This window comes from Amblyomma maculatum, chromosome 5 (assembly GCF_055883805.1).
Source record: "Amblyomma maculatum isolate TAMU_Amacu chromosome 5, ASM5588380v1, whole genome shotgun sequence".
NCBI lineage: Eukaryota > Metazoa > Arthropoda > Arachnida > Ixodida > Ixodidae > Amblyomma > Amblyomma maculatum.
This window is the reverse complement of record NC_139348.1, coordinates 28,645,009-28,717,097: the sequence shown is the minus strand read 5'-3', so window position 1 is coordinate 28,717,097 and position 72,089 is coordinate 28,645,009. Positions and strand designations below refer to the sequence as shown.

At 46.3% G+C, this 72,089-nt stretch overlaps 2 long non-coding RNA genes across 3 annotated transcripts; both read right to left on the bottom strand.

Moving 5' to 3' along the window:
• Positions 1-55,256: 55,256 nt before the first annotated feature.
• On the bottom strand, positions 55,257-60,776 carry LOC146187915 (uncharacterized). The gene is made up of 4 exons (XR_014707164.1): positions 60,329-60,776; positions 58,368-58,539; positions 57,813-57,893; positions 55,257-55,902 (listed from the first exon to the last, which is right to left on the bottom strand). It is a non-coding gene; the product is annotated as an uncharacterized LOC146187915 (long non-coding RNA).
• A 5,715-nt stretch (positions 60,777-66,491) lies between these two features.
• On the bottom strand, positions 66,492-71,831 carry LOC146187914 (uncharacterized). Of its 2 annotated transcripts, XR_014707163.1 has the most exons (4): positions 71,377-71,831; positions 69,401-69,482; positions 68,861-68,941; positions 66,492-66,942 (listed from the first exon to the last, which is right to left on the bottom strand). It is a non-coding gene; the product is annotated as an uncharacterized LOC146187914 (long non-coding RNA). The 2 variants fall into 2 exon arrangements; XR_014707162.1 differs by lacking the exon at positions 71,377-71,831 and having other exon boundaries at positions 69,401-69,553.
• Between the last annotated feature and the right edge of the window lie 258 nt (positions 71,832-72,089).

Sequence of the window (72,089 nt, the reverse complement as noted above, 5' to 3'; positions counted from 1 at the left end):
ATTAAACTGTTTTTGTCGCATTTTGGAGGCTGTACCATTTAGGCTTTGCAGTGGCGTCGTTAAAGACGCCACTGCAAAACGGTACATTGTGATAACAAGTGGGCGAGTGTATCTACAACTCTGATAACATAACATTTTCTTCGACGTTTGAAGCCATCTGCAACGAAGTTGTGCATTTCTCACCATCTTCCAGAGCACGGTAGTTAAGGTGGACTCCGAGATATGAGCCTCGTCCACCGCACATTCAACGCCCCCTGTCCCATGAATAATTCCACTGTAGCCTGGCTCTACGTGAATTAGATCATGGGTGTCTAATCAATATATCTCGGCATTCTTGAGTGGCGTGAGCAGCTTTCAATCTCTGTTTATACTTTCGTTACTACAGATAAAACATTGCACATACCGCTTGTCAAGTATTTCACGCAGGTTTTCCTTTTCCTTTGGACTGTGTAGCTAAGCCACAGTCTTCTGAACATTGATCTGCGTCACCATCATTGCACTTGTCTAGTTTCCGTCATTCAGCAACCAAAAAATTTGAACAAATTTATGCGGCGTTAGAATTTGCACCCATCTTACACGGCGTCAAGCGGGTAGCACTTGCGTGATTCCTGTCACTCCCTGTACTCTTTGGCCTCCGAGTGCAACAATTCAGTTATGAATCAGGAGTGCCTAGCTGTATTTTCGGAAACTGCTAAATTTCGCCACAGCCAAATTGCCTAATCCTTCTCCCTTATCACGGACTGCCATACCTTGCCGTGATTTTCTTAGTTCAAGTACCCGGCTAGACGGCAAGGGCTTTATGCTTCAATGATATACATTTTCGATCGGGTACCAGTCTAGCCAGTTGTACCAAAAGGCAGGATGTTATGCCAGATTACATCGATTTGAATTCTTTATGAAATTTTTACACGGGCGCTCACGTATATCCCCCCCCCCCCCCCCCATTTGAGAATTCTTATATATTACCACCCAACTGCACTTAAAACCCTCGCTGGGCTCGTATCGGCTGCCTCACTGTCAAGCGCCTCTCGTCGTTGCGATCGTGCTTCAGGAAAATAATTGACACCGGTGAAATACTGTGAACGTTGGTTGCCATCCCTAAGCAGCTAAAACCTTGGTTCCTCGAACAGCTTCCCACTACTGGAACTTCAGGCTACCTGTGTGTACCAGTACGTATGGCAGCGTACGCCGCAGTAGGTTTTGAACTTCTCTTCATTGCTCCTTCCAGTGCTATTTCAGTTCTAGCGACACCTTTCAACGCTGCCTGACGCCGTGAGACCTAACACATAGAAAACTTTATTTGTTTGTTATCCCGAATAATCCACGTGGTGACGTCGACCTGCGCGGTCTTTCCATGTATGCGATAGAAATTGGGTGTCCAGCACAAGTCGCCATATTCTATGAAACGAAAATGCCCGGCTAGCTGCGAGCATGAGGTTGCTAACTTTCTTCTTCTCGGCCTTATATTTCGCCATTGAGCTCACAGTCAACGTTTCACAGATTGAAGCCGCTGCTTTCCATTTCAAGTCATTTACAAAATTCTCAACTCCAGCTCTGAATTGCATTAATTCGCTCATGACTACAAGCCGCAGATGAACGGTCTCAGAGAACGTCGGAACTGAGCGCTTACCAACGTGCGATCAATGTATGACTCCTGCAGTCGATTTGACTGCGATACTAGGCTTCCATCTTTGCGATTTTTCACCATCCCACTAGTCATTGCGCCATTCAGTATTTTCCCCTTTTTTGCACCCTGTTCAATGACGTCGAGTGTTTTCTTCCTATATAGCGCCCTGTCGTGGTGGCGCATTGGTTAGCGCGCTCGACTGCCGCGGCCAAGGATGCGGGACCGAATCCCGGCCACGGCTGATGGAGGAAGGCAAAGAATTCGTGTGCTTTGCGCTTTCAGTGTAAGTTAAGTCAGACCAGGCAGTCGAAAGTTCCTGAGTTCACCACTACGTGTCTTTCATAGCCTAAGTGTTTTGGGACGGTGAACTCCAAAGAAACACCTTCCGATAGTTCACTACCTGCTCTCGGCTTCATAAGCACTTATGGTCGTGAAGCAGTTCACACACTGACAAACCTCGGCTTGTAGAACATTATCGCTATCTGCTTCACAAGCTAGTTTCGCATCTGAACTTTCGGATATACGATCCACTGCCGGTTGCGTTGCTGTGAGTCCCTTGCCGCGTGTGTGCCTCTTTTAAATCATTCATATCTTGGTATCAAGGCTCCCATTATTTGCCCGCCCCCTACAGCCTTGACGCAAATAACTGAAAGTTTAAGGAATACTGCCAATGCTCTCTAATTGCTCTTAATTGGGAGTTGGGACTACCGCCTGCACCACGGCGCGATAGCCATTGGCTGCGAGATAATTCTCCCGGCACCTCTATAGCGGCCAACGATAGCTTGTTCAAGGTTTCCTTCTGCCATCACTTGTGTGCAGATTACTTTGACTGCTTTCTCGACTGTGCCCGATCAGCACGTAGACAGCGCGGTTTTTATGTGGAAACATCTACGCGTTCTGTTCGAAGGCTTTATACCATACTTCCGGGCCACGTGATACAGTTTTGTACCGCTTAAGCCTGAAATTGGCAGCTTACCAACTGCACCTCACGCGTCTCGCGAGTTCCGTGCGAATGCTCTGAATCTAGCGAAGAAAATTTTCTGTACAGGGTCGTGTTCTTTTACCGGAAAGAACGCCACACAAAAGATGTATTAATATTACGACACAATTTGTGTGACGTAATATTACGGATGGAAACAGCAATGAGAAAACGAGCCAGAGCAGCGGGTATGTTTTAACAAGATATAAAACCTTTGTATGATATTATTTCCCGTATACTTCCCATGATTCGCGCGAAATGTGGAAGCTTGGCGAGCCATTTCGGGTTCCCAGGTTAAGAAAACTGCTACGCGTTACTCTTGCGCGCCAGGCAGCATAGACGAGCAAAGCGGGCAGAAACGCTTATGTAACGAACGCGCTTTACCAGTGGCGGACGGATGCAGTCGAGAAAGCAGTCCAATCGAGCTGCATACCTGCTATCGGCGGCAGCCGAAACGTACCAAGGGGAACAGAACACTATAGCTTAGCGGCGCTGATGGCTGTCCAAGCCGAGCTTCCAGTCATTCCTGCCAACTCCGGGGCGTCTGTACGTCTTTTTAGTAGGGTAATATAGTGCGGATGACCGTATAATTCAGACTAAATATGCAATGCGAACCACCTGGGTCTGTTTTGTGCAACACAGTATGGATGGTATTGCTACAGTTTATTTGTGGTGTCACTACTCGGCTCTGGGGGCGCTTTACTGTAATTTGATGCAAAGGGGCATTTAAGGACTGTTTCCAACCTAATTTATACTATTGAAGTTGCATAAAAGCCTACATGCATGACGCCGTTGTGTTTTTAATCAATATAAGATAATTAAAATTCACGCGTACCCGCAATTTCTTTTGCTGTATGCAAAATAATTTCGATAGGAAAGAAAAATTACGCAGGCGCTGGATACCACTGGGGAAGCAAACGAAGGTAAATTTTTGAAGCTACCGTAATTATTCTGATGGGCGGAACAATAAGTAGCGAGTTGAAACTTCCACCTATCTAAGATAAAGCAGACGTCACTTTAATAACGCATTCTGGGTGCGAATCGAAAGAGGATAAGAAAACGCTCTTATGATGTCCGTGCGGTTACTACTTGTGGATCGCTGCACCACCCGAATTCTGCGTTATTGACGAGAAATGAACAGTGCGACAAGCTCAAAACAATGCACCTAGCGGCTGCGATAACAAGTGCAACCTAATAAACCCAAGACTGAGCTGACAATTCAAAATCGCTAAGCATGTTTGCTCGCACACTGCCAGATCTAATGCAATGTGGTTCTTGCCTGCCAAACTCCTGAATTAATTGGTGTAAAATCTGACGGTCAGTCGTGCCGACTGCCACGTATTGTCGAAAGTTTTGGACATAAGCACTACGTCTGTGGAGATCTGCGTCTTGCCTCTTAGACCTTGTCTCAGTAGTATAGCTTTTCTCTTTTCTTACTATTGATTATTTGTACCGATGCACAAGCATGCATGTTCATTTTACACATAGGGAACTTTGAAAAAATCTAGTTGAAGAGACGGAGCTTAGTGCAGTTTCTTGTTTACGATAGAAGGATTTGCGACATGATAATTGTGCGAAACAATACACACACTAAACCGGGTACGGGACGAGCGCGAACTGAGAACTACTTTTATTGCACAAACGCTGCACAAATTTGATCAAAAAACACACTTGGAGCGTGCACAGTCGAAGGACACGTAAGTGACAATCAGTTGAAACAGAGCCTCGAAACCTACACCATTTTGTGGAGATAGTCTACCTCTCTGTTGTACAGTAGAACAGAACAGTGGCTGATACAGCCATTCCCTTTTTCTTTATAAGTCACGCGTTTATTAATTCACGTGCGAGGGAATTGCGTCTCTCGCCCGAAATGCTAATCTCATTCAGCCGGGGCTGATAGCCACAGCCGGTCACGCAATGCCTTGCCAAATTAGAACCTGCTCCCGTTGTAAAGATAGTTATCGTCCCGTGATTGATCCTTCACGCAGCGTCCAGTCTGGTCTACATACATTTTCCCACAAACAATACAGTGGTACTTTATAGAGAACTCTAACGGCGCATTCCGCAAAGGACCTAGCATGTTTCTCGCCAAAACAACTCTTCTTGCTCCTTGTTTGGTGATACGGGAGCATAGATTTGCCAGTTTGAATGGTACTGTAAGCACCATCGGTACTTGCCCACCATTTTCCTCAGGTTGTGCGACACTTTGTGCACGTAGAGCATAGCAAACCGCATTTCCTTTGTTTTCAGCCATTTGTCGTACCTGTTCCATTCATATTTTGCAGCAGCCTCTCAGCCAAGCCGCCACGAACGCAGAAGAGAAACCGGCCGAGGGAAGGCTGCCCACTTGATCATTAAAACTTTCCTGCATTCTGTCTGGACGCGACTTAAGGAGTGAATTCTAGGCACAGAACTGGAATCCATTTCTTTATTATTTCTGAGTGTTCCGAACTATAGGGTGACATACCTTTCTGGGCTCTGGGGCGATACATGCAGCAATATACTTTTTTCGAAAAGATCATATGAATGTCTATAAGCAGGACCTTTGGCTGCACATGCTCAAAGTTAGTCTCTTTTTCGTTCAAATATGTGCAGCAATTGTAAAATAAAATCAATTGTCAGTTGGCACTCGTCCCGTAGCCTGTCTTGTGTGCGGTCGTTTTCGCGCAACTACTATGTCTGAAATATTGACTAACTAGCCCGACAACACATCCTACTGACACAAAGATTATCTCGAAAGAAATAAATGCTCAAAATCAAAAAGGCTCTAGCCGTTTTAGCGCTAAAGATCTGCTGGCCAACCAAAGCAGTAAAATCGGATGGGTGGGAAGCCTGGTCTTGTGTAGGAGAGAATAAGCGTGTCTTACAAATAAACGAAACTGCTGCGTGCTATATAATATCCACCGAAGACATTACATCGATACCATAGGCCAGTGCAGTTTACATGAACCTTGATCAATAAATTTTGGCCTGGATACCCCAAATATTTAGCCCAGGTCAAGAAAAAATTGATCTCTGCCAAATTGGACAAAAATTGCTAAAGTGCAATGGACTACGCTTAGTTCAATAGTTAAAACCATCTTTGGCCAGGGCTGCCACCAAATTTTGACTTCTGTCATACCAAGCCTGGCCTCGACCGATTGAAACGTCAGCCGAAATTAAATGGCATGAATCCTGCCCAGGTGGATGGTTGCCGCGAAATTTCATCCAGGTCATTCAGAAATTGAACAGGACGAATACATCGAGTGGACCTTTCTTTCGCTCAAGATCTCGGAGTAACAACATTGAGCTGCTGCGATTTTTTAGATGAGCTACGCACTTTAATTACCGCTTAGCTTATAAGCCAGTACATGAATAAATATAGAAAATTTGAAAAAAAAACAATAAAGAATAGTCCACGCGTCTCTAAAAATATCTAAATTCCCTTCAGCATAAAGCTTTTTTTAATTGTTCGTTAAATACAGTTTGGGCACGCGGTGCATATAGGCGGTGACGTTTCAATTTTATCTTTCAATATGTTGATCAGTAAATAGGAGATAAAAATTAATATTCATAGTGTTAGTGAATTAGGGAAAAATATGTCCATCTAGTAAAACTACGATCCCCACAAGGCAGCTGAAAACATGAGCCATAACGCTGTAACGCTTTATGCTTAAATGCGTATTTTAGGTGTTTGCATTTCTAAATACTTGAATATTTGATTTCTACGAAGTGATGAGATTATAAGGCGAAAGCCTTGCTGTTCTCACGTGCTACGGTAGTGTTCGCGCAAAATGACAATAAATAAAAAGTCTCTCAATTGGGAATCGAACCACTACTTTTCCGATTCCTACCGGTGGCGCAAATCTCTTGGCCACACCGGGATGAGAAACCGATCGTAATTCTCCTTGTCTGGAATGAGAATAATAGTGCTTATGACAATTACTATGCATTCATTGGTGATGGTAACAGTTATAGAGGCAATGATAAGGTGTGCATTGAATTGATATTAATGATAGTAGTTATACTGATGATGATAGTGTGGATGACAATGATGCAGTAGGTGAAAGCACGTCCTTCCGCTATTATCCTTCTTAAGCAGATTTAGGAGCATTCCAGCAATGTTTGTACTCTGTGAATGGGCACACGCCTGACGCCGTTTTTTTTTAGGCGTGGACCCTATCCGGCCTCTATTCATCCTTGGTCTATTTTTAGAAGTAGTGCCTACTGTGGCAACCCGACACATAATGCCATTGTCAAGCATGTTACATCCTCATTCTGTACTTCGCGCATAAAAGGACAAGCGCAAAAAAGGGGAACAAAGGAGCTCGAGATGACAGGACGACCACTTTTGTGTTCCTTTGTCCCCGTTTTTTTGCGTTGGTTTTTTAATGTGCTAAGTAAGAAGAAACTGGCAAAAAACGCTCTCTTGATCAATCTATTTTGCGCATTCTGTAGTTAGAGCCTGTACGAAGTAAGGTCAACCACTTGGAAAGGAAATATCAAGCACCGTGTTTATATTTGCCTATTATAGATAGTCCAAGAGCAGCAGGTTTGTCTAAGTGAGCGCTAATGCAACATTAAACAGCCTTAACCATCAGGCATATATGCGTTGAAAAATAGTCAACTCTTAATATTAGAGATTTCTGCACATGCCAATCCTATTAAGCCTTGCCTTGAATTACTTACACTTTGATATCGCGGAAAAATAAGGACTATCGCAGTTATATAAAGGAGAAATTACGTCGATTTTCTTTCCATTAGAAGCCGTAATGCTAATAATGTGTTTCTCTTCGACGGCCTTTTAAAACATGGCCTAAGAATAGAGTTTGAATATTTCACTACTCTCCTTCATCGACCGTATTAACGGTGACAACTCTCATCCCTATCTCGCGTTGTTTGTGATCCGCAGGAACGTGGAACGTAGAACACCGTCGCAATAGTTAAACTTCACAAAGAGTCCCAAAATAGCGCGCTTCATTATTTCCAAAATGATGCTCAAGAACCTCTCGTACACACCATTTTATGTTTGTACTTTGTTTTACGCTATTCGCGAGGGCAAATGGAGGCGTTTGTGTATCAAACGCCTCAGCCCTCGTTTTAAAACGCTTCCTTCCCTCATTCCTGCCGTCGTCATCTGTTTTAGATTAATTTCATAATCTTTGCTGAAATCATACAGTTGCACCTTTTTCGACGCAATTCGACAGAGTAAGGAGAAGCACTTGTGAATTAAAGCCCCAGCCCTTGTTTTAGAGAACTTTTCCTTCCTTCCTTCCTTCCTTCCTTCCTTCCTTCCTTCCTTCCTTCCTTCCTTCCTTCCTTCCTTCCTTCCTTCCTTCCTTCCTTCCTTCCTTCCTTCCTTCCTTCCTTCCTTCCTTCCTTCCTTCCTTCCTCCCTCCCTCCCTTCCTTCCTTCCTTCCTTCCTTCCTTCCTTCCTTCCTTCCTTCCTTCCTTCCTTCCTTCCTTCCTTCCTTCCTTCCTTCCTTCCTTCCTTCCTTCCTTCCTTCCTTCCTTCCTTCCTTCCTTCCTTCCTTCCTTCCTTCCTTCCTTCCTTCCTTCCTTCCTTCCTTCCTTCCTTCCTTCCTTCCTTCCTTCCTTCCTTCCTTCCTTCCTTCCTTCCTTCCTTCCTTCCTTCCTTCCTTCCTTCCTTCCTTCCTTCCTTCCTTCCTTCCTTCCTTCCTTCCTTCCTTCCTTCCTTCCTTCCTTCCTTCCTTCCTTCCTTCCTTCCTTCCTTCCTTCCTTCCTTCCTTCCTTCCTTCCTTCCTTCCTTCCGCATCTGTTTTGGATTATTATCATGATTTCTGCTGAAATCAGTCGATTGCTCATACACAGACACGCGCCTGTGAGGCATGTTCCAGTCCATTGCGTGCACCGAGATCGCTATCAGTTCCGACCATTATGTTTAAAGCACCACATCACCTGAAACCAAGATAAAATGAAAGTGTATTTGCAGAAGCAGATGGTCGACTCCGGGCGCGGTACAGTATACTCCAGCGCCCGTCCGTCAAGGGTATAGCGTGGAGGTGTACCTGAGCGCCTTCTTGAAGCCTATAGTGGCGGATGTTGAGCAGGGTCTGCAGAATAATGTGGCTTCCTGGTAAACTCAAGATTAATCCCAAGCGGAGCTCAGGGCCCAGTTTAGACTATATACTCAGAAGGCAGTGCAAAAGTGAATTATTACCGAACAGTTCTTTGCATAAAGACGCACTTATAGATCCCCAAAAGCTAGGATAATTCTTCGTCATCCCTGGCAGTGCTGCACTGAAGCGTCAAGACGATACAAATAAGGATGCAGCTTTCCACTCTCCGAACTAAACGACAAAACTTGATGCATCCGGGCACATTGCATTGCAACCAGACATATTCATTCTTCATAAAATGAAGTGAAGTGGACTACTCTCCAGTGTAGATAACAAGGCTTTTTCTTATGTACCCTGTGGGAAAGGAGAATGTTATAAGTACAAGTTCCCACTCTTCACCACTTTCTACGTGATTTAAACTTGACTGTTCACTACTGTCATGTATTTAATCATAGGCATCATAGGGGAACACTGCTATTTACGCTCCACTTTCTGTACAGTACCATCTCTTTTCACAGTTTCCCAAATCCTGGGATGCAAAATGTGTCGCTTTCGCCATAGTAGCTGCAAATAAAATATATGAATAGCGGGTACATCGAATCCTTGTGGTTTTACGCGTAGCTTAAGGAAGTTACCAGTTTCATTTTTGATACACTATTTTGAACTGTCGCCCTTCAAACACGCCTTGTATGATATGTTCCGAAAAGACGGGGATGTTCAGCTTCGCCTCACAGATGCAGAACTGTTTTTGTTTAAAACTAGCAATGTATCCCACTTGGTTTGCATGTCAACTTTGTGCGAACTTCCAGCGCACAATGTCGGAAAGCCGAAAGCAACGTGAAAATAGAAGTGAATTTGCGCTGTATTTACCATTAGACTGAGTATCTCGCTATGAAAACGTCGCCCTGCCAGACGATGAAGCGCATTTTCACAAGGTTCTGCCCAATGGCGAAGCATAAGAAATAGTCTCGTTCTGTCTTCTACTCTCCGCAAATGCGAATTACAAGGAAGTGAATATCATCTTTAATCTTGCAGGACAGATGCAAGAGAAACGAAACAAAGATTTAGCCAAAACACGGTTATATAAAAGGACGTTGATATAACGAAGCTCTTTCATGAGCTCCTCATTTCTTCTTGACTCGATTAGTAAAGGAGCATGCTTTCATATTTCGTAAATATAGCCAAGACTGCAAGGTAACGCTGATGAAGCACGATGCACAAAATAATGAAGCAAAGCGATTACGTTGGAGCATCTACTACTGCACTTGGTTAAAGAACAAAATTGGGGGTCAGTTCTATTTCCTTTCCATTGCTTTACTAGGGTACAGAATAATTGTCTTAAGAGGGGTCAGAATTTCATAAAACGGATAGTAAAATATATTGACCCGTGCCACTTTATTCTCGCAGTGTTCCCGTGAACAAGAACGCAGACCAAATATCCTGACTATATAGAACCAATCAAATATTAGACTATTAAAACAAGCTGTAGACTTTCCATCTGCTTTCCGGAGTTTCTAAAGGAGAGTAAAAGTTGACAATTTCTAAGAAACTTCGTCTAGCATATGCTTCGACATTGAGAAGTTCGGCCTTTCGAAAGTAGGTTTTTGCTCCATCGAAGCGGTATGGATGCGTGGTACCTCGACGCCATCAGTTTTGGACACAAGCCACGGCCAGTTCATCAAACCCCGCTAATTTTCCATCCATCGGACGCAGCAAGTTGCCCGGCACACAGGGATACCACTTCAATCCCAGTTGACCTCATCATCATCATCAGCCTGACTATACGCACTGCAAGGCGAAGGACTCTCCCATGTTTCTCCGATTAACCCGTGTCACAGAATAGGCGGCATCCAATAATTTGCCCATGTTGCATTTGTACACACGCGGAAGTGTTGTTCTATCAATCCCATATGTTCACGGAACCTGTATATGTGACCATAGGTCGAGCGCAAGAACGCTTACGTGCACGTTGCCTCGGAACAGTGTAGCTTTGGTTAGCTACAACTCTCGCCATGCCAGAGCAGAAGAGTACGTGCTGGCTGTGTCGTACGTTTCCCACTCAAAGTCGCCCCTACTACGTCCAAAGTAAGCTTCCTTTGTATATCCGTATATTCTTTTTTTTGCCTGGCAATGTGACCCCCAGAAGAACCGAAGTTAGGGGCGTACGTGACTGTTGTTTTTGTTGTGCGTTATGTTTTTCAAAACTAAGATGGCGGCCATGCAGTGCTAAAGTTTGGTGCGTCTACGTGCGCCTTCCTCTGTGAGTGAACTACTTTGTGCTCTCTAAGTGCGTGTTTTCTTTAAACACCGACCCCGCGCACAAGGCATTTTCGACAAGGGTTTAAAAAGGAGCCACCGAGGCCCCAACGTCAGTCCGCCCAGTTTGCTCCCGAAGAAGAAAACCCGAGCTGCCGCGTACTCCCGGGGGGTACCCGAGAGCCGCCGCCGGCACCGCATCCTCAGACCGCAAGCTGCACCGGAAGGACCGCCGCCTTCGAGTGCCTCCCGTCTGCGTAGTCCCAGTGATGGACTGCCGCCGCGCTCCCCGGTCAATTGTATGTTCGAAACTGATCTGAACTTTCTTTCCCTTACTGTTGCTTGAATTGTTACTTCCATCCCGGAAAAGCATGGCTCTATATACGTAATTCGAAGTATTGAATTAGATTGTTTCTTCACTCATGTCGTCGCCTTTTAGAATGTTATTTGCTGTCCTCTAAATGTTTTGTGTATTCCTCGTTCTGAGCGTATAAGCGTCTTCTTATCGTTGTTTCAAGTCAACGCGTCTTCGTCTCATTCTCCACGTTTGCTTACCGGCTACGCCGGGTATCGAACGACGACCCCCCCCCCCCCCGCCCCCCCTTTTGTCATGTCTCGGTAATGACCTCTGATGATTACCGAGCGCGTGACAATTAAACTGGCGTCCGCGAACAGGACGTTCGATGCAAAGGGAACGTGGCAAACGGAGAGTGAGACGTTGTGATTCTTGAGGTGTGGCTCCGTAGAGTGGAGGAGTGTTGTGCGTGAACAGGATTTTTTGTGCAAAGCTTCTTTTTGAATTGTTGAAATTGTTTCCGTAGATAGAAGCATGTATTTTGAAAAGTTGATCACGATGGGTAGCCAGCTTGGCTTGAGGGGCACTGAGCTTAGCAAATGGGTAGAGGATAAGCAGCGTGAGGAGCGAGCGTTTGCTAGACAGACAGCAGAGGAAGAGCGTTCGGCCGCAAAGGAAGCTGACGAACGTCAGATTGAGATGATGCGCTTGAGAATACAGTGCCAGCAACTGGAGAAGGAGACCAGAGAAAAGGAAGGAAGCCGAGAAATGGTTGACCTAAAGCTAAACGCAAGTAAACTCCTTATCCCATTTGATGAGAAAAAGGATGATTTAGACGCATACATAAGACGTTTTCAAAGCCTTGCGAAAAGCCAGAAGTGGCCAGAGAGCCAGTGGTCGATGGTTCTGGCTAATTGTTTGAGTAGGGAAGCACTCAGCGTTTACGGGCGTTTGCCACCGAGGGATGCAGCCGACTACACCACAGTTAAAACGGCCCTTTTGAAGAGATTTCGTTTCTCGGCAGAGGTTTGGTTTGGTTTGTTGGGTTTAACGTCCCAAAGCAACTCAGGCTATGAGAGACGCCGTAGTGGAGAACTCGGCAGAGACTTCAGAGATAAATTCAATTCCGGAAAAACGGCCGATGGAGAAACCGCAGCTCAGTTATCAGCGCGTCTCAGCCACTATTTTGAGCGCTGGATGGAGCTGTCAGGTACGAAAACGGAGTTCAAAGACCTGCGAGAGCTCCTGATTAGGGAAACGTTTATGCATGGATGTCATTCCCACATGGCGCTGTACCTGACCTGGAGGAAAGAAAGGCGAATACGCTGGAAGAGATGCTGGATTTAGCTGACCAGTTTTTAGAGGCTCAAGGGAGTCTAAATCTCGCTAAATCAATGAAAGACAGCCGAGATGATACCGGGAGGCCAGAGGCAGACGATAAAGAGGAAGTCAAAGGACAGCTTCCCGATGTTATCTTTGAAACCGCACTGGGCATTAGGCTTCACAATGCCGGACTGACGCGACTAACTACAGCCCCACCTGCTTCAAGTGCTGGCGAAAGGGTCACAAGGCGGACGCGTGCCGTGCAGGGCCAAACGATAGGACACATGCGTCATGTGTTACTCGCCCACCCAGGAAGTAAATCGGGAAAGCATTCGCGATGGCTATGTGGAGCTCAAAAACGGGGAGAGAATCCCTGTCGTGAATGCAGTTATGATGACGCGACCAAAGGTTCTGGTCGAAGGACTGTCGGTGGTAGCGGGCACGTATGAAGGTAAAGAAAGTTCCGTATTAAGCGATACCAGATGCAATACAGCAATCATGAGAAAAGAGCTCGTCCACGATGATCAGCTGACTGGAAAGAGCAGGCCTGTTTACTTAGTCGACGGAACAGCGAAAGTGCTGCCCAAGGCCCGGGTTGAGGTTGAAACCCCGTATTTTTCGGCCGGGGATTATCACCGCTGTCTGCATGGAGGAACCTCTTTACGACTTAATTTTGGGAAATATAGAAGGAGCAAGGGCACCTGATGACTCGAAGGAGGTGGTTGAAGAACAAGTTTGTAGCGAGCCCGTCGACGAGGAAGCTGTAGCAGCAGTTGTAACTCCCGCACAAACCAGGAAGCAACCAAGAGAGTTCCAAGCGCTCAAAACGCCCGATGTCGCGGAGGAGCCGAAAGGAAATAGTTACGCGGATCAACAGGCAGATGACAAGTCGCTCGAGCCTTTTTTTTCACAAATTGGCAAGAAGCTCACGTGCCGGGACGCCGAGCGCAAGGTATAATTCAGGCGGGAAGATCGGCTATTATACAGAAGCTACACAGAGAAAACTGGGCAGGTGCTGCGTCAGCTGGTTGTCCCAAATTGCCACCGCGAGGCGGTATTGAAAACCGTACATGACGGAATAATGGCCGGGTATTTGGGCGTGCAAAAGAGCAAGGACTGGATATTGGAAGAATTTTTGTGGTCGGGCATCGCCACCGACGTGAAAAGATTTGTTGCTTCATGTGACATCTGCCAGCGAACAATCCCGAAGGGCAGGTACCCCGTGTGCCGCTAGGAAAGACGCCACTAATTGAAACCCCCTTCAAAAGAGTGGCCATATACATCGTGGGTCCAATTCAGCCCCCATCCAAGCTCGGCAATCGGTATATCCGGACCCTAATAGATTATGCAACCCCATACACAGATGCCGTAGCGCTGCCGAGCGTGGAAGCTGAGAGAGTCGCTGAGGCGCTGGTAGAGATGTTCTCATGATTTGGAGTCGCTAACGAGGTATTAAGCAGCCGGGGCACCAATTTCACTTCCGACTTGATGAAGGAGGTGGCCAGGCTTCTCTCCATGCGCCAGCTCCACACGACGCCGTACCACCCGATGGCGAACAGGATGGTCGAGAAATATAACGGGACCCTGAAATTAATGTTGAAGAGAATGTGCGCCGAAAAGCCTAGAGATTTGGACCGCTACCTAGCGCCGTTGCTCTTCGCATACAGGGAAGTGCCGTAAGCAATTCTAGGTTTTTCACCCTTTCATTTGCTGTATGGACGACAAGTGAGAGGGCCTCTGGCGATTTTGAAGGAGTTGTGGACTAACCGCCAGCTCTACGAGGAGGCGAAGACAACGTATCAACATGTTTTCGACCTCCGGAATCGTCTAGAAGAAACTTGTAAGCTAGCACACGAGGAGCTCGCAAAAGCCGGAGCACGCTACGCGAAAATGTACAACCAAAAAACCAAAGAAAGGATGTTTGATCCTGGAGACAAGATCCTGATTTTGCTGCCTACCGACAACAAGCTACTACTTCAGTGGAAGGGGCCCTTCGAGATCAAGGAAAAGAAAGGTGAAGTAGACTATGTAATCGAGACAATAGGAGGGAGAAAGATTTTACACGCCAACCTGCTTAAAAGATACGAGGAGCGAGAAAGCCAGCCAAGAGAAAGGGTATGCCATGCGGTCTGCGGCATCACTGAATCGGACATCGATGGGGCTATTCCTATTCCGGCTTATCAGAAGATAGAGGACGAACAGGACGGGAAGCTTTCTGATAACTTGATGGTGGATGAACAACAGCAGCTTCGAAGTGTAATTTCGGAACACGCTCGTATGTTCTCCGACGTTCCGAGAAAAACGGACTGGGCTGAATGTCGGTTAGAGCTCACCACCAGCACTCCGGTGTACGTAAGGCACTATACCCTTCCATTCGCGACGATACAAGGTGTCGAAAGAGAGGTGCAGCAGATGGAGAAACTCGGTATAATCGAGAAATTGCAGTCCCCTTAAAATTCTCCAGTCATTTTGGTGAAGAAACCGGACGGCACCAACTTTGCATTGATTTCCGGCGCCTGAACGACGTCTTCGTTGCCGATTCGAAACCCATGCCCAGAGCTGACGCGGTCTTCGCTGCAGCCGGAGAGAAGAAACACTTCTCCAAGGGGGACTTCGTCAAAGGATATTGGAAAATTCCGTTGACCGAAGAGTCCAAGCCTAAGACTGCGTTTTCAACAACTGTGGGACTCTTCCAATTTTGTGCCGTTTGGCATAAAGACAGTCCCCGCAGTATTTTCCAAGCTGATGCAGAGAGTTGTGGAAGGAATTCTGGGAGTGCAACAATATTATGACCATGTCCTGGTTGCCAGTACTACGTGAGAAGAGCATCTCTCTTCGCTACGACAGCTGCTTGCAAGGATCCAAGCAGCCGGTATGACAGTGCGACCCAGCATTTGCGAGTTCGGGATAGAGAACATCGATTTCCTCGGACATCGCATCGGTAGTGGTGAACTCGCGCCACTTGGCAAAACGCTGGAGAAGATTCAGGCGGCACCAACCCCTTGAACAAAGCGTCAGGTACGAGCATTTCTCGGTTTGAGTGGATATTACCGCGACTTCATTCCAGACTATACTCGAATAAGCGAACCCCTCACCCAGCTCACGAGGAAGGGTGAGAGCAACGTCGTAAAGTGGACCCCGGTCCACCAGGAAGCCTTTGAAGAACTCAAGCGGCGAGTTTCGACCCCTCTCATACTACGACTCCCAAACTTTTCTAAACAGTTCGTGTTGTGCACGGACGCCTCTGACCCCAGCCTCGGGAGGGTGCTAATGCAGGAGCATGGCGGGACGCTTCACCCAGTGAGTTACTCTAGTAGAAAGTTGCTCCCCAGGAAAGCTGCATACAGCACAATCGAGAGAGAGTGGTTGGCATTGGTTTGGGGGATTCAGAAGTTTTCCGCCTACCTGTACGGGGTGCCCTTCCTTGTTCAAATGGACCACCAACCGCTGAGCTACATGCAACGGGCCAAGCAACTAAACAGCAGGGTCCTGCGCTGGAGCTTGCTGCTCCAAAAGTATCAGTTCAGAATCGAGCAAATAAATGGCAAGGAAAACGTGCGAGCCGATTATTTTAGCAGGTTATAGATTCTTACGCATGATATTCACTGTATGGAAATTGAAATGCTGTATCCTACGTGTAGGTTGACTTATGTGCAAGCTTTATATAACGGTTATGTTTGTCCCGCAAGCTTACTTGTGTATAGTATAGGCCCATGTGCCACCTTCTGTGTGTCGAGAATATTATGCGATAATTATCCGAAAGTGGGGGGCCGTGTCACAGAATAGGCGGCATCCATTAATTTGCCCATGTTGTATTTATACACACGCGGAATTGTTGTTCTGTAAACTCCATTTGTTACGGGACCTGTACATGTGACCATCGGTCGGGCGCGCAAGAACGCGTACGTGCACGTTGCCACGGAACAGTGTAGCTTTCCCTGTGTTAGCTACAACTCTCTCCCTGCTCGAGGAATAGGTTACGTGCTGCCTGTGTCGTACGTTCCCCACTCAAAGCCAAGCCTACTACGTCCAAAGTATAGAGCTTCCTTTGTATATCCGTATATTCTTTTTTCCCTGGCAATGTGACCCCCAGAAGAACCGAAGTTAGGAGCGTACGTGACTGTTGTTTTTGTTGTGCGTTATGTTTTTCAAAACTAAGATGGCGGCCAAGCAGTGCTAAAGTTTGGTGCGTCTACGTGCGCCTTCCTCTGTGAGTGAACTACTTTGTGCGCTCTAAGTGCGTGTTTTGTTTCGGACCCCGACCCTGCGCACAAGGCATCGTCGACAAGGGCTTAAAAAGGAGCTGCCGAGGCCCCAGCGTCAGTCCGCCCAGTTCGCTCCCGAAGAAGGAAACCCGAGCTGCCGCGTACTCCCGGGGGGTCCCCGAGAGCCGCCTCCGGCACCGCATCCTCAGACCGCAAGCTGCACCGGAAGGACCGCCGCCTTCGAGTGCCTCCCGGTCTGCGTCGTCGCAGTGATGGACCGCCGCCGCGTTCCCCTGTCATTTGTATGTTCGAAACTGATCTGAACTTTCTTTCCCTTACTGTTACTTGAATTGTTACTTCCATCCCGGAAAAGCATGACCCTATATACGTAATTCGAAGCATTTAATTAGATTGTTTCTTCACTCATGTCGTTGCCTTTTAAAATGTTAATTGCTGCCCTCTAAATGTTTTGTGTATTCTTCGTTCTGAGCGTATAAACGTCTTCTTATCGTTGTTTCAAGTCAACGCGTCTTCGTCTGATTCTCCACGTTTACTTAACGGCTATGCCGGGCATCGAACGACGACCCCCCCTTTTGTCATGTCTCGGCAATGACCTCTGATGATTACCGAGCGCGTGACAATCCGGTTCTGTGCTGGATGCATCCACTTGACCCTTGCGAACTTCTTAACCTCATCCGCTAACCTAGCGTTCTGCCGCCTCCTGCTACGCTTTCTTTCCCTTGGAATCCAGTTTGTTACCCTAAGCGACCATCCGTTATTCTCTCTTCGCCCTACATGTCTTGCCCATGCCCATTTCATCTTCTTGATGTCCACTAGAATATCAGTAACTTGAGTTATTTCTCTGACCCACTGCGCGCTTCCTATCTCTTATTGTTACCAATACCACTTTTCGTTACATAGCCCTCTGCGTTATCCTCAACTTAGGTAGAACCCTCTTGGTTAGCCTCCACGTTTCAGCCCCATAGGTGAGTGCAGGTAAGATACAACTGTTTTATACCTTACTATTGAGCGATACCGGTAAGCTGCTAGTCAAAACCTGCGAGAGCTTGCCAAATGCGCCCCATCCTAATCTTATTCTTCTGGTTATTTTCTTTTCATGATCCGGATCTGCGGTTACTACCTGTTCTATGTAGACATATTGGCCCACTACTTACAGAGCTTCGCTACCTAACGTAAACTGCTGTTCCTTCCCGAGGCTGTTGAACATTACCTTAGTCTTCTGCATTTTTATTTTAAAGCCTACCTTTCTTCTTTTCCTGTCTAGGTTACCAATCATTCTTTGCAGTTCATTTCCTGAGTTACTTAGCAAGGCAATGTCATAAGCAAATCGCAGATTACTGAGGTATTCTCCATCTACCCTTATCCCTAACTGCTCTAATTCGAACACAGCTTTCAGGGCAACACACCTCAGCTAGCGCACAAGGTGCGGGATCAATATTTTTTGCACTATTGCAGTATCCAGGACATCCGTGGACCGGCGCACTGTTATGCAGGTTCGGAAAACGCTGAGCTGGATCGGCCGTTCTAGCTCCACAATTTGCGTTGTGGCCCTGGCGAAAATAAAACAGGGCACAGCCCCAGGTCGGGACAAAAAACTAGCTAACTTACCCGAGCCGGCATACCAGTCCTTATTGGCTTACATAAGTTCAATTTTGCTCGGGGACTTGCCACTCCCCATCGAATGGAAGACTGTCCTGGTCACTTTCATTCCAAAAGCTGACAAGGCGATCAACACGCAAAACCATCGCCCCATCTCTCTAACCTGGTGTGCGAACAAACTAATGGAAACGATGGTGCGTGACAAGTTGTCCGATGTCATGAAAAATCACATCTTCGCAGACTCCATGTTCGGATTTTGCCCGCAGAAGTCCGCACAAGTTGTTCTGCTACAACTTAATCGGGACCTTGCTGACCGGGTCGATTGCCCCCACAACGACAGGGTCGTACTCGCCTTATAGGCTTGAAGGAAGCATTCGACAACGTTACTCATGAGGAAATACTCACTCATCTTTCGCAAAGCGGCTGCGGACGCAACGTGTTCAGATACATTCGACAATTTTTGATAGATCGCAAATCCTACATAACAATCTAGGACACCGAATATGGCCCGTTCCAATATGGAACCAGAGGAACACCACAGGGTGCAGTGGTGTCTCCTCTTTTATTCAATCTGGCTATTATGTACCTGCCGGTCCAGTGGGGTGCTGTCGCTGGCGTGCAGCATGCGCTGTATGCTGATGACTTCACCCTGTGGGCCACGCAAGGTTTCCTCGGAAATATTGAGGCGAACCTGCTGCAAGCGGCAATTATAGTGGACCGTTATGCTCGCCCTTGCGGCCTTCAATGCTCCCCTCAAAAATCTGAATTTTTACACATAAGGCCCTCACCAAAGTGTACGGCCAAAATTGAGCTACTTTGGAGACAGGACTAACATCCTAATGCAGAGATGTCCGGGTTCTGGGGCTTTTCTTTCAGTAAAACAAGCTTTTGGGCGAGTTGGTAGCTTACATTCGACATAGCCGCAGCGAAAAAACACAATCACAGAAGGAAGACACGTACACAAGGAGCAACGCTGCTAAGGACCAACGCTGCTTTCATTAGCATAGATGGTCGGACACTACCTTGGCGAAACTTCGTAAGGTGGAAGGCCAGGTGGGCCGCATGGTCTGCCAGGTTCCTAACAAACGGGGGGGGGGGGGAGGTTCTGTGCAAAGACGCAATGCGGCTGGCGTATGCATTCGTGATAAGTCAAATCCTGTATTCGAATACTTACCTCCACCTTCGGACACAAGACGAGAATTCACTCGAACTAATCTTACGCAAAATGTTTAAGAGATCCCTTGAAATACCCATGAACACCTCCAACCAGCGTCTCCTGGGCCTGGAAACGGTGAATACGTTCCGGGAGATCTGGGAGGCTCACATGACCAACCAATACACACGCCTTTCTAAGACACTGTCGGGTCGACACTTCCTTGCCCGGCTACACATCCAACATACGAACCACATGGAAGAGGGTGTGCGTCTCCCTTTCGATTAGAGATGCACCCTCCACGTATGCCCTCTTACTAACAACATGACACGAGAAGACCACAATGACCGGCGCCTCGCGAGGGCGGAAGCCCTGGGCCGTCATTATGGGTCGAAACCCGGCATTTATTTCGTGGACACCTCCCCCCCCCCCCCCCCCGCTATATGGGGAATGGTACACGACAGCAGTAGTCCACCAGTCGAAACCTGCTAACGGGCTTACATTTCGCACCCACGACATACCTCATGCGGAGATGGTCGCCAGTGCGCTAGCAGCTACCCACACTTATTCCAAAATAATTATATCTGACTTCCGAGTGGCCTGTCGGAACTTCCAGCAAGGCTGGGCTCCATACCTCAAAGACACACAGACCGACTATCGATCACATGCACGACCATGTCACCGGCGAACTACCACCTGCCAGAGCCACGCCTGTGATTTTTAACTACCACTTCCGATACCAGATTTTCTGGATAACAGTGCCTTTGATGATATTCCGTTAAAACGTGTTATTTACTGCAGTTCGGCTTGCTACCCTTACCGATGGAAATGCACTCCCCAGTCATCGAACCCAACTGGCACTCTCGAATAGGCGCGGCAAACCAAGATTCTGCGAGAAGCTAGCGTCACATAAGTAGGAAACCGAAAACGACGAAGACAAGAAAGTATCAAAAGCTTAGCGCATTGAGAAAGTGCCACTTGAAAACAAAGCAAAGAACGCATAGCGCATTCAGAAAGTTCCACGTGGAGCAAGGAGCAGATTACGACGAGAGCGCAGCCAGAGTAGGGAGTCGGGACGAGGACACAGAAGAGAAGAATCAGGGAAAAACGTCTATCGGCTGCATGTGTCTGCTCGCGACCCGATTTACCAGGCTTGGCATTCTGCCACAGACCTCCGATGTTCCAGAAACGGATTGACCTGATCCTGACTCCAGACGCATCTGTCTGAGCTATAGGACTCCGGCGCAGCTGGACTTGTACCTTCCAGCAGCTGTGATGACGTGGCCATCAGCCGAGTGGCCGAACCCATGTTGCCCGCGCATCCACCAGACGCTGCTCCGGCCCTCTGAAGTATTCGCATGAGACGCCTAGCTGTTGGATCAAGGCTGCAGCTTAGAGGCCTGCTGTAGAGCGGTCGTTGACCCGAATCGTTGGTTAGGAACGCACCCAGAAACGCCCACTCCACCGACGCCCAGACAGACCGCTCCGCCGGACGCACCATCAGTTCGGACACGATCACACGAGTCACATTTCCTTTTCGTTTGTATATTATTTTCTTGTTCGTTGCGCGTGTTTCTTTTCCTTTTCTTGATTGTACGTGTGGTTTTTCCTTCAGTGTTAAATAGTTCTTTTAGGTGCCACCACCTCGTGTGTTTATTCTTTATCTCTATTCCGAGAACCTCTTCAAAGATGGCTATCTGCTGACACATATGTCTGAGAGAATGACCTGCAGGAAGATAGAAAACAAAAGAAACCAGCATGAAGCCACACAATCCAAAGAACAAATTAATACTGGAACAGTGTAAATGCTGAGTGCTCCTTTTTGTCATTTCACATGACATTCAATTAAAAAAAATAGAGGATGCAGTTCATAACACCAAAAAAAATTACATGTCATATCCTGCTGTGCGAAAGCTGAATGCAGCAATGTAGAATCAATTTCATGTAATGTACTGGGCTACGATCACAAAATATCAAGGATGCTGCATTTTTATTCCTGTAATTACTTACCACAAACGTCCTCTTATTTCCCTCGGAAAATAAATGACCACGGTATTTGCACCGCGTTTTAGAGCATTGTCCTTCCAGGCATTTCCAGTTTTAATAGTTTGTCATGGATAGTTGTTTTTATGGCTAGGATATCTGCAGGTGCATGCAATAACTTGACCGACGAACAGTATTTGCAAAAAAGTAGCCTTTTCTTAAATGTAATTTTTGCACATTCAGTACTTGTCCTCACAGCACATCCAGTAAAATGGTTATCCTCTAGTGAAGAATATGTTTCGGCAATGTAATACAGGCACACTGCGACTGCGCCTCAGAAAACAGCATTCAGCCTGGCCTTCACGTGCAGAAGCAGTAAATATTTTAGGTGATATGGCCGCTTTGTAGTGATGCACTTTAGTATTGAAGCAACATGGCCTTCACAAAAGAAAGACTACATGCCACCCATAGGACCAATCAACACTTTTAACCACTGGCACTGACTTTGCAGGATTTAATCTCTAGCTGACATTCATCATACAGCTCTATGACATGTCAGCATCTCATGTAGCTATTAGCGCTAGAAAAGACTAAGTAGGAATTAGCATTTCAAATTATTCTGCTCAGGTAGCATTCGATTTATTCATTTAAGGCAGTTGGGCCTGTCATGAAAGCAGGGCAATACTGAGCGTTAACGAGCACCACACATCTTAGAGATGAAATACAGAACTTTAAGTGCTCAATTTTTAGAAAAATGAAAAGCTTGCTTTTTAAAGTGTTCGATTGATTGTTTGTAAAGGTTCAATAAGGTGTTCTGCAAATTTTCGCAGATTATATTTCGTTTTGTGCATCAGCCCTTTTTACGTATCCTGATGCTGGAAACCACGATCAGCGTGTAATGGCGATTCCAAGTTTTCTTAGCCCTCTGCGTGAGACGGTCTCATCATACAGCCAGTTTTAAGAGAGATTGTAGCACTGCTGCTAACACACACATTCATGCTGTACAGCTCTCTTGGATTATATTTGCGAGCCTTTGGTAGTTTCAGCAGCATTTACATTCCGCCTTCGGAGTCGGGCTCGAATAATTAGTGAAAATCATTGTCTCTATTCACATGAGGTTTTGTGTTTGAATTTGTTAATGTTGATGTACTGAACATGCGTCTAGCTTTTGTGTTCTTCCAGAGCATCATTAGCACGGAGAAAGCAAATGATGCCTGCTCGAAGAAATTTTCGTCGGAAGCAACCCTGGCTTTATCTAAAAAAAAAGTTCATCTTCCACGGCTGTTTCAGCGGACGAGAGTTTCTATTGCAGTTAGACAGGCAGCGATTTTTTGACGTGGACCTATTTCGATGGCGGGCACTGATGAATCTCTAACTACACAAATAATGGTCATTTGAAACTTCCGGTACTTAGTATTGTTAGTCCTGCATTCTTTTCCCATTCTTTCCTAGGAGCCATTCTTTTCTAGGAGGAGGAAGGTGAGGAGTAAAGGCAGGGTGGTTAACCAGTAAAAGCAACCGGTTTGCTACCCTACACTGGGGGAAGGGGAAGAGTGGATATAAAAGTTGTGAGAGAGGGATAGTTGAAGTTAATACAGTCACATAACAGACACGCCACATCACATCACGTTACAGTCATGTCATAGCAAACTCATAGTCTTTCGACTAAGCCTGTGCTTCTCATAAAGCGAGCAGTGCCTGGGAGGTCTTCACCGCAGGCGATCGCCGTAGGCAGGGACCTAAAACCTTAGTTTCACTCAATGGGCGTCCATCTCGATGCTCCAGCGAACGGCACATACACTGCCTTTCCTCATTGTATATCGGGCACTCAAAAAGAATGTGGCCTATAGACTCGTCGCATCCACAGTTTGTACACGTAGGGCTGTTTGCATGCCTATCATAAAAGAATACGCGTTTGTGAATTCTACACCAACGCACAGGTGGCACAGCAAAGTTTCTTCGCGTCGGGGTAGGCCAGGTGGAAGGCGTAGCATCAGGTCAGGGTCCAGGGATTTTAAGCGGCAGTTCGCAAACTGGCCAGAATTCCACCAGAAGAGTGTGTGTTCCCGCGCGCCCGCTGCGTCTGCCCTGGAAAAGGGAATCAACAGACAATCGCCGTCTTGGTGGGCGGTTCATGCGACTTCGTGCACTCGAAGATTGCCCGCTATGTCGCTGTGTCCTGGAAGCCACTGGAAGATGATGTCATGTCCTCCATTAATTGCACAGTGATGAATTTGTCGTATTTCCGCCACGAGTTGTTCATGAGCTCCACGGCGAAGAGCCGCTTTTAGTGCTTGCAGGGCTGCTTTTGAATCTGTGAAAATGAACCACCGCTGGGGGCTCTGCTGACTGATATGCCTTATTGCGATACGAAGAGCGGTTAGCTCTGCAGCTGTTGAAGAAGTCTAGTGAATTGGCCTAACTTTTATATCTGTATTAATTGAAGGTATGACCATGGTGTCTGAAGAACGCAACGGCATTCACTGAACCATCGGTGTAGACGTGCAAACGATTTGCATGGTACTCATGGAAGTATTCAAGAGCGATTTGTTTCAGGTCTCTCGTCGATAGCTCAACCTTCTTCCTGATGCCGGGTATTGAAAGAAGCACGCGTGGTTTATTTAGGCTCCATAGTGGAGAGGACGGTCTAGATGCGGGTGTAAATTGGGACGGCAAAATTGCGCGATGCGCATCAACGGTCTTTGTAAACGATGTACGCAGCCTGGTAATGGCAAGACTGGCCAAATGATGACAGGGAACCCGAGAGATGTGTCGGAAATGTGCCCTCAGGGAGTCAACTGTTAGGTAGGTAGATATGGGATGCTCCTGTGCAAATATAATGGTAGCAGCCGTAGGTACACATTTCCGCAATCCCAGGTAGGTTCGCAGAGCTTGAGCTTGAACGCTCTGTGGAATTCTTAAGTTAGTTTTTTTTTATATTTCCAAGTGCAGGTAAGCTGTACCGAAGAAATCCCATAAATAATGCACGGTATAGTTAGAGCATTGACCGCACGGACGCTCTCCATTACTTTCCCCCAGTATAGGCAAGTACGTGAGTAATTGCTGTCAGCCTCTTTTTCATGAATGAAATATGTTGAGTCCACGAAAGCTTTTGGTCGATGATAACTCCCAGAAAGTTATGGCTGCTTTCGTAGGGTATTGTTTTTCCATCAATGCGTACGGTGTAAGGTGACATGTTCTTGCGTGTAAATGCAACTAGCGAACACTTTTCAGTTGATATTTGTAGACCACGCAAGTGGAGGTAGATCGCAACTATACTTGCTGCCTTTTGAAGCCTCGCTCTAAGCCTGTGGGCGCCTAACTCTTGATGCCCAGATGCAGATGTCGTCTGCATTCATTGAAAGTTACGCCTATTGTGGTATTAAGTCGACAAGCCCGACAAGAGTAAGATTGAAAAGCGTTGGGCTTAGTACTCCGCCCTGTGGGACTCCATGGGAAGTGAAATGAGAAGATGTTGGGCCATCCTCAGTCTGCATAAAGTGAGATCTGTTGGATAAATAACTGCGTATCCAGCAAAAAACACGACCGCCAAGTTCGGCAGCTTCCAGAGCGTCTGAAACGGCCTGGTGAGTGACGTTGTCATATGCGCTCTTTATCTCCAGGAACAACGTCGCGGGTAAGAGCTTCAAAATTTGTTGGTATTATACGGAGGATACCAGGTCCACCACGTTGTGAATCGAAGAGCGTCCACGTCGAAACCCTGTCATAATATCCGGATATATGCGGTAGCGCTCCAGGTACCATTCAATACGTGTAAGCAGCATTCTTTCAAGTACTTTACCAACGTAAGTAGCCAGTGCAATTGGACGGTATGATGTCAGGTCCAGAGGCGATTTGCCAGGTTTCAGGGGCGGAACTAAACGACTGCACTTCCACTCGTCTGCAACTGTACCCTCACTCCATGATTTGTTGTAATATTCCAAAAGAGCGTGCCTAGCTTCTTGTCCAAGATTTCCAAGCGCAGTGTATGTTACACCATCGGCACCCGGCGATGATGACCGTCTACAAGAAGCCAGCGCAGCGTCAAGTTCTTCCACAGAAAAGGGAAGGTCCATTCGTGAATCCCGTGAAGCTGGAACATCGTTGAAATGTAGCGTTGCTGTAGGAGTCGATTGACCTGTTACCCTAGCGCAGAAATGTTCCGCTACCTCGACCTCACTAAGTCTTTGATAGAGTGCGAGAGATTTGAATGGGTAGAGCTGTTTAGGGGATCATGTTCGGAGACCAGGAACGACATTCCAGATGCGTGATAAAGGCTTGCGGGGATCAAGCGTTTCACAGAATGACCGCCAGCGTTTTGCCTGGAGGGCTTGAATTCGGGGCTGAAATTCTGCACAAATATTATCGGTTCCACTACGTTGGACCGAAAGCTCGGCAACAGCAGACTTACTATTGCATTAAAAATGCCGCAAAAACCAATTCAATGTGTATTTGGCAAGCAATATTAGCCACATTGAGACCGAAATGACGACAAACTCGCAGCGAAGTTTTTTCTGCATAAATGATTATCATTTCGAAGAACAGCGATCATTTTACACAAACATTGTATGACCACTGTGTACACGTTGTGCACCGCCTCCTAGCGGACGGACGCACGGCCGCTCCAGTTGCAATGCCGAGCCGTACGTTCCTCGGAACTGGACCGTCATCGGACCATGCGCGTGACCAGGGCACGAGGAGCAACGCCTTTTTACAAGCGCTCGCGCTTCTCTGTTTCCTTCCTTTTCTCCTCTCTCCGAAAGGCGCCATAAAGCAGTCTTTTGCGCTTCCATGCCCCGCCGGGGTGGTGCAGTGGTAAGACGCCCGACTACTGTGCCGGAGTACCCGGGTTCGAACCCGACCTCGGCGGCTGCGTTTCGGTGGAGGCGAAACGAAGAGGCGTCCGTGTACTGTGCGATGTCAGCGCACGTTAAAGATCCCCAGGTGGTCGAAATTACTCCGTAGTCCTCCACTACGGCTCCTCTTTCTCTCTTTCCACTTTCACTCCCACCTTCCTCCCTTCCCTTGCGGCGCGGTTGCGGTGTCCACAGCAAACAAGTGAAACAGTTACCGCGCCTTTCCCTTCCTATAAAGAAATCAGTTTTTTTTTTGCGCTTCCATCGAGCGGCCGTCTCTATCCAGCAACCAAATCCAGAGTTTCCTCGCTCAGTGAGCTTCCGACGCCCCAAAAATAACACTGGTGACGAGAAGTTCGATTTAGAACAGACGTAGTTGAAAGTCGGGCCATGGCTACTGGAGCAATGCACGGCGCCATCAAGCTGTTTAACGGCAAAAATTGGTCTTCGTGGATGGAGCGTCTCACTTTCTACTTCGTTGCAAACGACGTCACTGACGATGTGAAGAAGCGCGCGCTCGAGCTCCGTCGAACGCAGCCGTTCAAGTCCAAGTTTCGACCTACGGCGTGCATTATACCGCTGGATTCGACTACACACGTGAAGTGGAGTCCCAGGAGACCGAAAGTTCGGAAGTAGGCACTCTAATATGCCTATTTTTCGGCGGCCGACGCGAGACCGCTAGGCCTATTTGTAGGCCTAGCAGAAGAAAGACGCTCTCGGCGGCGGAAGCCACAGAAGAGCATGAGCAACACAATGGAGCTGGTAGAGGGAGAGACTATAGACCCCGCGGAGCTGGCTAAAGGTACGTGGTTTATTACCAAAAGGAAAGGCCGCGTAGTGCCCATCGAAGAGGAAACGCGAACCACGACCAAAGATGAAGTGCAGCGGACTACAGGCCACAAGGCCGCCATCGGAAGAAAGCTAGCCGCAAAATAGGTAAAGAAGCAGTCCGCGCAGATACCGAAGGACGTATAAAAAATAATACGACCCCGGGGCGGAGTCAGCCGCCTAATAGAAGGTGGAATGATTGAACTGGCTGAATCGATCGCCCGCGCCGCCGGATCGAGCTCAAGGACGCCGAGAACGACATCTCGGCAAATATAAAGCAACAGTCCATACTAATCGCCACTACTGGCGAAGAGCGTGGACGAAGGTACGTGGCTTTGCGCGCAGTTCTTTGCGGCAGCGAAAATATCGAAGTAAAGGCCTATCCCGCTATGCCTGAAGATTGCGGCAAGGGAGTCGTGCACGACGTTTCCCTGCGCCATTCCAACGGAGAGCTATTGGAGCGAATACACAGGCGAAAGGAGAACCCTTCAGTGCTCGGTGTTCGCAGACTGGGAGCAACCTCCAAGACGATACTAATCCTCTTCGAAGATCAGAAGGTACCGCGCTGGGTGTACTTATCTCCTTTCGCAAAAGATGCGTCTTATACAAGAGGAAGTATGAAGTTTGCCACGCGTGCGGCCGCATGGGACACTGAGACCACGTCTGTCCGGATCCGACGAATAAAAAGTGCCGCGGATGCGGCATGGAAAACCCGAAAGAAGGTCATCTGTGCGAACCGAGGTGCCAGCTATGCGGAAAGAATCACCTCCTCGGCGACAAGCGATGTCGGGAGATATATAGAACCCCTTACATCACCAAGTAAAGACGATGGGAGAAAAAACTGGGTCAGCAGGAACAACTGAAAATGGCTGATGCAACGCAAAACTGCAGCGCGAGGGACGATCAAGAACGAGAAATGGTGAAGAGGACCCCCGGCTACCAAAGGAGGATATCGAGATCAAAAAGCAAGGACTGCCACCACTTCACAGCCAAAGAGGGAGACTTGCCAAGGCTGGAGGAAGGAGCCACCGCCAACTCTAGGCGACGCCGCTCGAGCTCCGGTACCAGGGACCGATTCAGCTCTGGACGAAGGCGCTCCAGTTCGAGGACCTTGGCTGACTCCTCCACGGCCAGCAGCTCCGGGTGCTTTACACGGGACCCCAAGACGTCGTGGGGACAACCTGCACGCAGACGCAGTCCTAGCGGAGATTGAAAAACGGTAAGCTTCACGGTTAGCAGTTCCCAGATAAATAGGGAGGCAGACGAGAGAACTAAAAAACTAGAAAAAGAGAATCGAGAGCTCAAGAGCATGCTCATCAGGCTCACTACAGAGATTCAAAGTTTAAGAATGGAAGAGTACCCCACCTCCTCCACAGAGGAACCAATTGGTACCCCAAAAACAGGTACAGAAACAGATGCCCTCTCCCCCGCCTACAAAGGTCGTAGTCGCGCGCCCTGAGCCGAGGGATAATGAAGAGGAGAAAATGATTACTGAAACAATCAGGCCACCCCCGCAAAAACGTAAAGGGGACGAGACGGATCCGCTGGTGGCATTAGAAAGGAGACTGGACGCTAAATACGAAGCAAGATTTGAAAGAATCGAGACCCTCCTCACCCAATTAATGGGTGCGGTAAATCAAATGCAGACGCAATTCACCGCGATGCAGAATGCCTTCACCGAGAGGCTAACTACATTAGAAAAGGCGGTGACCCAAATGCAACAAAATGAACAGGCGCAGTAAAAATGAAGACTCTCTGGTGTGGCAGTGGAACTGCCGCAGCTTCCAACGAAAGCGAATGCTCTTGCAAAAGCACTTAGAGCAGAGCGAAGAAAAACCTTTAGCTATAGCCCTTCAGGAAACAGGAAAAGGTCTACCAAAATTATCGGGATATTAGGCGTTCCACGGTAACCGGGGATAAAAATCCCGCGTCTCCACGCTATTTAAGACACATAGTGGTAGTCGAGCATGAGGTGAACTCGCGAGACATCGAAGCTGTATTAATAGAAATTATCACATGGTCGCAAGGAAGAGGCTAGTCTCTTCATCTTAAACGTGTACAGCACTCCCCAGCAGAGAAAGGTACGTTTCCGCGCCCTCTTCCGCAAAGCGATCAAAACAGCAGGAAACAATACTCTACTCTTATAATTTTAGGAGGCTTCAATGCCGCCCACCAAGAATGGGGCTGCAATAGACGCGACCCTAAGGGTAGGCAACTGTGGGAGGACATACTTGAGCTCGGTGTCACCCTCCTGACGGACCCTAGCTGTCCGTCCAGGATGGGAAACAGCGTCTGTGCAGACACCACCCCGAACCTTACCCTAGGAAAAAACACGGGAGACGCAGTCTGGAAAAACACAGCTGAAAATTTAGGCAGCGACCACTTTGTTCTGGCTCTCACCCTCAGCAAGGGCGTCAAAACGCGTCGCCTCAAAAAACCCAGAATCACCGATTGGGACAGGTTTACAGGTTTAGGCAAATCAGAGAAAACTGCAAATCGGGAGATGAAATCCAAAACATAGAGCAATGAGCAGAGACGCTTAAGAAACAAGTAGAGAAAGCAACCACGACCCTACGGGAGGACGATGCGCCGGTGACGGTTGACAGCAAACTCCTTCATATGTGGGAGCAAAATGTGGCATGGAGAGGCGTCTCCGGTCACAGGCGTTCGAGGGCACGGACGGGGAACTCATGGCGAAACTAATTAACATGTACGTAGGCGACACACAAACCTTACCCCTGCCAGATTACGAAGGACCCTTAAACGAGGCCCTAGACGCGCCGATCACGGAGGCGGAGGTTCGCGCCGAAATATTAGGCCTAAAAACAAAATCGGCTCCCGGCCCAGATGGAATCACAAACAAGGTTCTATGAAATTTGGACGATAATTCCATCCGCACGCTCACCAAATACATGAGAATCGTATGGGACAGAAGCCGCCTCCCACAACAGTGGAAGACGGCAAACGTACCTTTGATACCGAAGCCAGGCAGACCCCCTAAACTAGAGAACTTACGTTCCGCCGGTGTGGTGCAGTGGTAAGACGCCCGACTACACTGCCGGAGTTCCCGGGTTCGAACCCGACCGCGGCGGCTGCGTTTCGATAGAGGGGAAACGAAGTGGCGTCCGTGTGCTGTGCGATGTCAACGCACGTTAAAGATCCCCAGGTGGTCGAAGTTACTGCGTAGCCCTCCACTACGGCTCCTCTTTCTCTCTTTCCACTTTCATTCCCATCCTCCTTCGTTGGTTGGTTGTTAAAGATCCCCAGGTGGTCAAAATTACTCAGTAGCCCTCCACTACGGCTCCTCTTTCTCTCTTTCCACTTTAACTCCCACTTTCCTCCCTTCCCTCACGGCGCGGTTCAGGCGTCCACAGAAAACGAGTGAGACAGCGACTTCCCCTTCCAGTGAACCAACTAATTACCAATTACAGGAAGAAAAAGGCGCGGTATCTGTCACACTTGCTCTGTGGACACCTGAACCGCGCCGTAAGGGAAGGGAGGAAGATGGGAGTGAAAGTGGAAAGAGAGAAAGGGGAGCCGTAGTGAAGGGCTACGGAGTAATTTCGACCACCTGGGCATCTTTAACGTGCGCTGACATGGCACAGCACATGGACGCCACTTCGTTTCGCCTCCATCGAAACGCAGCCGCCGAGGTCGGGTTCGAACCCGGGAACTCCGGCACAGTAGTCGGGCGTTTTACCACTGCGCCACCCCGGCGGTGCATTCCCACCCTCCTTCCTTCCCTTACGGCGCGGTTTGGGTGTCCACAGACACAAGTGTGACAGTTACTGCGCCTTTCCCTTCCTGTGAACCGATTATTATTCTTAGCCCTCCTCCCTTCCCTTATGGCGCGGGTCGGGTGTCCACAGACATAGGTGTGCCAGTTACTGCGCCTTTCCCTTCCTGTGAACCAATTATTATTATTAGAGAACTTACGACCAATCTAGCATCCTGTACACTGGCTCTGCCCTGATGGGGCTGGTGCAGGTGGGTCACTGCTGCTTGCGGCAGGGGCTGGCCTGGAACCGAATTTTTATCTGTTGTAGGCCGTCATTGGCCACGCCACCGCTGGTGGTGGACGACGACTGTTGTTGCGGCGCGCGTCTTTCTTTCCCTCTTGCTTTTTGTTCTTCTCTATATTCTCCTCTATCTGTACGAGGCAGCGGAGGTGGTTCAGCTACAGAGCCAGTAGCAGGCCTGTGCATTTTAACGCGGTAGCGTTAAGGAGCTCGTGTAGCAGAAAAGCCGGTGTCGTCGGCGTCGTTGGCCGTGAGCGATACATCCCGGCATTCACTTCATAAATAAAAAGCAACTTCCAAGATGGCCTGGGTGTGAATCGAACCAGGTCTCCTGAGTGTGAGACGGAGACGCTACCACTCAGCCACGAGTTCTTTTTTTTTTCTTTATTTCCTGGCTTTGGTTCATACCATTTCACAAGAACACAACACGAATAACACAAAACAAAGTACATATTGGAAGGTCATCATCAGCCAATGTCAGGCTGGCTTCGTCTCAGTACATTAAAACTCCCGCAACGACAGCAAAGGCCCTAAGCAAAGGTTATTAAGGATATAGTAGGACCACACCAAACGTGTGGGATAAAAGGGAGGTCAACAGTGACCAACATTCAAAAGGCGCGAAGTGTTTTTGAGTGTTGTGATGACTGGGATGGTCGGGTCGCCATGCTTCAGATCGACCTCGAAAAAGCATTCGACTGCGTCGATCACGAAATTTTGTTTTCCCTTTTAGAACATGTGAATGTTGGTTCAGTTATATGTAAGGGTGTGGCCCCGGCGTACCGTAACTGCACGACGAGAGTGATTATTAATAAGAGTCTGGGAGCCCCCATTCGACTGCAGCGTTCGGTGCGACAGGGCTGTCCCCTCAGCCCTCTTTTGTTTTGCATTTATATTGAAACATTGTGCATGAAACTTATGAATAATGTCAACATTAGTGCGTTTAGGTTACAAGCAGCCGAAGTGAAGCTGCTCGCGTATGCAGACATCGTTATTTTTACGGTTGACCAGGAGAGTATCACCGAGGCTGTCAAATGTATCCCTGAGTTCTCTCAAGTTACCGGTAGCGGGGTGAACTGGGCCAAGTGCCTTGGGCTCTGGCATGCACTCAGCCACGAGTTCGATGCTTGAAAGCGGTACAAAAGCGCTTCTAGTGAATGCGGTGTTGCGTTAGAAACGTGCCGTAGAACGTTATACTGCGGTGTATATCGGTAATTATGAGCATGTTACTTACAGAAGTCGCAGTTACACGAGTAGCGAAGTACGTTTCCACTACATTTCTTCTGCGCTCTGCGCACATTCAGAGCCATCTTGCGGCAAACACAGAAGAACCCCTCCTCGTAATGTGCGGCGCTGCCCCGACACGTGGCACGCCACTCGCCCCTGACGTTTCGCCGTGCACCCTCACGGGTTATAGAATCAAGCGTCTTTCCTTTCTACTCAAGAGCATACCGAGCGAATGAGTGGGCTGTGCGAACGAGGTGCAATAACGCTATTGCGTTCCACTCTTGAAGGCGAAGCTTAAGCGTCCGCCAAATTTTTCTTCTCCTTCTTCCTACAGCCACAACAACAGCAACTAACATCCTGTATAGGGAAATTGATGGAGCGGGTTGTCCAAACGCGACTAACGCGTTTCATGGAGCTTACCGACCTGTGGCAGCACGAAATGGTTGGGTTCCGGCCCGGCCTGTGCACACAGGACGTAATGCTCCGCTTGAGACACGACATCATAGAAAGCGAAACCAGGGACGCGAGGGTACTGCTAGGTCTAGACCTGACAAAGGCGTTCGATAACGTAAAACACGCGGCAATTCTTTCTGGTCTCCAAGAATTGGGGGTCGGAAAGAAAACGTACGACTACGTAAAAGACTTCCTGTCGGGTAGAACGATAAAGATAAAGTTTCAGGACATTGAATCCTCCACCGTCAAACTAGGAAGCAGGAGTACGCCACAGGGTTCGGTGCTGTCCCCGTTCCTCTTTATTGTTGCCATGCGAAACCTCCCGGCAGAACTGAGGAAGGTGCAAAACTTGAAATTCAGCATGTACGCGGACGACGTCAACCTGTGGGTCACCCAGGGGAGTGACGCGAGCATCGAGGAGCGCTTGCAAGCGGCGGCAGTCACCGTGATGTCCTACGCGGCCGAAAGGGGCCTCTCGTGTTCTCCACAAAAATCGGAACTGTTTATCTACAACCCGAAGGTGCTCAGGTGTAAACGCCAGATAAACATCAGCGTAACAGTAGACGGCCAAATAGTGCCAAAAGTCGGACAAATTAGGATCCTGGGGCTGTTTCTACAAGCAGATGGGTACAACGATACAACGGTAAAGAAACTGAACGCGTACGCCACGCAAGTCACGGGTCTGTTCAGGAGAATCGCACTCAAGGGTCGAGGCCTTAAGGAACAAAGCCTCCTGAAATTAATGCAGGCTTACATCACTAGCCGCATATGTTACGCCACGCCATTCCTAAACATTAGATCAGACGAAAAGCAGAGAATAGACGCACTCATCAGATGATGCGCGAAGAGGGCTCTGGGACTACCCATCTCGACCTCAACTGAACGCCTCCTCGAAATGGGGGTGCACAACAATTGGACGGAACTAGCGGAGGCTGTACGCATGGCGCAACTAGAAAGATTGAGCAGAACCACCACGGGCAGAACCATCCTCGGCTGGGTGGGACTGCAGTCAGATAGAGGAACAAGCCACAAAGTAGACATTCCACGAAAGTGTCGCGATTATATAATAGTGTCCCGTCTTTTAAATTGGTTCACAGGAAGGGAAAGGCGCAGTAACTGTCACACTTGCTCTTTGGACACCCATTAGATCAGACGAAAAGCAGAGAATAGACGCACTCATCAGATGATGCGCGAAGAGGGCTCTGGGACTACCCATCTCGACCTCAACTGAACGCCTCCTCGAAATGGGGGTGCACAACAATTGGACGGAACTAGCGGAGGCTGTACGCATGGCGCAACTAGAAAGATTGAGCAGAACCACCACGGGCAGAACCATCCTCGGCTGGGTGGGACTGCAGTCAGATAGAGGAACAAGCCACAAAGTAGACATTCCACGAAAGTGTCGCGATTATATAATAGTGTCCCGTCTTTTAAATTGGTTCACAGGAAGGGAAAGGCGCAGTAACTGTCACACTTGCTCTTTGGACACCCGAACCGCGCCGTAAGGGAAGGGAGGAAGGTGGGAATGAAAGTGGAAAGAGAGAAAGAGGAACCGTAGTGGAGGGCTACGGAGTAATTTCGACCACTTGGGGATCTTTAACGTGCGCTGACATCGCACAGCACACGGACGCCACTTCGTTCCGCCTCCAAAGTGGCGTCCGTGTGCTGTGCGATGTCACAGCCTACCTAAAAACATGCACCCTACGTACAACAAGGAGAGGAGACAAAAGAGGGCCGAGACGCAAAGAAAGTCGGGAAAATGAAGCCGGGGGAGGTCGCCTACGTGGACGCGGCTAGCGGGAAATCGGGGCGGCGGTGGCTGCGGTCGTCAACGGCCGCGGCGTGCCCGCCGCCGCCGCGTCCGTTATAAGCCGAAATGTAGACACGGCTGAAGAAGTTGCAATAGCGCTCGCTTGCGTTGGAACGGAAGCCAGCATAGCTATTAGCGACAGCAAAACAGCTGTCTGGAACTTTGGAAAATTGAGGGTCTCGAAGGAGGCAGCTAAAATTTTAGAGAAAGGAAAACTTGAGAGATTCGCATTATTTGGACCCCCGCGCACTAGTCCGTCCCCGGCAACGAGGCGGCGCACGAGCTAGCCCGAGCTTTCTACTTCCGGGCAGCCGTAGAGCCGCCTGATTGCGATGGGATGGACAAGAGGCTGCAAACGTATAAGGAAATTTTAGAACACTACAGTCTTAGCAGAAGGTCCCTGCCACCACCAGACCGAACGCTAACTAACAAGGAGGCCGTCGCTTGGCGGCGCCTGCAAGCTGGGAATTTCCCAAGTCCTGTCTGGCTTTTCCACACGCAAGTGGAGGAAAAGGCGGACGATAAATGCGAAACCTGCGGAGAAAGGGGTACTCTGGATCACATAATCTGGCAATGCCTTGATTCCCCTGGCGCCAAGGAAAACATAAATAGTAGAGAAGCCTGGGAACTGCTACTGCGGAGCGAGTCCCCCGCCAACCAGCAGCAAGCTATCCGCCTGGCGGCTGAAGCCGCGAAGAAACACCGTCGCTTTCGCCTGTCTTTAGTCGAGGAGGCCCCGGCGTCCGTCCCATAGGCCTGCGTGCCGGGGGCGGGCAGTAGGGGTCCTCCTACATCGGTGAAAAAATAAAGTTCATAACAACAACAGCAGCAAGAAGTGCGCGTTCCTCCTGACGCTTTGCGGAACCGAGACTTTTGAGACTGCTTGCACGCTGGTTGCACCGAAGACGCCTGGAGAAGTCAGCTATCAAGACCTAGTCACACTTCTCCAGAAGCACTTCGACCCTAGACCATTTGAGGTGTACAGCTGTACAGTCTTCCAGCTACGCGACCGACTTGAAGAATCGATCAGCAACTATGTCGCAGCGCTCAGAAGTTTGACAGCCGACTGCAACATCGGAGTGCTGACGACCACGTCTGTAACATCGACTTCATCAGCAGAAGAATACACAGCTGTTTTAATGAATCCCCCATGCTGCCCCAAGACGTCATGCTTCGCGACAGATTCGTCTGCGGCCTCCGCGACGAGCACCTCCGACAGAGACTATTCGCGGAGAAAGACTTGACGTTTCAGCGTGCTATTGACCTGGCCATGTCAGCAGAAAGTGCTTCGAGGCAGCAGCGAGGACTCAAGGGAGTGACGAACTGTGCAGAAGCATGCAAAACTTCGCAACCCAAAAAGGAGCACAAGAATTCAGAACAGCAACGACGCTGTTATCGATGTGACTTATTCATTGTTAATAAAAACAGCGCGAACACGAAGGACAAGATAAAAGAAAGCCACAGTACAGCGCTTGTACTGTGGCTTTCTTTTATCTTGTCCTTTGTCTTCGTGTTCGCGCTTTTTATATTAACAATGAATAAGTACCAACTCGCCCAACAAAGTATCTTGGTATCGATGTGACGGCTGGCACGAGGCTCACACCTGCAAATTCAGGATTGCACAATGCCGTTTTCGCTCCAAGAAAGGCCACATCGAGAAAGCGTGCCTCTTCCGCAAGAAGGAAACCAAGGAAGGCAAGCCTAACACCTGGTCAGGAATGCACAGTGTGAACGCTCAGTCCACGAGCAACGACACTCCGCACAGCGATCCGTGCTACGAGCTGCACGGAGTGAGCGAGCGAAAACCCTGCCCAAAATTCCTAGTTGATGTGAAATTCGAGAGAAGGCCACTCAAATTTGATGTCGATACGGGCGCCGCATGGTCTTTAATCAGCGAGGCTACTTATCGCCAAACATGGTCAACGAACGCCCCAAAGCTAACTAAAGAAACACTTGACTTGCAGAGGAAAATCGCACTCTTGGATCGGCACAAGCTCGTGTGCGATTTAAATTAAAAGTCTATGTGCTACCTTTGCTGGTAATGAAAAGAACTGGCTGGAATTTGCTTGGACATGACTGGTTTTCCGAGCTACACATGCAATTGCACGAAATAATCAGGTCGCTGAGCCAACACCAGACCTACAAAAGGTGCTCGCGCGCCATCCTGATGTGTAAGCGAGACATTGATGGCTACACGGGGCCCTTGGTTCATTTGGATTTGGAGCAAGGCGCAACGCCCAAGTTCTGTAAGGCACATCCAATGCCCCTTGCGTATCAAGAGCCAATGGAAGAAGAGCTCGACCGTCTGCAACGACAAGGCATCCTGGAACCAACGCAACATGCCGAGATGGCTACACCTTTAGTGTGGGTGCGTGAAAAAGACGGAACATTTCGTCTTTGTGGCGACTACAGGAGCACTGTTAACCCAGTGGTCAAGAAGACGCCATACCAGCTACCAACCATCGCGGAGGTATTCGCAAAGTAGCGTGGTGGAACCAGGCGTACCAGTATAGCTCAAGGTCGACGACGAGATGGCCGCAATGCTCACCATCAACGCTACCAAAGGAGTGTTCTGAGTGAAACGGCTTCTTTTCGGAATATCCTCTGCGCAAGCCATCTTCCAGCGTATGATGGAGACAACACTGGCAGGAATTCCTGGGGTGAGTGTTTACCTTGACAACATTATTGTCAATGGGAAGGATGCTACAGAGCATGCGCCATGTCTAGATAAAGTCATGTCGAGGCTAAACGAGAAAGGCTTACGCCTCAAGTAAGAAAACTGCCACTTCGGCATCAAGTCAGTCGAATTTCTCGGATATAAAATTGATGCTCAAAGCTTTCATATAACCGAGGAAAAGGTCCAGGCGATCCTTCAGGCCTCAAGGCCGACTGACAAGACTTCTCTGCAGGCTTTCCTAGGGCTTTTGGCATTTTATGACCGGTTTCTAGAAAACAGAGCTACGGTTGCCGCAGAGCTCTACAAGCTACTGGAGAAAAACACGGGAGGAAAGGCAAAGACGTGGGAGGAAAGGTATCAGATTGCATTTGATAAGCTCAAGCGTTTGATTCGCTCTTCCACAGTCCTTGCGCATTACGACGAGACAATTAGCCTCTACTTTTGTGTGTGGATGCGTCACCATATGGCGTCGGGGCGATTCTAGCCCAGAAAGATGCGTTCGGCAGAAAGGTCCCAATTGCGTTCGCAGAAAAAAAAAACTACTCCCTACTAGACAAGGAAGGTCTCGCAGTAGTTTTCGGCGTGAGCCATTTTCACCAACACATCGCTGGCCGGCATCATGGGAGAAAAGAAACAGTTACCGCAAATACTCTTGCCTAGGATGACCCGATGGTGTCTGAAGTTGGCCACGTACAATTACAATTTGGTGTACAGGCCTGGACGCCTGCACCAAATTGCTGACACACTTAGCAGGCTGCCGCTGCCCGCTCAAGTAGAGTAGCCACATCCCCCTGCAGATGTGCTCATGCGTGCTTTCACGCCGAGCATAAAACGTTCTCTAAATCAACTCGCAGAACTGAGCCGGGAGTATCCATTGCTGTCCCGCGTAATGAGAGCTGTGTCAAGCGGAGATCTGCACAGATTGTCCGGGCAGCAATGTTCTGCTTTCGCAAGGTTCGGACCTCAGCTCTCGCTACAACAAGGTTGCCTCGTTCGCGGTACCAGATTGGTTGTTTCGGCGGAAGCGAGAAACGATGTACTGGACTTGGCACATTCAGGGCACAGGGGCGTAGTAGCCATGGAAGCGTGCGCTCGAGAATACTTTTGGTGGCCTGGTATCGACAACGACATATAGCGGCTAGTGAAAAATTGTGCAACTTGCTGCCAGCATCAAGGACGCCGTCTAAAGCTCCACCTCCTGATTGGAAGCGTGCGACTGCTCCATGGCACACAGTCCACGCCGACTTCGCTGGCCTCATGGAGGGAAGGATGCTGCTAATTGTTGTAGACGCGTACAGCAAGTGGCTCGAAGTGCGCTACATGCGCAACATAGTCACAGACTTTGATCGAGGAACTGCGCAACCTGTTCGCGACCTTCGGCATTCCCGAAAGGCTGGTAACGGATAACGGCTCGTCCTTCGTTTCCACGGAAATAGAAGATATCCTAAAGAAGAACGGTGTAGCGCACATTACAGGCGCTTCCTATCACCCGGCCACGAATGGGAAAGCAGAGAGATTTGTGTACGAGACAAAGCAAGCATTAGCCAAGGATCAGTCTGGAACATTCGCCTGCAGGCTGGCTCGGTTTATGCTCAAGCAGCACACAACTGTTTTGGAAACAACGGGCAGAACACCAGCCTCACTCATGTTCGGACGCGAGCTCTCGACGGCACTCACACGTATTCAGCCACGACCCGCTGAAAAGACCTCGGACGAGAGCGTTACAAGGCGAGTGGCCGTAGGGAAGTCGGGTTTTTTCAGCAACTTCACAGTAAGCCCTGATTGGGTAGAAGGCACCGTACTCAAAAGACTAGGGCATCGATCTTGGCTAATCAAGACAAAGAGCCGAACAGTTTGTCGGCACCTTGATCACATAAAGCCAGTTGCTGAAGCATACCCGACGGAAGATTGGCCACTGAACGATCGGACCAGCAGACCAGCAGCAAGCGAACAACAGTCCACACTGCCGGCTCCTTATGTGATCGCGATACCAGCAGAAACTTCGCGTGCGGGCGATTTGCCTACAGCGCACCACTCCGAACATGAGGAAGCTGAGACCCGGCAAAAGGACTGCGCAAAAGGACTGCGCAACACGACACCGTGACGACCAACAAAACGAGTCCAGACATGATTAAGCTCCGTCAAGGCCTCAACGTCAGCATCGTCCACCCAAACGATACGGATAAGGTGACCCGATCTAAGGAGGAAGGGGTGTTGTGTACACTTTGTGCACCGCCTCCTAGCGGACGGACGTACGGCCGCTGCAGTTGCAATGCCGAGCTGTGCGTTCCTCGAAACTGGACCGTCCACGGGCCATGCTCGTGACCAGGGCACGAGGAGCAACGCCTTCTTTACAAGCGCTCGCGCCACTCTCTTTCCTTCCTTTTCTCCTCTCTCCAAAATGCGCAATAAAGCAGTCTCTACACAGCAACCGAATCGAGAGGTTCCTCGCTCACGGGGCTCCCGACGCCCCAAACATAACAACCACCAAAAACTACCTTTAAAGTAGCCAACCGGAAGCCAACAGCCACCTGCACCTCCTGCAATTCAACATTTGTGCCTGCTTAACAGTGTTAAAAGGAGTTAGGCTTAGTGGGAAAACAACATTGGTCAGCACTAACAGCCATTTAGGTGGTATCCTTCGGATTACCTCCTAAACTATGCATGCTTGTGCTCTGTCTGCTATCATGTGTTGGAAGGTGTTCAATTTTAAACCACATCTGTCCGAGGATAAGTGGGACTGCGATACGGTCACGGATATGCTCTAAACTGCTGTTGCGTTGATAGCTGGAATGAATGATTTGCAGAATAAATGATTTCATGACTGCCCAGCCCCAAATTCTAAAGATTGTGCCTATTATATCTCACATGATGCTGGTAGCTACGGCCGATATCCTTTTCTTTGAGCAAACTATTGGTGCTTCTACCTTGCACAAGTCTTCTGCTTCACACAAATGTTGTTGGGGCAAAGACCAGCAGGATTGTTTGGTGGATAATTATAAATTAGGAATATTTAGAACAAGGAATATGCAACACCCAGCGAGAAACGTAATGTTTACGAAATAGAAGGTTTAATTATCAAAGAAAGCTCAACATGCTACGAAATGCACAGGTAGCATCATAAAGCATAAAAAGTCTCTTTGTTTTGTAATAAGCTGAGAACATATTTTGTATGTTGTATGGCCAGAGCATAATTACAAGCAGGATAAAATGTGCTATTAATATGATGCATTCGTTTGCTGAATGCTCATAATGTATTCAATTTCATATTGCAATTAACAGTAGATGGACTAAAACTGCAGCCGGCTGCTGAAATCAGGTGTTGCTTCCGCTTCTCTTCACTTGAACAGTGAAGCTTGTTTGACACAATGCCCCTACAGTGCCTGAAAGGCCTCTGATATTCAGATGCACAATTGTGCTCCTGCCGCTCACTCGTTCCTTGGCCGCCCCATAGATGCTAGGCATTGTTTTCTAAGGAAACGTTCCGTCCCAATTACTAATACTGCTATTGAAAGACCAGTATCGCGAGCTTGTGCGTAGAAGGGTGAGAACGGCTGTCGCCATAGTAGCCGCGTAAGCTTGCTTCAGTGTACTTGGGAAGAGGCATTACAAAACATCCCAAAAGTTCTATTCGTTACCGTATTTTATCATTTACAGTAGCAACAATATTGACGTGAACGCTGGTCAAAACTAAAACCGCAGCGATCTCTACGAGGCTGAAACGCTTGGAACTCACCTGAGTGCTTCCTTGAAGGCACAACATACCATTACCACTTTACTTATGCCAATCCTTAGTTTTCAATTCATGATGCGCAAAACATTCCGAAGCAACTTTACCTTACATTAAACTGGTTGCTAAGTTGTGCACCCGACCGAACCAATTAAAGTGGGCACAAGCAACGGACACAAACACAATGAACCCGTTCAGGTCAATGCCATAAGACAGAAAGTTGAGCTGATGATAATAATCTCTATCGAAAAGACGTTTGCTTGTTTTGAAACTTTCAAGCGTAAAATGACCACAAATAAGTTCAGCCAGCTAATGCTGAATTTATTATCTTTGCAGTAAAAAGGAACTACAATATTAATACTGGTAGCGAAAACTGTCAAGATATTGGCGCTCAAGCCCACTCAGCTTACCCATCGCAGAGGGCTCACCCTACAGAAGGTTGTCTCTGCTACTGCTGCCGAACCCCCGTTCGCTTGTGACGAAAATTCTTGCCACACGCTACTGGTTGTCATTTTGCCAAATAAAACTCTAATATATCCCATAGAAGAAAATTGCGTCCACGAAGCCGGATAACATTTCTTCAAATAACCTTTTTTGCTGATGACTGCGTTATTTACCGTGTAATAATTGATGATAATAATGCCTCTTGCCTTCAGTCTGATATTAACAAGGTTCTTAATTGATGTAAGGAATGGAATATGAAATTACATATTAATATGTGCAAGCATGTGCACATTTCTCGTAGTTCCAGCATACCTACAACTTATCAGATTAACAATGTTCCTCTTGAGACTTTGTATTCTTACAAGTATCTAGGTGCTTACGTTTCTTCTAACCTATCTTGGAAACCCCACGTTGACTATATCATAAATAATACAAACCGGATGATAGGGTGCCTTCGGATAAACTTCTCTCGCTCATCCAATTCTTTAAAATTATTGCTTTATAAAACTTTGGTACTATCTAAATTAGAATATTCTGCATCTGTCTGGAGCCCTGGCATTGATTCACTCCTTTCCGATTTGGAAGCTGTGCAGAACCGCGCCTGTCGCTTCATTCTGTCAAACTATCACTGAACAAGTAGTGTAACTGCCATGAAATCAAGTTTGTCCCTTCCACTTCTATCTCACCGCAGATCAGTAGCATTATTATTCCTTTTTCATAAAATTTACCACAACAGCTACCTGAAAGAATGATTACTAACAAGACCATCTTACATATCAGTGCGCAATGATCACAGCCATAAAGCTGGGGTTTCATCTAGTCACACAAAATGTTTCCATGACTCATTCATACCTAGAACTTGTGTCAGTTGGAATCACCTTGCCCATGATATCGCATGCATACCACATAACGACGCATTTCGCAAAGCCATTGTTTTTCTTTGAACATATCTAAGCTTGTTACTATGTTAATATTTGCCATTTACTTCCTGAACATAGTTTTTACTTATCCCCACTGCATTCTGAAGTTTTATTTTCCTTTTTCTTGTTGCGCATGTTTTGTGTACTTGTACTGTATTTTTTCTCTAACTTTGCGGTACTTTCATATACATTTATGTATCCCACTCCCCTCTGTAATGCCCTCGGGCCCTGAGGGTAAATAAATAAATACAGCGTCATCCAGACTCACCACGTGGATGCACGGCGAAAAACTGCCACAGCGAACAGAGACGAGGAATTCGCAGTGCACAAAAAGACATAAATTAAATAACATACTCTCAAAATTACTGAAACTATATTCAGTATGTGTGCGTCGAAATCATAACTTATATGCAAGGCGTATTTCAGTCTTTCTGGTCGAATGTCGAGAAAGGGGTGAAACTGCAATTCATATGTTAGATGTGACACGTCACACCCGTGAAAGACGCTTAGAAAAAATGGTGCATTTTAGCCAGCGATTTGTGATTCTAAGGATTTAAATTAATTGCAAACAAGTCCATTCTCAAGTGGGGATAGTCAAGACAAGTTGTCTAACTATACATGATTATCATAATGCCCTCACAAATATGCCATTTACGTTATGCATATGCGGTATGCAAAGGAAACGGAGCTATTAGAATAAGCGAAGGAGGAGCTCTGCTCTAGCTCTTCCAGATCCAGGCTACTCTTGAAAGGTTGAGGCAGTGGTTCAAAACCAACACGAATTGGTGTATCTGTACCATGCAGGAGGCATCATAAATTATTCCGATTAACAGTCATAACATTGAAATATATCAGCCTAATGTTCCACAAGCGTACAATTGGCCGAATTCGTGACTCATAAAGGGTAGCAGTATTTTCAAAATGAAACGCTGATCGAGGCATAATGCATGCCTAGGAAATTTTCTATATCCATGAATTGGAGTAGTACCTGAGTGTGTGTCACATTGTTCAAAGAGGTCGCTGTTGGGGGCAGTGAGAGCACTGCATCTTGGATTACCAAACCTTCAGTTCTTTTCTTTCTCGAGAACATTGCCTAGCTTGATACATAAAAGACAGGTCCCTGTCTCACTCTTTGGTTTATTTTGTTTTATGTCTGTGTTTGCTCATTTCACATGCCTTTAATTATGCTCGAAAAACATATTTACTTGGTTTATAGTGGTCTTTCTACCTTTTGTGATTTGTTTTGCCCTCTTGGTTGAGTATCCTTCATGACTAAATTGCCCAACCACGCATATATAGTGCGACAGAGCAGGGCCCACATTCTAACTTACACCCATTTCAAAAATGCCCCCTTCGGTGAAATCTGACTGAATTAAACACTCGACCGTTCGGCTTCCACCTGCTCTGGCCTGCACGGCTGAAGCTGTACACCTTATAACAAAATAGAACCTGATACGCAAATGTTATGAGTCAAAATGTATAACTGCACTTGTCTTCCTGCCTGATGAAATTTTATAGCGAAGATGCGAAAATTATATAATATTCGACAACATGTAACTACCAACTGCGCTTTCTGGTCCTATGAGTGCTAAGATGATAGCAAAGTGACGATGTATATTAGGATTTCCACTGTACATAAGATTCATGAACTTGTTTTTTGAAAAGGGCGTCTCTAGAGTATCTTCTATACATTCTTTATTGCAGGCTCTGCGGTTCGGGTGTTCTGCTCTGGATGCAGAATATCCCTATTGAAGTTGCCCACTGTATATCTTACGGTGAGATACCCGTAAAGAAGGCAACGAGTTGGTTGATTATGGAGTTTATTCCCTATAGCAAATCAAGCTACGAGAGACGCGCTGCAGTGAAGGGTCCGAATAGTTTTAACAAAATGCGTTTTTTTTAATGTGCAGTGATGCCATACTTACGGTTCGGGCGGTATTCAGCCATGATTGACCTTGGCCTATAGTAGCCGAGCGTACTATGCAACGATCTTAGCAGTTGACTTGAGGTTCAGGACAGTGAGGAGGATGTACCTTGTCTGAAAGCACTTCAAATAGAATGAGATACTGCTGTCATTGGTGTCACACTGTTTTATAGTGCAGGCCTATCAGTCTTGTCCCCAACCCCATTCCCATCCCGCGGACTGTAACAGCTGTTCTAAGCAAGGGACGCTGTAATTTAGGATAAATCAATGCATCATCTCACCTTCTGACCGAAGTCAGCGAGTACAAGTATCTAGGAGTTACAATAACGAAAAACCTTAGCTGGAATAAACATTTATCAAACGTATGCTCCTCAGCCTTTCGTAAACTCTGCTTTCTTAGACATAAACTAAAACTTGCCCCACTTGAACTTAGAAAGTTAACCTACTTTTCAATAATAAGGCCATCACTAGAATATGCGTGCACCGTCTGGGATCCCTACACTAAACGTAACATCGAGGCCCTTGAAATGATTCAACGCAAAGCCGTCCGTTTTATTTTTTCAAAGTATCGTGTAACTGACTCACCAACGACCCTCATGAGAACTCACGGTATTGAAACATTACAGCTGCGCCGGAAAATTCAAAGACTGAAACTACTTTTCTTACTAAAAAACCATAAACTGTCTATGAATGCAGACCCCTTCCTTAAATCTAACACTACGCGCCAAACACGAAATCATCATGCACAATCATTAACCCCTTACAGTGCTAGGATTAACGCCTTTAAATACTCATTTTTTCCACGCACCATTGAGGAGTGAAACAGGTGTCCGCCAGATCTTTTAACCAGAGCTGATTTTTTTACTCAATGTTTTCTTCACAACATTTAATTTGAGAGCCATTTATTTCTACGTTTACTTTTTGTATTTTGTATCTGAGCCTTGTATTTATTGTTGTATTTTGTGTTACAACTTTTATTTAACATTTTTCGATTTTTCTAATCCTGTTCTTTTTGCATATATTATGCATTCGCCCCTCCTGCTTGGGCCTACTGTAGGCCTGCAGTATGTTCTAAATAATTAAAATAAATAAATAAATAAATAAATAAATAAATAAATAAATAAATAAATAAATAAATAAATAAATAAATTCATTGGAGAGCTTCCGCGCAAGCAACTCTTTCTTAAACTTCGACCTATATGTGTCCCACACTTAACAATGATTTAGCCCAATGAGCGTTCACAAAACACAGCATATTATCTAAAATCCAACATATTGAGATCTATACATGATTTTTGCTCACGAAATCCTACCACTTATATTGCGAAATAAATGAATTGCTATAGTGATGCAATTTTTCCTTCTACGTTACATATAGATGATTCAGGGCTGCTCAAGTCACGGTACAAAAAATACAGAGCATAGCGCCATTTTCAGGCGCTGTCTTTAAATGATATTACTTGGTTAAACGGCTCCACGTTCTCCATACATCATTCCCAAATAATCCATGCAGTGCAGCTGATTCATAATTTGGATGGCATAAATGAATGAAATAATTCGAGCTTGTCACAGCAGTATTGCGTTGCGCATATCGTGACGTGACGAAAGGCTGAAACAACTGCCCCTCAAATTAGCAAATGTGCTTAGTTTCGTGTATTTCTCGAAAGAGTATGTACATCCCGCCTGATATCTGATCAGCGCTCAATAAATACAGGATATCAGGGAATCCTCTTTACAACTCCGCGATAAACGGTTTAACTAAATACACACTTTACAACTGTGTATATTTGTGTATCTCTCGATTGAGCGGGTCTGAGCCCTCGAAAGCGGCGTGCCCAGCAACGGGACAAATTTTGCCACCAGAGTTTTGGTTATTCCCCTAGGAGGCTTGTATTTCTCAAATATGCCTTAAACAAAAACTCGATTAGAGCCGCAAAAGCACACGCTTTAGTGATTGCTACTCACCTTGTGAGACCCACCAAGAGCTTCAAGCACGCTGTTTTCTGTATTGTGTGCATCGTTCACCGTTGCTCGTACGCTGGTGCCATATTAACCCCACTTATCCATCTGAGGCAGCCAGCGAACATGCATGACGCCATATGTAATTTGGAGCGCGTAAATGTTGCCACGGCTACCAGCGGCAACCGAGAATGAAGGAACTGACGTCACGTGACGGTGATGAAACGTCAGCATCTGCTCTCTTCTGGGCTGGAAACAGTACGTCGCAGCCCGGGGCCGTGCGCTTGAGTTGCAGTCATGTACTTTCGTGGTGTCAATTTCGAGATGCTGCGCAAAAAAAAAAAAAAAAAACGGTTGTGCGGGCACGGCGCCGCATGTACCGCCAATGATGGGCACCGATCACATTGCACTTCCTCTAGGAACATACATAAAACGCAAAGTGAAACACGTAACTCTGTGGCGCTTTTGATGTTTACGAACGCCGCCTCAGGGGTGCTTAACATTATTTCGTTATTTATTTTCAATTCTTATTACAGTTACATGAGAGCAGAACAGGACTCGCCTGACTAAGCAGTATGACATGCAATGTGAACAGGCCAGCGTGTCGTGTATAAGCTACGTTAGATTACGCTTCCTGGAGAGCATGCTTAAGTCAAGTTTCGCTTATAAAAAAGCAGCGCTTAAACCCGGGACTGAAAAGCAACACTTGCGAAAACTAGCCCGAATCCGCCTAATCTGCTTGATTCTGGGCAGTACACCCATATGCAAAAGGCGGAAATCGAATTGCATGCGCTGTGAAGGCAACAGCCACGAATAACGGAAACTCACCTCGAGTCCGCATGACGTAGAACATACCTTTCGTTTGGATCGCGCAGTCCTCGAAAATATCCGAGGACACGCTCGCAATGAAAGCTTACTCGCCCACATTGTACACTGATATCATTGAGCATATAGAACTCGTAACAGCGCACCAAAGTGCTGCTTTCAACATGACTGTCAACATCTTGAGTCGTGCGATCGAAAGCTACACAGCAACACAAACTGAAGAGCTTGCCCAGCCATTCCTTCTGTTCAGTTTTTTTTTTCGGAGACTGTACTGAAAGAAGACCCTGCCTTTGGACGGAGAGAGCCGGAAAGAAACGAAAGGCGGTGGACGCGTGTGTATCCTTCTAAGAGCAATGCTGCAACGTGCACCCATGTCTCCACTCGGCACTTCAGGGAAATCTGATAAGACCAGCCCCAACCACCGCTTGAGTCTGGCCGTGGACCAGCGTTACTAGGAGTGTGTGGTCTGCTCTCCGCGCGCTCGGATGAGTTTTTGAAACAGCTTTCTTAATGATAGCTGCCATCGCTGTGTGGGAGTCTAGCCTGTCGTCTGCGCATTGGCGCTGCTTGCTTCGTGCTTTATCTGCCGCCTTCCAAGCAGTGTGACTTACTGTTACCCATCTGCCAGCCAGCAAACTGTCACACAAATAATTGGCATAGGCCAACGGATAGAACTTCACAAAAAAGTCCAAGAGCCAATTCTGAAAATACGGCCCTCTAAGAAAAGGAGAGCTACTGCTCTAACCCTGAGGCATTCACCTGCCAGAAGTTGGACAAGAATGAAACCAAGGAATGTGTGGCGCCAATTACCAGATGCAGCTGATTAACCTGTGGTCTAAACGGGAGCAAGCTGTCGGGGAGTGCGTGAAGAGGCAAGGATTCGTGTGTTAATGAATAATGCCATGCAGTCTGAAATCTTGAAATGTTCTCCACAAGGAATGAGGCACTTTCCTATTCAACGCAGGGCATACAGCACGTGTTTTGACCTACATAAGAGCTGATTTTCTGTCACGATGAAACGTATGGATATTGTGAAATCACCTTAAGAACGGAATGCGACAGCATTCGAAGCAACATTGCTGCTAAAGCATTTTTTCATTTCAGCTTGACATGCTCATTGATGCTTTACTTTAAGAAATGGTTATCACTTATACTAGGTTGTGGACAGGGCGTTGAGTTGTTTTTCCACTGCAGTTAATATGGGCCATATCGAAGGTGACTATTCTAACATGACTCACGGAGCCGTCTAGACATGCCCGTACGGCACAGTTGCCGCTGAACCAGCCACTGCTCGTGCCCATGCGACTTGACCAGCACACCTGTAAATTTGGGCAGGGGGCTGCGCTTTCGGCACCAGTTGGAAGCATTGTCAAGTACAATTTGTCAGTGCCTCCTGCACTTCTGATTTGACGCCAAGCTGCGCAAATACCTCTGCACCTGCCTCCCCGCAAGTCTCCTTCTCTAAATATCTGCGTGACGTTTTTCATTGCAGACTACTCTGTGTTCATGCTTGCTTTAATAAAAGCACTTCCCGTGTTTCCTGCTACACATTACATGTGCTGGAAGACTATGGTCACACGTAGCAAGACTAAGTGTCATTGTGTAGCATAAAGGAGGGAGTTTATTTTTGTTTGTGATACAACTTGGGAGGAGCAAATTTCTTTTTATCAATGTGTCCTCCGCATCAGTGTCAGTGGCACCATTTAGATTAGCAATTGGTTTTAAGGATACTAGTCAGCCTACACCTTTTCCCATTAGTCTGCCTAAAAGCCCAAGTTGTCGAATTTAAAAGCCATGATATCTCTTTTTGATTGGCAGGCAACTGATGACACATTTTGGATGGTAACAGGATTAGTCTTAACGCACACAAACTGTCTTGAATTCTGCTGTTATCTCTTCGAAGTACCCACTGACTCGTGGACAGTTTGCCTGCACCACCATGCACAACGTTAGAACCGGTACGAATCTTTTGTGAATTAACGCAGATGACACCCAATATGAGGAGATCATCACATGGTCTTCTGATATCGCACTCTTCGCTAACCAGTCAGCGTTTCGTAATATACATGACCTGACCTCTCAAACAAGCAAGACATTTCCTCCCAATACCGCGTTTTTCTGTTCATATATATTGTAAGCTATTCCAATAATAAACGAGTTTTCTTATCTTCTGCCCCTTTCTACCTCGGCAACTGCTCGCCCACCCAGTCAACTCTATCCCTTGTGTAGACTCCAGCAGTGGGCCAGTGTCAGCAGTGTAATCGTAACAGCAGTGAGACGATCACAATTAGGCGCCGTCTGTAGGTTACCTGGACTATTGCTTAAAGCTAGTTCAATGTGATTAGTGTATCGTAAATTGAGAAATGCAAAGAACAAGAAAATTCACAGTGGCTTAGCTGTAGTTAAGCCTAGGAGACGGCGGAAGAGAAAGGCGAAGTATCTCATATGGAAGACGACACCACCTGTTAGGGTGCCTCGATTCGTGCGACCTCGCGCCCTCGAAGGGTGGAGACAACTCCGCCATATTTTGGCCCACCTTTTACTGATTGATTGATTTATAGGAAGGGAAAGGCGCGGTAACTGTCTCACTAGTTTTCCATGGACACCTCAACTGCGCCGTAAGGGAAGGGAGGAGGATGGGAGTGAAAGTGGAAAGAGAGAAAGAGGAGCTGTAGTGGAGGGCTACGGAGTAATTTCGACCCCCTGGGGATCTTTAAAGTGCGCTGACATCGCACAGCACACGACGCCTCTTCGTTTCGTCTCCATCGAAACGCAGCCGCCGAGGTCGGGTACGAGCCCGGGTACTCCGGCACCGTAGTCGGGCGTCTTACCACTGCACCACCCCGGCGGGGCCTTTCTCATACCGCCAACTGGGCAAGTTGGGGTTCATACTTAACCAGCCAAAGGAATCCAGCCCTGTCCTCTTCTTTCCTGTGTCTCGTCCTTTGGCTAGTTAAGTATGAACTCTCATAACGCTTCAGGAGCGTTCCTGTTATCTGCAATCCCAATCTTGAACGCCCGCGAAGGAACGCCACGCGATAGGAGCGATGGCGTACCATCCAAACGCACACTTCCTAGAGAAAGTGTGAGATACTGCGCTTTTCCTCCAGAAGTCTCGTCTTGTCTAGCGCTCCTGCCATCTGCAATCCCAAATTTGAACGCGCGCCAAGGAACGCCACGCGACAGCCGCCGCAAAAGCGGGGCACACTTGCGTGAGCTCAAATATGGAGGCGTAGAGGCGCCACTGACCCTTTCAAAGAATGTCCCCACCCACCGGAGCGGCGGAGGGTGCGCGCGAATCGAGGCAGCCTACCATGGAAGGATGGGATGGAATATAGGAGCGCCTCCTTTGAAACCTGGTGGTAGCAGTGGTACCACAGCTCACCTAGTGAGAGAAGCGCAAAACGCCCGGCGTGACTACGAGCGACTGATTGATTTATAGGAAGGGAAAGACGCGGTAACTCTCTCACTTGTTTTCTGTGGACACCTCAACCGTGCCGTAAAGGAAGGGAGGAAGGCGGGAGCGAAAGTGGAAAGAAAGAGGAGCCGTAATGGAGGGCTCCGGAGTAATTTTGACCACCTGAGGATCTTTAACGTGCGCTGACATCGCACAGAACACGGACGCCTCTTCATTTCGCCTCCATCGAAACGCAGCCGCTGACTACGATCAACGCTACGCCAAAGAGCCGACTTCTGCCGACCGACTATGTCGCACCACCTGCTAGACTACAGCGCACCTAGTGGGAGAAGCGCGAAACGCACGGCGTGGCTACGAGCCACGCTACGCAGAAGAGCCGACTTGGTAGCCCAGCTCTCGCACTTGCCACGCGACAGCCGCCGCGCGGGGCACACTCGCGTGGGCTGAAATATGGAGGCGTAGAGGTGGCACTTACCCTTTCAAAGATTGTCCCTAGCCTCCGGAGGAGGTGGCAATATCTTTAGCCATCACGGAAGCAAACAGAAACAAGAGCTACACAATATTAATAGACTTACAGGCCGCATGCAGAAGCTTCCTACGGGGAAGTATAAGCAGGCAGACCGGCACCCTCCTCAGGGAGGCGACAAAACTAAAAAACAAGCAGAATGTGGTATGGGCACCTGGGCACGAAGGAGTCGAGGGAAACCCTAAAGTCGACGCGATAGTTCGAGGATACACAAACCGAGCGAGCGACGACAAGGGAGAACCAACACTACTCCGAACAGCTACGAACAGCTCATCATGTTTTGAAAGTTAGGACACCGTAAATACCCGCTTCCCCACAAGACACTCACAAGACATCAAGCAACTACCTAGGCGGCTACAAATTCATACCCAAGTCGCTACATATACAGTAAGATTTGGCCTACGCAATACACTCCAAAATCCGTGTGGTGCGGAGAGATAGCCACCCTCTACCACTCCACATGGGGCTATCGGGCGTGCCCGATAGAGCCCAGAATTACAAACACGTCAGTCGAGCAGTGGGAGGGGCTTCTGTCCAACTCCGACCCTGCCGAATAGGCAGCAAGAACCAAAGGGATCCTGTAATTAGGAACACCACCTGCAGCTCAAGACATCAACCCCTGAACCCCTTCCCACTTTGCTGAATAAAGATTTATAGTACTACTACTACTACTACTACTCGGAGAAAGTGTTAGATACTGCGCTTTTCCTCCAGAAGTCTCACCTTGTCTACCGTTCCTGGCATTTGCAATCCCAAACTTGATCGCACGCTACGCTGAAGAGCCGACTTGGTAGCCCAGCTCTCACGCTGGTATGACGTCAGTATTCGAGTGGTGTAAAGCGTAACTACCGGACCACGCTACGCTGAAAAGCCGACTTGGTAGCCCAGCTCTCGCGCTGGTAGGACCTCGGTAGTCACGTGGTGTAAAGCGCAACTACCGGACCATGCTACGCTGAAGGCTCGAAACCTGGCGTAGTATTTCATTCGCAATAAAATACATGTTTGTTTTAAATCCTTTTTTTTCATCGTGTAATTCTTCATTCACATACGATACACTACAACACATCCAGCATACCTGTCATGGCGAAAATATCGCATGTACTCCACACATTAAATGTCAGTGTTGCTGTAGAACCATGGTAGGGCTATGCCATCCACTCATCTGCAACTTTGATATTGGCTGTATTATTTAGTGTACAAATCAATATGACTGGCACGTAAATCTGAACTTTACACATCCATAATAACGCCTAGAAGGAGTACGGCTGCTACGGCGCCGGCATTTCTATAGGGACCGCGTCAACCTAAGGAGAATAACACGGAAGAGGCGGCCAGGGCTTCCCAAGCCATGAATCGACCGGAACATTGAGACGACCTCCAGCGAGACTTCATCGCTCAATAGGGATGAGTCGTCGATCATGGACGGTGACGAGTAGGTGGCCGATATGCCTGACGTGGACAACGAGGGCTTCAAATTGTTGAGCCATCGAAAGCAAATAACGGTTGAGATCTCAGCATTACTTTTGCACACTGAGGAAGGGATTGATTTAAGAGAGAGGAACCCCATCTTCTTTTCGCGGCTATCCAATCACTGCTCGGATCAGCTCTGAATCGTAACCGGTTCACCATTCAAGGGTCTCTTCAGCTAGATGTCTCGACGCAAGAGTAGGGTTGACAAGCTCTTGCAGCATTCTTAGGTTGGTGACATCATAATTAAAGTGCGGGTCCCCAATCCTACATGAAGAACACCTGCAATATTAAGGGTGTGCAAAATGGTATTCAGAAAGCGACCTAAGTGATTACTTGAAACCCCAACGTGTTCTGCGCGTGAAGCGACTCATGCGTCGTGTGGAGTCTCAAGAAAAGGAAAGGGTTGCGAAACCGGCCAACTCTGCCGTGCTGACATTCGCTCCAAACTCGGAGCAGCCAGAAAATTTGACTTGGGGTTCACAAAACACGCAGTCGCCGATTTCACTGAAGCTCCTCCACGGTGTTTTAGATGCCAACGGTTTATGCAGGTGGCCAATGTTTGTACAAAGGATCGACGATGTAAGCGGTGCGGATGGTGACCACGATTATAAAGCCTGCAAGGCAAGTTTAGCTTGTGCCGACTGCGGTGGTGATCATCTAGCGGGTTTCGGTGGCTGCACCTTCCGTGTGAGTGCTCTACAGCGCCGAATGTCTTTCATTGCTGGTCCAAAAAGCCAATCGACTGAGAAGCTTGTGCCAGGCATTGAAGAGTCCCAAATGTTGGAGACGGATGCTGCAGCGTAAACCAGCAGTGTTCCTAAGAGACCTGAGTCCAGCAAGATGCCAAAGTCCACTGCATGTGAGCTGGTTATTCTACCGCCAGTAAAAAGTGGCTAAGTTTCTGAATGACGTGATCATAGCCAAACTCTACGGCAGGGAGGACTTTCCTATGCTTTACAAGCGACAAGCAAACCAGCCTCTGTGGCAAAGAGTGGGTCCCCGTCGCCATCATTTATCGACATTGTGAGTGAGTGCCTTGCGCAAACTAAGGAGCTCGAACATCAAGGTGTGTCCAACCTTTTACGTGTTCTGTTTCTGGCCCCGCGTTCACATGATCCAGAGATGCCGCTTGGTAGCCTGAAGAACTTTCTACAGCTGGTGTTTCATTAGGAGTCCATGATTACCGCCTTCGCAGCCAACTTTCTAACTCTTTTAAATGCATCCGTGTAAGAGACTGCGCTGAAGAAGGTAGCAATTCATTTGCTTCTGCAGCATATCTGCTACCGCTGGCCAGCTCTTCGAATCATCCGCAGTGAGTTCAACACCCATTATTCCATGTGGGGTGACTGGAACACGGATTACCGTGGACGCAAGCTCGTAGACGTCATTGACGCTTTGTACCTGTGTGTTGCCAATGACGGAAGCCCCACGTTTTTCCAGCCTCCAGCCTCATCTACAGCTATAGACCTGACTCTGCATTCACCTGTTATCCGCGTGAAGTAGTCAACAGCACTTGACCACGTGGGAAGTGATCATTACCCGATTTTGTGTTTCCTGCCGGCTTTCGCATGAGCGGTCCTAAAATCAGCCATGTTGTCAACTGGAACAAGTACAGAGAGCACCTAGAACGCGTTTCTGGTGATGTGACTAAAAAAAATGATTTCTATTAAGAGGGCACCCACTACGGCGTTCAATGTATACCTAATCCTTTTCCGGCCCCGGATTTAAAACTAAGGAATCTTTGTGCAGCGAAAAGGGCGGAGCGAAGACTCATGCGGACAAAAGGCGACAAAGACTTGAAGACGGCCTACAATAGGCTGAATTCTGCCATTCGGCGGCACACAAACAAGCTCTACAGGTCGCAATTGGCCTCATTCTGTACTATTTGACTGTGTTCTCACCGATGACAAGAATATCGCGAGTAATTGGTAATCTTGCTGGAGAACCTCTTCCCTTTAAGCCTTTTCAAGCTCGTGCAATGCGCAAGGAAAACCAATTGCGTGCTTGGCAAAGGAGTTTGCAGATGAGTTGTTTATACAAATACTAGAAATGACCTGTATACACCACCTGCTTTCTCTATGGCTATGATGAATGTTCACGCTTAGGGAGCTTCAGACTGCGCTCAGGGGCCTGCACTGTAAAAACAAAAACACCTTATTAGGCGTTTTCGCATGTCTATAACTAACACCCATGCACCCTTGAAAAAAAGTGGCTTCAGAGTGCCAGTACACCCTCAAAGATGGTGCTTCGGTTGGTCATAACACCATTCTATGGGGCCAATGCACTGGGGTGTTTTCATCACCTTTACACCCTATTGCAGGGTGGAAGCAGTGGCATTGCACCCTTACACCCCTCGATAAAAATCAGTGCGGATAACGTCCATATATTGCATTCCCTAATTAGGAATTACTTTTGCCACTACACGTTCCTTAATGCTTTTCCTATGTACACATTTGCAATCAAGCTTAATGGTATTCCTTTTAACCACCTGTAATGCCAAATGAGCATGTAAAGAGATGCTGCATGCCATTATTTTGACATTCGAATCGCCCATGCCAGTATGATTGTTTTTTCAAATTCACAGAGCGTGTTACAAAAAAATGTCACACAGAAGGAAACTGGAAGTCTTTTATTCGGCATAGAAGGGTCAGGGTTCGGGCTAGTGGGTGCTCGGGTACTGGTGGAGGGGGGGGGGGGGCAGGGGGGCACTTGTGTTCTGTTTCTTCATTGATGCGCGATATGGAACCTCATTTATTTAACAATACTGCCACTCTCCACCGATAGCCTAGCAGACGGGCAAAAACATACATGGTATGTACGTAAATACCTAAAAAAAATGAAAGAAGCAAAACAGTTCCAACAAATGCAGACAACAAAGTATACAATTTTTTTCAAAAACCGAACCGAACAATGAACACAACAGCATGGTGACATTTCTGAAAAGCAACAACAAAACGTTTAGTCGTATGCAACAATAATCGCAGTACACAATATTAATACTATGCTTTGTCAGTGTCAACGCGTGCGCTTGCATAAAATTCGGCCTTAAGCGATGAAATAAAGCGTCGTGCAGCGCATCTTGGCTTCGACACGCAGACGCCCAAAAAGAGGTGCTCTATAAAGCAGCACAAATTGTCGGACCCCTTGTCATATGTCAGATTGAACAGCCAAAATCGACCCATTATTCGAACAATACCCTAAGTAGAGTCGATGACTCGAAGAAGCTTCCGCTGCTGAATGGAGGGAAATGCTCTTCAGCTTCTTTGATGCTGCTCCCAGTATATCCGACGCAGGGCGTGGCAGGCTTTTCTTCCTGTTCCTTGATAAAATTGTGAAAGAAGTGCATAACAGAGCAGCTGTATAAATATACACTGCACCTGGCAAAAAGCAAATTCAACATATTTTCTACTCTATATTTAGAATACGCCAATGCTCCTTTAGTGTACAGCAGTGTGCTTGGAAAAGGGCCCTATCGGAAACCACTGGTGGTTATCTCACAATTAACAATGCAGAGTATACTGTTATTGTTGGTTCAGGAGGCACAAAGCCAGCAGTCTGATCCAGTCATGAGAGCAGATAAGGTCAACCCATTTTTATTCATGCAGAATGCTGTTGCATGGTAATTTTAGATTATGCAAGCTATTTTATCAAACAAAAATGGCTACACTCATCAAAAGCACCTGGGTTAGGGAACTTCAATGCTGCCCCACGAACTTTTCATTTCACATGAACTGGAATGCTTATTATGATAGTTAAAAACGTAAATAAACAATAAACAGCACTGGAGCACGGTGTTTACTACTAAAATATTAACAGCTGGCTCAATTGAAGGCTTCACACAAGGCCTACAGCATACCCTGCACTGGCCAAGTAGATACTGCAGAACCAAACAAAAAAAAAACGTGGAAAGAGCATACTTAGTGATGAGGCACGACAAAAAAAAACAAAAAAAAACAAAGTACATGTAATACATAACACATAATGCATTTCTGAACTTTTGCACGTCTTCTTGTGCTAAGTATGAACCAGCCGAGCCCTATGTCATCGCAATACTTCCTGAAGTGTTTACATTCAAGGTTTAGTAACAAGGAAAAAGTGTTCTCGCTGCTCTATGTGGCAGCTCTGAAACTTCATCACACATTATTCATTGAAAGTGTACACTGGAGCTTTGAGTTGAGCGACAATTACATGTGCAACAGCAGAGCATTACCAAACAACCAAACAGCAGAAGCTCTAAAAAATGTCAACACTGAAGCATGGCATGTTAAAACATTTTCCACGCATAGCACATTGTATGCATAGACATCCAGAACATCAGTGGTGAGCCTCAAGAGGCGGCAGGAAGCTCAAGTGTTCAAGAAGTTGTAATCGTTATAGCGGCAGGCAGTCTGAGCACTTAGAAATACTAAAGGTTCGAAAACTAAAAATATGTTGACTAACTTGAAATGCAAAAATAACAATTAGAATGTTTACTATAAATGAGAATGTCTATGACAGTGCCACATGGTTAATGCATGAAATGTTAGCATCTGTAGTTGAAGGCATTATATTTATACAGCATGAACCTTGAAACACAGCAGTATTTTCTCCCAACCAATGTGGTAAACCTAATCTCAGGAGAATTAAAATTATTACATCATTTCAAACTTGGCTAGCAAATTACAGCATTTTTTTAAAACAACTATTAAACTTCATTACCCACCTTCAGAAGCCTGCAAGATACCACAGTGTGGCAAATATTTCTTTTGAAGCAGTCTCAGATTATATATTCCAGACATTAGGAACATGTTAGGTACTAGCATGCACGAGCAGGTTGAGAGACCCCTTTCCAGCAAATGCTAAACCCCACCAAGCTGCCTGCAAGAGCCATCTGATAAAGCACTGCTGGTCCACTGCGGCAGAGTGCTTAGTCAAATGGCACACTTCACCAATCTTGACATTACCAGTGCTTCATCAGGTGACTCTTGTATTCAATACGACGTGGTAAGCATGTGATGGCAGGAGTCTCTTAAAAGTGCTTTTGATTGTACTTACAGTGCAAATAATCCTTTCACGGCAAAGAATTCACAGTTGTGATGAAAACTTGTGTAGTATTTCTATTTGAATTATGAATCACTAATACATATTACAAGTTAGACGTTAAACCATTTTAGAAACAAAGAAAATTCGCTAATAATGTCGGTTTCAAGTAGGCTTCCTGAATATTCAAATGACAAAGAGAAAACTTACAAATGATACAAACAACATCCAGAGCTCCCGGCTGGTTCCCAATGTTTGCCAAGAGTTGCAGAATGCATACTGTCTGTACATCTACAATAGAAATAAGCAACACAACAATGGTGTACCTCCTTGCAGGTAAAAAGAGACAGCCGAGTTTTGAGGCGATTATTTATTGTCTAATTTAGGAAGGCAAATAAACAAAATTTAAAACTTGTAGAGGCACGCAAACTGAAAGCCAAACATCTGACAGCAAAAATTAGCAAAGCTTGTGAAGATTCGAATCAGGTATCACCTAATTCTCTGCTACTAGTTGAACAGATTCGAAAAGGCTGCACCATTACAATGGAGAAAAACAATAGGTAATTTAAATTTAGCTAGTGCGAAAATTGTTACATATGAAGAAATGCACAGGCTAGTTATGGTTTTATTATTCTTTCTGATGCTCAGCCATGTTTTTAGTATATCTATAAGGGAATGCAAAATGGCAAAAATGTAGGCATTTAGCGAAAAACTGCCAATTAGATAGCACATGCAGCAAACAGAAGGAAACAGCTTAATACTCACGCTTCTTTCTCCTTTCACATATTCCCTCAGAACATACTTCGAGCACCCGGGCAATGTCCTTTTTTCTTGCACGAATGGTGTCCTTCAAAACCAAGACAAGTGTCTTGTTAAGGCCAATTTCAACTGCCTCTTTGCCGTCCTTCTTGATCAGCATGTTGACGTCATGTAAGAACTGCAAGTTTGTGTGAATGGTAGCCATAAAGAATTCATTTTACTCAATATTTCAAGTAACTGAATATTAAAAATCATCGTACAACAGCTAAGGCAATTGATGCATTTGTACATATCTGAAAAAAAAATACTGACATTAGCAAACAGCAGTTACAAAAATTCACTAAGGTTAGAAAACTGCAAAAACCATTAGTATTTTGCCACTCATCGCCAAACTGCAAGCAATATTAAGGAAAGTCTAATGTAAAAAATAACAAAGCAAAAATTATAATCCTCCTTCCCTCAACTTGGCACACGGCTGAATGGCAATAAAATGTTTAATATATCTCTAAACTAAGGGTCCCCGCTCAGCTTTAAAAAGTAGGCTTCAATTCTAGAGACAATCTACAGACATGCATCGTTAGCATATGAAAGTCAAATTGTTTTATGGGCCCTTCAAATCAGTAAACTGCTTTCAAAACATACATTACAAATTTTTTAATAACAGTAAGTCACAAATTTGCCTGCAATATGCGCACTGTGATGAGCAAAGAAGGTAAACATATGCGACTAAGGCTATGATAACCGCTTCATATTTACATTTAGGCAAAAGACAAAAAAAGTAAACATCTGGTCAGAATCACTCTGTAATAGCAACATCCGGTACAATATTTGGCCACGGAATTCAAGCTGTCGACCTCTACTTGAATGCTGAGGCATCAGTATCGAATATGCATTGATTCTAGTCTAAAGACACTACAAAAATCAAGTAATGCGGTCAAACGGTTATGTTGAAATGTGACCATAAAAAAAATGATGAAAACTGGATGGTTTGAACCACATCAGCTGACTTAGCATGTGTACAAGTGCCTTAATTGAAGTCTTGCTGAAACTAAAATACGTACCTAAATGATTCTTCGAGAGCGAAAGTAAACGCCATAACAAAAGCAGCATAATAAAAATGCAAATTCACACTCCATGCAACCGCAAAATATGGTCCCTGTAAAATGAAAAATGCTCCCATTGTGATTAAAAAAGGCAAATCCAGACGCGGGGAGTTCACATAGGCTCATGATAGCGGCATAGAGTTTACGCAGTTTGGAATAAACTATTATGCAACCAGGCCGGCCGATCAGCGCACTTCGATGCCGAGAGCACGAGCGCAGAGGCGTGCCGCGCTGAACGGCCGCCGAGAACGAACATAGCCTCCTCGAACAAAAAGTTTAAGGGCTGCGGGAGGACGCTCCCCGAGCAGCAGGACGGTGCGCGCCTATGCTCCGAGTAAATAAAAAAAAAAAAAGGGGGGGGGGGGGTTCGCAGCGCTCCGAGTGAAAGAAGACGACGAAGCATGAAACAGGTTTCAGGAGAGCGAGCGCGAAGTGTAAGAGACAAGGGAGGAGGGGGGAGTCGAGAGTGCTAGGAGAATTAAGGTAGTACGCCAACATGACCTTGCCGCACGAACGGAAACGTTAGAACAAAACCGAGTCGTTGCGAACTGAGCGCAAATCAAACTGTCAAGAAACGAAAATCGTTTCGTGGACCTCCTGCGCGTACAAAATGCAAGGAAACGTAGCACATACATTATTTCTGTTCAAGAAAGTTGAGACATGTTCTTGCGCGAAATCTGCGTAACTCGCCGCGATATCTACCACATGTGCCATGTCATTTTGGCAGCCAGGTGAAAACAAGCGCGTGTCTCACGTTTTCATTTCAGCACATTGTGGAGCGTTCCGGCACAAAAAGACACAGAATGCAGCAATCCGGTAGGACACTGTTCCCACAAAGCGCAATATGCGTGAGAATAGGCTTACCTTTACAGACGATTGCGTCAGCCGCAAAGTACGCTGTCCGCCTTCGTATCACTGGCACCGAACCAACCAGTGCGATTTCAGCGCGAGTGCAATGTAGTCGGCGCATATACCTCTTAGTCACGCAGAAAAAAAAATCGTCCATGCCTTCTTCTTTCGAACATCTCAAACATAAAGCGGTGCAGCAGTCCTTCGGCCTGAGCAAAGCAAAAAGAAGCCCGGACACTTGCCGACACGATAAATGCCCGTTTGCGCTAAACACCACATGTAGAAGGCACTTCACAAGCGTACACACTTCTGTAACACATATGCATGGGAAATGCAACACATTTCACGAGGGTACACAATCGAAGAAGCACATTCAGCATTCGCCGAAACGTGGTCGAAACGCACCTCACAATGCTAACGGCCATATTGTGAAATTTGAAAAGAGCGTTCGTAGCTACCGGCGGCCTCCTGGCGGTGAAATTTTGTTTCAGTTTCTGTTTCATTTTTAGACAGCACTCGTGTGTAATTTTAATTTTAGCGTTACTTTTGTTGCTTTATTTAGGTGTTGGGTTATATTAGAAGCGCCGCTTGTGTATAAAAGGCTACGAAGTTACGCCGCCTATACCCCCAGCATGTTAGGTGATATTGCTTGCCCGTAACACCCTAAGGCATATTCTCCAACCAAAGCACCCCTTTGGCATGCAAGAGGTGATTTCCAATGGCACGAACACCCTAGACTCAGGGTGTAAGGGTGTTTTGAATCAGACAAATGCCCAAAAAGGTGTTTTTGTTTTTACAGTGTGCGGCGCCGGTGTGCACCAGGTCCCGACGGTATCACGAACCAAAGGCTCCAGAACCTGCCTCTGGAACTAAGGAAAGAGCTCCTAAACTTCAATCGAGTTTGGGAGACTGGCGACATTAATCCGTCATGGAAGGGGGAATATATAGTTCCAGTGCTGAAGCCTAGCAAAGACATGGTGGACCTTGCCTCGTATCACCCTGGGTCACTGACCTTATGTGTTGCTAAGTTGATGGAGAAGCTGGCAAATAATCGCTTATCATGGTTGCTTGAGGACACCAAGGCACGGTCAGCATGTATGAAAGGGTACCGCCGAGAACTAAGTGCCCAAGATGGCGTCTTAGATTTGGTGATTTACACTGAACACCAGAGAGCTTTCAGCCTTTCTACCTTAGCCAATTTTTTTTGAAGCTGCAAAAGCTTATAACAGAGTGCTTCTGAGTTCCATTTTTAACAGATTGCAAAAGGTGGGCATAGAGGGCCGTATTCGATGGTCAATTTACTCATTTATCACAGGTCGTACGGTTTGAGTACGGTTAGGGTGTACCATAAGCACCGATAGGGTTGTATCACGAGGTGGGCCTCAAGGAATTGTTCTTTGTCCTACTCTCTTTATCTTCGTAATGACTGGCCTTCCCGATTCATTGCTAAACAATCGCAGGCAAGTGCGTATGTCAATATATGCTGACGGCATTTGTATTTGGAAGAGTGGCTACCAACAAAAGCAATTAGCCCTGATTTATTTATTTATTTCAGAAATACTGCCAGACTTCACAGAAGGCCTTAGGCAGGAGTTGAATTACATGCATTGTTAAAGAATAAAACACACAACAGCAAAGAAAAACTGGCCTAACGAGACTACATAAGAAATCAAAAGTTATCCCGTTGTCCACCTGCCACCAAAAAAATGGATTAAAAGACTCACACATCAACACGCTGCTCGTATAGTGAAAGCGACAGCCAGACCAAAAAAATTAAAAGAAAAAATACATAATTAAAAGCAGAAATATGAAACCACATGCGCAAAGAAATGGTAAGAGCAATACAGGAGCAAAATACTCGAACAGATAAAGAACGGCAAACCACATCTACGAGAAACGCCAAGAGTAATAAAGAAGCACTATACACACGAATAAATGAAGAACAATTTTTCAATTCTGATAGCAGAGACTCGGCGGTCGAACATTCTACAATATCAGCAGGACGTGCGTTCCACTCGCTGACTGTTCTAGGGAAGAAATAATTTTTAAACACGTTGGTTTTGCAGATGTATTCTTTCAATTTTTTAGGATGATTTGCACGCGTATTGCGCCGAATAACGGATTCGATATATATAGCTTCTGGTTTATTCCTAGCTTAGAATAGTAGAGATGATGCATGTACTTCAGCCGGTCATAAAAGCGACGTAACTTCAGAGCGTCTAAATTAGCTTTTTGCGCTATAGCAGTTGCTGAAGTGTGCCAACTGTACGAACTATAAACAAACCTTGCTGATTTTTTGGACGTTTTCGAGTTTGTTAAATGGCATCTTGCCCTATCAAGTCCTGGAGAATCAAGGGACAAGAAGTGGAAGCTGTGACAGATTTTCTCTTCTTGGGCTCCAAGATTACCCCGGAAGGAGACTGCAGCCATGAAATTATTAGTCGCCTGCTTCTGGGAAAGAGAGCCTTGACCGCCTAGTAAAGAGCAGAGATATTAGTCTGTCAACCAAGATCAGTATAACCCGTGCTATGGTCTTTCCAGTTGTGATGTATGGATGCGAGAGTTGGACTGTGAAGAAGGCTGACCGCCGAAGAATTGACGCGTTTGAATTGTGGTGCTGGCGGAGACTCTTGAGAGTTCCTTGGACTACCAGAAGATCAAATCAGTCGATATTGGCGGCCATAAACCCTGACTGCTCATTGGAGGGTCAAATTCTAAAGTTAAAGCTCAGATACTTTGGTCATCTGATGAGAAGAGAGGAGTCGCTGGAGAAAGATTTGATGTTGGGAAAGGTAGAGGGTCGCCGGAGAAGGGGTAGGCAGCGAACGCGATGGTTAGATGGCATCCTCGAGGCGCTGCAGATGAAGTTATGTGATGTTAGGAAGATAGTCATCATCATCATATCATCATCAGCCTGATTATACCCACTGCAGGGCGAAGGCCTCTCCCATATTTCTCCACTTAACCCGGTTCTGTGCTAGCTGCATCCACTTGACCCCTGCGAACTTCTTAATCTCATCCGCCCACCTAACTTTCTGCCGCCCCCTGCTACGCTTTCCTCCCCTTGGAATCCAGTTTGTTACCCTCAGCGACCATCGGTTATCCTCTCTTCGCACTACATGTCCTGCCCATGTCCATTTATTCTTAATTTCCACTAGAATGTCGGTAACTTGAGTTATTTCTCTGACCCACTCTGCACTCTGCGCAGAATCGGCAATGCGAAAAGTAAAGACGCAGTATACTGTACTAATGGGCGACTTCAATGCCAAGGTAGGGAAAAAACAGGCAGGAGACAAGGCAGTAGGTGACTATGGCATTGGTTTTAGGAATAGCAGGGGGGAGTTACTAGTTGAGTTTGCAGAGCGCAATGACTTACGAATCATGAATACCTTCTTCAGCAAACGGAAGAACCGGAAATGGACATGGAAAAGTCCTAACGGAGAGACTAAAAACGAAATCGACTTCATAATGTGTTCAACCCCGCCATTATTCAAGATGTAGAGGTAATTGGGAAAGTGCGACGCAGTGACCACAGGATGGTGAGGTCCCGAATTAGCCTAAATCTGAAGAAGGAACGCAACAGATTAGTGAAAAAGAAACCCATCAATGAATTAGTGGTGAGGGAGAGGGCAGAAGAGTTCAGGATCTCGCTACAGAATAGGTATTCAGCTCTAACTGAGGATGGCGACATTACCCTAGAGGCAAGGAACAATAATTTCAGAGATATCATTACTGAGTGCGCGGTAGAAGTAGGCGGTAGGATAGTTAGAGAGGATACCGGTAAGCTGTCTAAGGAGACGAGAGATTTGATTAAGAAACGCCAGAGTATGAAAACTTCCAATCCAACAGACCAGATCGAATTGGCCGAGATATAAAAGCTAATCAATAAGCGCAAGGTGGCCGATACAAGGAAGTATAACATGGAGAAAATTGAGCATGCTGTAAAAAACGGGGGAAGCCTTAAAACGGTAAAGAAGAAATTGGGCATAGGCAAAAACCAGATGTATGCGGTAAGGGACAAGGCGGGCAACGTCATCACTAATATGGAAAAGATAGTGAAAGTAGCCGAGGAGTTCTACACAGGTCTCTACAGTAGCCAAAGTAGTCAGGACCGTAATGAGATTGGCGGTAGGGAAAAAGAGTCAGACGTTCCACCAGTGACGAAGATAGTGAGAGACCGGAAAGCGTGGCGTGACATGGTCTATAGGGTCACGAAGAGTCGGACACGACTGAACGACTGAACTGAATATTCGTCTTAGTATCAGGATCCCATACTGCAGAAGCATATTCTAAAAGTGGCCTAATAAATGCTTTGTATGCTAGAAGTTTTATTTTTTGAGTAGACTGGCGTAGGTTTCTTCGCAAGTAACCAAGTTTTTGCATCGCCTTTTGTTTTTCAATGTAACACACATGTTCATTCCGTCTCAGATCAGAGGTTGGAAATACACCTAAATATTTATAACATTTTAATGGATGCTAGCAGGTGACCATTAATGAAGTAGGGAAAGGTTAGGGGTTTCCTCTTACGAGTGATTGTCATTGCTACTGTCCTCTTCTTATTTATTTTCATTTGTCATGTTATGCACCAGTTTTCTATGTTAGCTAGCAATACATTTAACTCAGGCTGGTCATTTGAACGTTTAACTTTATTGTAATTAATGCAGCCATCTCCGAAAAGTTTTATTTTCACGGATACATTCCTGATATCGTTAATAAATACTAAAAACAAGAGGCCCCAGAACAGAGTTCTGCGGAATGCGCGACTGGACCGGCCGATAACTGGAACACGCACACTCTATCGACGCGCACTGGTGACGCGACGAAAGATACGCCGCTATCCAGGAAAGCAATGTGTCACATCCAAGAAGTGGTTGCAGTTTTAATAATAGCTTTCTGTGGGAAATGCAGTCAAACGCTTTCTCAAAATCTGAAAAGATAATATCTATTTGGCTCTATCTATAACTGCTGCAAAATCGTGTACTGCCTCAAGTAGTTTTGCGACCTTTGATACCCCCCTTGTGGAAACCGTGCTGCCGAGGTTCTATGTATTCGTGTTTTTCAAGATGAGTGGATTGTGAGGTCCGTTTCTTTGAATCTTCTGGCGACCTTATTCTGTGGCTTATTCAGAAACAGCAATCTAAATAGATGACCAGACTGACCAAGCTAACAACGAATACTTTTATGTACAGACATGGACGGGACGAGAGTTGAACGAGCAAGTGGGACGATGGCAGAACACAAATTGTCAAAAAGTCACCAAGTTGTTGGATGGAGAAGCCGGTGCAGACACTCCGGGTAGTCAGAGTTTTGAAGGGTCGGTGCAGTAGGGCCTCAGTAAGCCCAGCGGAAGGCTAGGCCACCGGACGGGGCCCAGTAGAGGCAAGAGGCCTCGGGTTGCCTTTCCACGGCCGATGCGTCAGGCCTCCCCGACGTGCCTGCACTGTAAAAACAAAAACACCTTATTAGGTGTTTTCGCATGTCTATAACTAACACCCATGCACCCTTGAAAAAAAGTGCCTTCAGAGTGCCAGTACACCCTCAAAGATGGTGCTTCGGTTGGTCATAACACCCTTCTATGGGGCCAATGCACTGGGGTGTTTTCATCACCTTTACACCCTATTGCAGGGTGGAAGCAGTGGCATTGCACCCTTACACCCCTTTATAAAAATCAGTGCGGATAACGTCCATATATTGCATTCCCTAATTAGGAATTACTTTTGCCACTACACGTTCCTTAATGCTTTTCCTATGTGCACATTTGCAATCAAGCTTAATGGTATTCCTTTTAACCACCTGTAATGCCAAATGAGCATGTAAAGAGATGCTGCATGCCATTATTTTGACATCTCGAATGGCCCATGCCAGTATGATTGTTTTTTCAAATTCACAGAGCATGTTACAAAAAATGTCACACAGAAGGAAACTGGAAGTCTTTTATTCGGCATAGAAGGGTCAGGGTTCGGGCTAGTGGGTGCTCGGGTGCTGGTGGAGGGGGGGGGGGGGGGGCAGGGGGGCACTTGGGTTTTGTTTCTTCATTGATGCGCTTTATGGAACCTCATTTATTTAACAATACTGCCACTCTCTACCGAGAGTCTAGCAGACGGGCAAAAACATACATGGTATGTATGTAAATAGCTAAAAAAATGAAAGAAGCAAAACAGTTCCAACAAATGCGGACAACAAAGTATACAATTTTTTTTTCAAAAACAGAACCGAACAATGAACACAACAGCATGGTGACATTTCTGAAAAAACAACAACAAAACGTTTAGTCGTATGCAACAATAATCGCAGTACACAATATTAATACTATGCTTTGTCAGTGTCAACGCGTGCGCTTGCATAAAATTCGGCCTTAAGCGATGAAATAAAGCGTCGTGCAGCGCATCTTGGCTTCGACACGCAGACGCCCAAAAAGAGGTGCTCTATAAGCAGCACAAATTGTCGGACCCCTTGTCATATGTCAGATTGAACAGCCAAAATCGACCCATTATTGGAACAATACCCTAAGTAGAGTCGATGACTCGAAGAAGCTTCCGCTGCTGAATGAAGGGGAAATGCTCTTCAGCTTCTTTGATGCTGCTCCCAGTATATCCGACGCACGGCGTGGCAGGCTTTTCTTCCTGTTCCTTGATAAAATTGTGAAAGAAGTGCATAACAGAGCAGCTGTATAAATATGCACTGCACCTGGCAAGAAGCAAATTCAACATATTTTCTACTCTATATTTAGAATACGCCAATGCCTTTTTAGTGTACAGCATTGTGCTGAAAAAGGGCCCTATCGGAAACCACTGGTGGTTATCTCACAATTCACAATGCAGAGTATACTGTTATGGTTGGTTCAGGAGGCACAAAGCCAGCAGTCTGATCAAGTCATAAATGAGAGCACATAAGGTCAACCCATTTTTATTCATGCAGCATGCTGTTGCATGGTAATTTTAGATTATGCAAGCTATTTTATCAAACAAAAATGGCTACACTCATCAAAAGCACCTGGGTTAGAGAACTTCAATGCTGCCCCACGAACTTTTCATTTCACATGAACTGGAATGCTTATTATGATAGTTAAAAATGTAAATAAACAATAAACAGCACTGGAGCACGGTGTTTACTACTAAAATATTAACAGCTGGCTCAATTGAAGGCTTCACACAAGGCCTACAGCATACCCTGCACTGGCCAAGTAGATACTGCAGAACCAAAAAAAAAAAATGTGAAAGAGCATACTTAGTGATGGGGCACTACAAAAAAAAAAAAAAAACAAAGTTCATGTAATACATAACACATAATGCATTTCTGAACTCTTGCACGTTTTCTTGTGCTAAGTATGAACCAGCCAAGCCCTAGGTCATCGCAATGCTTCCTGAAGTGTTTACATTTAAGGTTTAGTAACAAGGAAAAAGTGTTCTCGCTGCTCTATGTGGCAGTTCTGAAACTTCATCCCACATTATTCATTGAAAGTGTACACTGGAGCTTTGAGTTGAGCAACAATTACATGTGCAACAGCAGAGCATTACCAAACAACCAAACAGCAGAAGCTCTAAAAAATGTCAACACTGAAGCATGGCATGTTAAAACATTTTCCACGCATAGCACATTGTATGCATAGTCATCCAGAACATCAGTGGTGAGCCTCAAGAGGCGGCAGGAAGCTCAAGTGTTCAAAAAGTTGTAATCGTTATAGCGGCAGGCAGTCTGAGCACTTTGAAATATTAAAGGTTCGAATACTAAAAATATGTTGACTAACTTGAAATGCAAAAAATAACAATTTGGATTTATTGAGAATGTTTACTATAAATGAGAATGTCTATGACAGTGCCACATGGTTAATGCGTGAAATGTTAGCATCTGTAGTTGAAGGCATTATATTTATACAGCATTAACCTTGTACAACAGCAGTATTTTCTCCCAACCAATGTGGTAAACCTAATCTCAGAAGAATTAAAATTATTACGTCATTTCAAACTTGTCTAGCAAATTACAGCATTTTTTTAAAACAACTATTAAACTGCATTACCCACCTTCAGAAGCCTGTAGGATAAGACAATGTGGCAAATATTTCTTTTGAAGCTGTCTCAGATTATATATTCCAGACATTAGAACATGTTAGGTACTAGCATGCATGAGCAGGTTGAGAGACCCCTTTCCAGCAAATGCTAAACCCCACCAAGCTGCTTGCAAGAGCCATCTGATAAAGCACTGCTGGTGCACTGCAACAGAGTGCTTAGTCAAATGGCACACTGCACCAATCTTGACATTACCAGTGCTTCATCAGGTGACTCTTGTATGCAATACGACGTGGTAAGCATGTGATGGCAGGAGTCTCTTAAAAGTGCTTTTGATTGTACTTACAGTGCAAATAATCTTTTCACAGCAAAGAATTCACAGTTGTGATGAAAACTTGTGTAGTATTTCTATTTGAATTATGAATCACTAATACATATTACAAGTTAGACTGTAAACCATTTTAGAAACAAAGAAAATTCGCTAATAGTGTCAGTTTCAAGTAGGCTTCCTGAATATTCAAATGACAAATAAAAAACTTACAAATGATACAAACAACATCCAGAGCTCCCGGCTGGTTCCCAATGTTTGCCTAGAGTTGCAGAATGCATACTGTCTGTACATCTACAATAGAAATAAGCAACACAACAATGGTGTACCTCCTTGCAGGTAAAAAGAGACAGCCGAGTTTTGAGGCGATAATTTATTGTCTAATTTAGGAAGGCGAATAAACAAAATTGAAAACATGTAGAGGCACGCAAACTGAAAGCCAAACATCTGACAGCCAAAATTAGCAAAGCAAAGGTATCACCTAATTCTCTGCTACTAGTTGAACAGATTCGAAAGGGCTGCACCATTACAATGGAGAAGAACAATAGGTAATTTAAATTTAGCTAATGCGAAAATTGTTACATATGAAGAAATGCACAGGCTAGTTATGGTTTTATTATTCTTTCTGATGCTCAGCCATGTTTTTAGTATATCTATAAGACAATACAAAATGGCAAAAATGTAGGCATTTAGCGAAAAACTGCCAATTAGATAGCACATGCAGCAAACAGAAGGAAACAGCTGAATACTTACGCTTCTTTCTCCTTTCACGCATTCCCTCAGAACATACTTCGAGCACCCGGGCAATGTCCTTTTTTCTTGCACGAATGGTGTCCTTCAAAACCAAGACAAGCGTCTTGTTAAGGCCGATTTCAACTGCCTCTTTGCCGTCCTTCTTGATCAGCAGGTTGACGTCATGTACGAACTGCGAGTTTGTGTGAATGGTAGCCATAAAGAATTCATTTTACTCAATGTTTCAAGTAACTGAATATGAAAAATTATTGTACAAAAGCTAAGGCAACTGATGCCTTTGTACATATCTGAAAAAAAAAAAAGCTGGCATTAGCAAACAGTAAATACAAATATTTACTAAGGTTAGAAAACTGCAAAAACCATCAGTATTTTGCCACTCATCGCCAAATTGCAAGCAATATTAAGGAAAGTCTAATATAAAAAATAACTAAGCAAAAATTATGATCCTCCTTCCCTCAACTTGGCACACGGCTGAATGGCAATAAAATATGTAATATATCTCTAAACTAAGGGTCCCCGCTCAGGTTTAAAAAGTAGGCTTCAATTCTTAGAGACAATCTACAGACATGCATCGTTAGCATATGAAAGTCAAATTGTTTTCTGGGCCCTTTAAATCAGTAAACTGCTTTCAACACATATATTACAAATTTTTTAATAACAGTCAGTCACAAATTTGCCTGCAATATGCGCACTGTGATGAGCAAAGAAGGTAAACATATGCGACTAAGGCTATGATAACCGCTTCATATGTACATTTAAGCAAAAGACAAAAAAAAAAGTAAACATCTGGTCAGAATCAAACTCTGTAATAGCAACATCCGGTACAATATTTGGCCACGGAATTCAAGCTGTCGACCTCTACTTGAATGCTGAGGCATCAGTATCGAATATCCATTTATTCTAGTCTAAAGACACTACAAAAATCAAGTAATGCGGTCAAACAGTTATGTTGAAATGTGACCACAAAAATAATGAAAACTGGATGGTTTGAACCACATCAGCTGACTTAGCACGTGTACAAGGGCCTTAATTGAAGTCTTGCTGAAAATAAAATACGTACCTAAATGATTCTTCGAGAGCGAAAGTAAACGCCATAACAAAAGCAGCATAATAAAAATGCAAATTCACACTCCATGCAACCGCAAAATATAGTCCCCGTAAAATGAAAAATGCTCCCATTGTGATTAAAAAAGGCAAATCCAAACGCGGGGAAGTTAACATAGGCTGACGATAGCGGCATATAGTTTACGCAGTTTGGAATAAACTATTATGCAACCAGGCCGGCCGACCAGCGCACTTCGATGCCGAGAGCACGAGCGCAGAGGCGTGCCGCGCTGAACGGCCGCCGAGAACGAACATAGCCTCCTCGAACAAAAAGTTTAAACAGAAGGGCTGCGGGAGGACGCTCCCCGAGCAGCAGGACGGTGCGCGCCTATGCTCCGAGTAAATAAAAAAAAAAAAAAAAAGGGGGGGGGGGGGAGTGTCGCAGCGCTCCGAGTGAAAGACGACGACGAAGCATGAAAGAGGTTTCAGGAGAGCGAGCGAAAGTGTAAGAGATAAGGGAGGAGGGGGGAGTCGAGAGTGCTAGAATTAAGGTAGTACGCCAACATGGCCTTGCCGCCCGAACGGAAACGGTAGAACAAAACCGAGTCCTTGCGAACTGAGCGCAAGTATCAAACTGTCAAGAAACGAAAATCGTTTCGTGAACCTCCTGCGCGTACAAAATGCAAGGATAGCACATACATTATTTCTGTTCAAGAAAGTATAGACTGATGTCCTTGCGCGAAATCTGCGTAACTCGCTGCGACATCTACCACATGTGCGATGTCATTTTGGCAGCCAGGTGAAAACAAGCGCGTGTCTCACGTTTTCATTTCAGCACATTCTGGAGCGTTCCGGCACAAAAAGACACAGAATGCAGCAATCCGGTAGGACACTGTTCCCACAAAGCGCAATATGCGTGAGAATAGGCTTACCTTTACAGACGATTGCGTCAGCCGCAAAGTACGCTGTCCGCCTTCGTATCACCGGCACCGAACCAACCAGTGCGATTTCAGCGCGAGTGCAATGTAGTCGGCGCATATACCTCTTAGTCACGCAGAAAAAAAAAAAAATCGTCCATGCCTTCTTCTTTCAAACATCTCAAACATAAAGCGGTGCAGCAGTCCTTCGGCCTGAGCAAAGCAAAAAGAAGCCCGGACACTTGCCGACACGATAAATGCCCGTTTGCGTTAAACACCACATATAGAAGGCACTTCACAAGCGTACACACTTCTGTAACACATATGCATGGGAAATGCAACACATTTCACGAGGGTACACAATCGAAGAAGCACATTCAGCATTCGCCGAAACGTGGTCGAAACGCACCCCACAATGCTAACGGCCATATTGTGAAATTTGAAAAGAGCGTTCGTAGCTACCGGCGGCCTCCTGGCGGTGAAATTTTGTTTCAGTTTCTGTTTCATTTCTAGAAAGCACTCGTGTGTAATTTTAATTTTAGCGTTACTTTTGGTGCTTTATTTAGGTGTTGGGTTATATTAGCAGCGCCGCTTGTGCATAAAAGGCTACGAAGTCACGCAGCCATATACCACCAGCATGTTAGGTGATATTGCTTGCCCGTAACACCCTAAGGCATATTCTCCAACCAAAGCACCCCTTTGGCATGCAAGAGGTGATTTCCAATGGC